Here is a 70,460-nt window from a genome sequence, read left to right on the forward strand (position 1 = left end):
ATGTACGTACCATACTTATTACTGCTGGTTCTCTGGGTTTCCACTGGGAGGTTGGGTAGGTAGAGCACCTTAGTAGTATGTGGTCAGCGTGCTACCTACTACAGAAAGGAATGCTGCCACTCTCTCAGAGCCACCCTCCCTGGGTCCTACCTTTGATGGGGTACTTTACTGGAGGCTTGATTTCAGGTTATTTTCTCATCCCTGACCCTGCATGCCAGGGGCTAACCCTGACGATCAAAGACACCCCCTCTAAGGTACAGCCAGCGGTGTGTACTGAATGTGTGTGAGCACCACTAGAACTTGGGATTCCCGCTGAGCATACTGCTATAGGCATTCGATGGGATTTCTAGGTCTCCTACCCACCTAATGCAACAGAACCTCACAGTAGCCAGCACAGAAAACATTGCTTTATTAACTGAATTTGCCAACACACGAGGAGTGCTGTGGGCTCCTTAGACACAGACCCTGGTGGGGGCTGCGATCCAGATGCCCTTGTGAGTGAGCAGGACAGGACGGGGCCAGAAACTATGCAGCAGCAGCAGCAGCAACAACACAGTCATGCAGGGCACAGTGGGCACTGGCCACGCGGGGTGACCGAACATTCTATTGCTCGTTAAGGGTCGCGAACGAGGACAATGTACAAAAAGGAGAAATAGGTCTTTGCGGTAATGAAAAATACATTTTTTTCTCTACAAAGAAATCTTCTCTAATACAAGAAAATAAATATTGCAACATAAGCCAAAAATAATTTAAAATTGCTCTTTTCAATATATTTTCAATATTTCTCTTGTATATTAACAAATGGCACATCACTTTCTTTGAAACAAAGACAGAAGGTATCTCCTCCTGTGACATTCATAGGACCCTCCCCACCGCCACCCCCAAACGATTTGGATGGAGCACAAGCGTGCATCCTTGAGAGAAGGCGGCAGGAAGTGGCTTAAAGAACGACCAAAGGTCCCCCGACTCCAACACCTCTGGCTCCTCGGCCAATGTGGCCAGCTGGGCCAAGGGCACGGGAGAGTAGCCTCCTCAAGGACCTTACTACAGAGATCACATATTGTTACGCAGAGCTTCAGGCATGGGCACAGGTTGACCTTATGTAGCAATGGTGAGGAAACCCAAAGTCTAACCTGCTGCCAATGTTCCTGTAGAATCAGGCAGTTGAGTCTCTAGAAAACCCAGCAAGTCCCATAGGGTATCCATGCACTGCACATACATCTGCACAGCACTCTGACACATACACCCGCGCGCACGCACACACACACACACACATGCATGCACACACATATGCACGCGCACACACGCACACGCATATGCACGCACACACACACATATGCACGCGCACACACGCACACGCACGCATATGCATGCACGCACGCACACACATACATGCATGCACGCACACACACATACATGCATGCACACACACATGCACACACACATACACATTACGTACACACACACATATGCACACACACATATGCGCGCGCGCGCACACACACACACACACTCACTCACTCACTCACTCACTCTCCCTCTCTCCAATACCTCTGCCCAGGAACCTGGGTGGCTGGCTTCTCCAACAAACCTGAGGCCCTTACATTGCAAAGACTCACTCTCATGCCATTCGCAAAGTCAGAGCCCATTTAATAAAGTAAAGGAGCATTCTATCTTTCTTTTCTTTACTTGTTTCAAAATACACTTATGATACAGAAAAATACTTTCCTTGCACATTAGCCTGTGATGAGGAAATGAGGTGGAAGGGGTACATTAGCCAGAACGAGTCACAGAGTCCTTTCTCCCTCCCTAAGGAGGGGTAGTGGATGAGGGCAAGAGTGGGCATTGCCTCTGGCCTGGAAAAAGGTGCCTTGGTCGTATTTGTGGCAAAGCCATCTACACCGTAGACAGTGAGGCCTGGGAGGAACTAAAGAGGGGCTGTGGGACATCCTCATCCTCCCCGTGGCCTGATGGACATTTCAGAGGTGGAGAGCTGCCGGATGAAGACTGCCTTAGGGCTTGGCCTAGTGAAGGGGTCTGCTAACCAGCCATTATCACAGACAACTGGGCTTCTGTGGCACAGAGCCTGGTGGGACAGAGCGGTCAGGGACATCCCCTTCCTTGCCCTGCAGCATTTGGTGGTTCTTTAAGCCCCCATGCCCTTCGTGTCCCGCAGGTCAGACCACCAGGCAGTCCAGCAGATGAGATTGAGACCCGAAGTGACCCAAAGCACAGGGGTAAGGAAGGTCTGTTCGAAGGCAGTAAACAAGAGACGGGTGGGGACGCCGACGCCGACACTGAGCAGTCAATACTACCAAGACGGGAAGGCAGACTAAGTCTATGTGGTAGCTGATGCCATCCGGATGCCCAGGATCCTTGGAGCCCACCCCACGCCCTCAGAGTCCATTTGGATAAGACATGTTTGTCCAATCCCCAAACTGAAGTCACTGTCTTGGTTTCTGATTTTGCTCAAAACTCACTGTCGTACCTTGATAATTTTGGAGTCGAGGTGGGTGAAGGTCCCGTGTATTTGCTCTTTGCGTATCTATGTGGTGGCGATGGGGGAACCACGCTGGATTCACAGTCAGGATTCTCCCACCCCCTCAGAAGGGGGAGGGAGTCCTCAAAGTTTAGGACCACAGTCACAGCGGCTCAGCCCAGGGACCGTAAACCAACAACAGCAGCAGCAGCAGCAGCAGTGGCGGCGGCGGCGGCAGCAACAGCAGTGCAGCTCCTCCGAGGCCTTGGGCTCCTCTCTGTAGGTGTGTACGCCGTAACCGAGTATCTGAACTTCGTTGCTAACCAATTCCTTTGAGAAGGGAGTTCAAGTCGACAGTTTCAGGTCCGGGCTGTGCTGTGTATTAATGGTCAAAAGATTCTTTGGCATTCTCAGAATGATTCGACTGGTTCACTGGACTTTTGCAAGGTTCTGTTTGGAGAAGTTCTGGCTTTACCAGTGGCGGAAGTGACCCAAGAGTAATTCATTAAAAGAAAAAAAAATGTTTTCACGGAATTCCTTTGTTCCCTGAGCTATCTATCACCCTGGGGCCACTCCATCAAAACTCTTCAGAACTACCTGGGGGCTTGGAGGAGGGGGGATTTGAAGAGGAGAAGGAAGAGGGGGGGTACAGTAGGGAGGGAAAGGGGGGTTAAGGCGTTAAGGGACAAGGGAATACAGGAAGATCCAGCAACAATTCAACCAGCCCCAGCAGGCCAACAGTGGCCTGCCCTGGGCCCCGGGATCCCACTATACTTGTTGGAAGGATGTTTCCAGAAGGAAACCATTGAGGAAGCTCATCTCTTAGCAGGATCAGGAAACTTCAAAAGGCAAACGGTCTGGTCTGGCCGGCTCGATATGGAGACAGCAAGACGGTGGCCGAGACTGGCCCCAAAGGAAGAAAGGAAGTTAAAGCCCCAGAGTGATTCTCTGCAGTGGGCTGATCTGAGCCCCAAGTCCCGGGCTGGGCACTGGCCCTCCCTTGGAGCCCTCCACCTGTACAGGGGGAGGACCGTTTGGGGAGTCCCCTGAGTAAAGAACACAGCTCAGAAAGGTTTCTGGGAACCTTTCCCAGAGCTGCTTGCGCTGGACACTGGCAGGGACAGAGCAGCAAGGGAGGGGGGTTGCGGGCAGGTGGGCGGGCCTCAGATGTTGTGAGCTATTCAGGAGCCAGCGGGCCCCCTGCACCCCCTCAGTGCTTTCTCATAGAAACTCGTTGTGCTTGTGACAGTGAATAGACTGGCTGGGTATCATTTGTTATACTTCCTTAGGGATCAGTGGAGTGCAGCAGGACACCCCCACCCACCCACCCAAAATGGACCCCAATGCAATCTTGGGGAGACGAGGCGGGGCGGGCCCCGAGACGGCCCATCTGCCACAAAATAATGCCCAAACGACAGTCTGTGTCACCCAATGGCAGTGGGCGGGAGCCCTGAGCTCTCTCCCTCACCTCGTCTACATCAAGCCAGAAGCCCGGCGATGTTGCATGGGCTGGGACAGGGGTGGCACGTAGAACCTGGTCTAGTCCCCGTGGCCAGGGCCACGGGAGGAACCCTAATGTCCTAGGCCAGCACATTGGAAAGACAGTGGAGTGGAATTCAGAACTCTCTCTATATTAAAAATAAAACCACGACGGAGTGGTGGGTCTGAGACACTCAGCAGTTGGAAATGGCAGTTGTGGTTGGGCTGAGGCCTTGTAGGGGACCAGAGTAGGGCCTGGGTGAGTTAGGAGGCCAGCACCCCCATGCGAACCACCTCCTCTGCTCCTGCCTCCCTGGAAGCCCGTTGTACCCCCCTGTTCTCTGCCTCTACATCAGAATCGCTCATCTCCTCATCAGAGAAGTAGCCGTCAGCCTCGGTGTCGAAATGCAGGCTGACCTTTGGCCTCTCGGCCACCGTAGACGGCAGTCCTGTCCCAGCATCAGACCTAGCACCCGGAGATTTCCGACTGACCTTCATCTCTCGGGGTGGCCGGAGCCTGCCCAAGGGTTTGGGGCTCACTGTAGGGCCAGGCACTTGGACATTCAAGTCGGAAGCCGCGGGGACTGTCTCGTCCAGGATCTCGGAGGCCAGTGTTGGAGGACTTTCCAGTGTTGCTGGGACAGGACAGTCCCCAGCTGCAGGGCTGGACGGCAAATGAGAAGACGTCCTCCGTGGTGGCTTCCTCGCGGGTGGTCCTTGCGTGCCCTTGCCGTCCTGGGCCCAGGCCTTCTTGGCTGGCTTTTCTGGAGTGGTCCGTGCACTGGGCCCATCCTGCAGCGGGGGTGGTTTCTTCTTGGCAGGCAGGCGAGTGCGGCCTCGGGCCTTCCTGGCAGGGTCGCCGGGTCGTAGCGAGGGGTCCCTCATGAAGCTGAGCAGTGTTTCCTCATCTTGTAGCAATTCCTCTGACAGCAGCCCCGGAGCAGGATCCTCCCGGTGCCCACTGTTCAAAGACCACTCGCTCATGGCCATGTCCTCGGCTGTGATCTGAACAGACTGTGCCAACCAGCTGTTGAAGAAAGTGCCATCGATGGGGAACGAGGTGGACAGGCCTGATGAGGGGGAGAAAGGCAGGTGAGATGCCACAGGTGTGTGAGCTCAAGGCGACCAACCCACCCAGGCAAGCCATCCTGCTCTGTCCACGCATCCTACCAATGCCACCAAAGAGCAGGGGCCAGCCCCTGCTCACCAGGTTGACTGTCCCCAGGGCCAGCTATTTAAACTGTGGAGTGAGTGGAAAGGAAGAATTTCAAAGTGTCAGGAGCAAACAGGCCACCAGGGGGCACTGCATCTACAGTCTGTGCCTCCAGCAGCGCCCAGGAAACACCAGACAGAGAGATCTCCCTGAAACAGTTCTACTGAGATCTACTGTGGCACTGACTAGGGAACCTGATGTCACTTTTCTTGGACTCTGGGTGGCTCAAGAAAGGTCAGCTGGGGTTGAGTAAACAGCAGGTTGGTGTGGCTGGGTTGAGGGGGTAAGGCACAAGGGGCAGTGAAGACTCTGGATGGGTGGAACAGGGATAAAGACCTCTTACAGTCCTGCCCTCCCTCCCGGTCTGGTGCTGACTTCTAGGGACCTCTGGGAGGATCCAGCACCCTGGGCAGGGCAAGTCCTGAGCTAGCAGAACTCTATCCAGTGAAGTGAGGCTGAGGTGCTGTGGGCACCTGGAGGAGGAAAGGCCTAAGAGGCCCATCTTGGCCTCACACTGCTTGGCCCCCTTACTTACCCAGCTGCCCCAGCACAGACTCCGGCCCAGCCTTCATTTTTTCTTTCTTCTCAGGGCTGCTGCCCTTGGGACCCTCTCGGCCTTTCCTTTTTGAGTCATTCTTCTTGCCCTTTGATCTCCTCCCAGAAGGCTCTGTGTTAGAGAAGGGGAGTTAAACCTGGGCGGCTGCCTGGGGACTGTCCATCAACTGTGTCTGCCAACCATGGTACCAAGGTCAGGGTCAGTGTGCCAGACACAGGGTCCACGGTTCTGTGACGGATAGACGTAGGCGCAAGAAGTCCTCGTGGGACCTGGACTTCAGTGGGACCTACAAACGCCACAGACCTTGGAGAGTTCTGGTGGGTGGGGAAGGATGCTCTGTGGACAGGATGCCAGGATAAGGAGCTGGATATAGGCCAGAAAGACATCATCTGAAGACAAAAGGCTTAGGTTCTGGGCCTGCCACCATGGCCAAGGTCCTCAAGACCCCAGCTACTCAGCAGAGGCAGGGAAGCTTCTGGGAACAGTGTCAAAAGAAGGTAGAGACGTGGTCTGAGCTCTTCACAGTCCCCAGAGCCTCTAATTAGACCTCAGTCTCCTTGCCTGTAACTCAGACCCCACGCCTGACATTCTAAGGCCCCCGGACCTTACACGTCTCACCTTGGTTACCCTACAGCCTCCTTAAGCACCCTCCCTCCCCCGCACGCGTCCACTTCAGGCACTGAAGATGCAGTGATGATTTCTACCCCAGACAAGGAACCTGCAGGGTCCCCAGACTCTAGGTTAGGGTACAGACCCTCTGGTGTGTAGGATCCTGTGCCAGAGGTGCTTCCTTGAACACGGGCACTTTGTGTGGCCCAAGTGCAGAAAGGTTCCCCTCATTACCTCTACCCTTTCTACCACCCCTGACTGCAGATGCTGGGGCTCCACAACTGCCAGTTCCATGGCGCCATGACCTACTCTGACCTCTGCAATCAACACAGTAATTTTCTCTTCTCCTTTTTCCCCCTCTTTGATTATGCTGGGTCAACTCCCAGCACCTGCACGGTGGTACTTGGCCACCTGTAACCCCCAGTTCCAGGGGGATCTGATACGCTCTGCTGACCTTCACAGGCAGGCACCAGGGACACATGTAGCACACATACAGATAGGCAGACAACACACACATAGAACAAACATGGGTAAGAAAACGGTTCTTCGAAGTCCAGGAGGGTCTCGAACTTTCTAAGCAGCGGTGCACAGCCTGGGACTCCTGATCCTCCTGCCTCTACCTCCCAAACGATAGGATCAGATGTGTACCTGTACGTCTGGTTTCAATGCTGGGGATCAAACCCAAGGAGGGCTTCATGCAGACTAGGCAATCACCCTACCAAGTAAGCTACATTGCTCCCAGTTCCTCAGAGGCCAGAAGAGGGCGCTGGATGCCCTGGAACTGGAGGTATAGACAGTTGTGAGCTACCATGTGGGTGCCAGCAATTGAAGCCATAGCCACTGGAAGAGCAGCCAGCACTCTTAATCCCTGAGCCTCTAAGACCCCTTCTTCTACAGGAGTGTACCACCACACTTGGCTTTAATGAATACTGGTAACCCCAAAGGTTAAATGGGGCAACTCGGCTACTGGCAGAAAAGGGGGCAACCATTCATTCTAACAGCAGCAGCCCAGCACCTCCTCAACTCAAGCCCCAGAACGACCCACCAGCTGAGTCAGTAGTGGCAGGCACATCTCCAAAGCTTTCTCTACCTAGCCATGTCTGCTGTGTATGTTCAACATCTGAGCGTAAATAACGTTCCCGTGTCGTGCGTGCATGGGTGGGTGTGCGTTAAGCCTATTTTCCTTAACTAACCCCATTAACTAACCAATTCGGTCAGTGTCAAGACCTTTGCTCCTGGTTTCTCCATCTGCTAAACGCATGCTATGCACAGCTGATCAGAGCCTGAATTTCATCCCATGACACCACAGAGAGGGAGACGCAGCCTCATCCCCACACAGCTGCCTTCTGAGGACTGAACCCTTACTTATGTATATCGGGGTTTGTTGTGCGGAGGGGGGGATCTAGGGGGTAAGGAGGCGTGGGCTGACCAGCTCCGGCCTGTCTTGAACCCAGCAGAGCCACGAAGATTGTGGGTCTGCACCTGTCCTTGTGCAAGCTAAGCCACCGTTGACAGAACTGGGCTATCCCAGGGCACCAGTGATGCCCCCAAGGGAAGAGGCTTGAGAAAGTCATAGTCCAAACTCTTGCTATCAGCATAGCCAGGGCCTTGACAGGTTCCCATATGGACCTGATAATGATTATAATGTCGGCGAGAAGGGACAGCGAAGGGCTCCGTGCTCTTCAGGCCCCGAAGACACACCTTCCCAGCAGGGGGCGCCGTGCCTACCTCTGCAAAGATCTTGCTCCATGAGTTTCATCTGCAGATGGAATATCTGCTCCTGAAGCTTACAGATGGTGTGCTTCGTTCTCTCTCGCCTTGTCACCATGTAGCACAGGTTCCTCACCTGAGGAGACGCAAGAGAGGTTTCTCATCTCACTTACTGCCAGCCATCTCAAGGGGGCCTCGTTGCTGGAAAGAGCAGTGTTTTGAACTCCCCTCTGCTTAAGACATTTGAGAATTCACTCCCAAACCCTGAGCGTGCAGGGTGTACCTGGTCTGGAACTGGCACCCCCCTCTTCCTGTGTAACATCCGCCCCTTCCCAGTAAAGCAACTCCTGCCCCCAAGGTATGCTGCAGCTTCAGATGAGCACGAAGTCGCAGGCAGAAGAACTTTCCCATGTCTTCCTGCTATCCCGGGACCTGAGCCAGGGTCCTCCACTCCAATGGCCAATGCTCCCATACCCACAGCAACGTGACGACGCCTTACTTTATAAAGGACGGCAGCCCCTGACTCCCTCGGGCCAGCTGGGAAGTGTCCCCACAGCAGGCTTTGAAGTCACCTGGTTTGGCCTAGAGGACGGGCATACCTTCTTCAGGTTGGCTGGCAGGATATGAAGTGGACCTGTCACTGCCTGTACAGGGCGCCACCATCCCCCAACAACTGCTCTCTCACACACTTCTGGAGCCTCACGACAGGCTCCAGCCCTGGAGTCGCTCCCTCAGTCTGGTCTGATACCACCTTCGGGCTCATGTGGAGTTTTCCAGAAATAGGGCCAGTTACCAACCACTGCTGCTCAGTTTGAATCCCATTCCGACTCGAGCCCTTCCTTTACCCAGTCCCCAGGTGGGCTTCAGGTCTTTCTTAGGTTCTTCTGTCTATAAGCCGCCTGGGTTACCTTTAATTAAGAACCCCTCCTTCACGGGGTTGGGGATTTAGCTCAGTGGTAGAGCACTTGCCTAGCAAGTGCAAGGCCCTGGGTTCAGTCCTCAGCTCCGGAAAAAACAAAACAAAACAAAACAAAAAAGAACCCCTCCTTCTTGGCATGACCCCATTCCTCCTAGCTCAAGGTAGTATGAGCAGATCTTTATCAGGTGTGGCCTTCCTTTCCTTTCTGAGACTACCTTTGAAGGAGATTCTAGACCCAGTGCAGTGGGCAGAATCAACAGGAGGGATTCACTATGGACTCTGCTGTGACAGTCCCTGTAATATGACCTGCACTGTCAACACCAGGTCACCGTGGTCCACCCACTACTGACCCCAGCTTTACCAATTCCCATGTCCAGCCCCTTCCTCAAGGGGTAGCCCTGGATTTTGACCATTGCTAGCAGCCTGTGAACCTCTTACTATAGCAATCAGCCTCCAATCAACCTCCTCTCCACACTCCTCTCTTCCTGTACTTCAGCCTGGTTCTGTGCTTTCCTACATTCTGGAATAAATGTGTAGAAAGCAACAGGGCCAGTGTTTCTCTCTTCCCAAGGCTTACCATCCTGGGAAGTACTCCCAGGACCAGGTGGTCCTAACCGAGACACCTAAGCCCAGCAGGAGGCCTACCAGGACCCGTGATGACAGTTTACTGGAAACAGGCACAGCCAGCAGGGGTGGGTTGGGTTGGGTGTGTGTGTGTGAGCAGGCACCGTGCCCTCTGGGCAAAGAGGAGTAATGGAGGAATCAAGGCTGAAAACTGGACTCTCCCCACGACCTGCTCTCTGGGCCCACACCCACAACCAACCCATCAGTACAGTTACACCAGTCTCTCCCTGTGACAGACACCAGCTCTCTTCACAGCCTGCTTCCGCCCCGCCCCAACCCCCATCCCATCCCAGGGACAGTAAAACCATCCCTCAGCAATGCTCTTGAAATGCAAATCAGACCACTTCCTGGTGGCCTTACACCTTCCAGGGCCTCTATAGGGGTGGAATTCCTCAAGATTTCCTGCTGGGAACCTCAGAATGGGACACAAGGTCTCAGAAGATAAAATTAGCCAAGATGAAGTCATCCCCTGTTGGGGTGGGCCCTTTCTCCATTACGACTGAACGAAGACAAAGGCCTGGAGAATGGAGTGCTGACTGATGTAGTGGACAGAGTAACTGTGTCCACCAGCCAAGTGCTGTTAAGGATTTGGCGAGGGACCCCAATATAGGGACCAACAGGGAGGCAGATGGCAAGGTCAAAAAAGGGCAGGATCTGCTTCCCCACTGTTCCTCTCCATCCTTCGGAGGGCAGCGGGACAAGGCTACCACATGCTCATCTCTCCGGCCACCCTCTTGGCTCTCACACATGGTCCATTCAGTCTTTGAAATAACTCTTATAGCAAGAACCACAACCATGTCCTGCAGGGCCTAACAGTCAGCACGGTTGCTAGGGGACATGAGCTGGCATTTGCAGGCTGATGTCCACTACTGCAATTTTTCTGTCAGCCGTGAATAACTCTGGACGCTGTGGTAGCCGTGCCCATCCACACCGCCTGCCAAGGTCCAGGCCTGCGGCTGAAATTTGTAGGAAAGCATATCTTTTGGGTTGGCCGTAAAATTGATTTCATGCTGGTGGCAATCCTGCTCCTGAACCATTAGGGAAGATACCCATGCTGGAGCACCAGGCCTTACGGCTCTGTAAGGCCCACTCTTGGAATATAAGGCTTCCCCTCTCTTCTAAGAGCTGAACTGCTTATGGGGGTAACGGAAATAAAAAAAAAAAATCAACCTTCAGTGTGCTAGGGAAGGGGTTAGTGTCCTTATCATTCCAACACTTGAGAGGGTGAGGCTAGCCTGGGCTACAGGGTGAGAAGGAGCCTCAAACAACACAACTAAAAGTGGAGGCCACTGTCCTTGTGTGACCCCAAGGAGTGGAGGCCACTGTCCCTGTATGACCCCTAGCCCTGACCCTGACCCTGACCCTGACCCCAAGGTCAGCTGGATCCTTACTTCTAGTTCATGGAAAAGGAAATAGAAAGTCAGCAGTTGTGGGGGAGGCCAGATCAGTACAGGGCCAGACCACCCAAGGCCTCTAACTCCAGCCTTGTCCTGCCCCTTCACTACAGGAGCAGAACCAAGCTGGCCTGGTGCCTAGTCAAAAGAGGAGTACTCTCGGCTATTGGCCCCAGGCCATGGTTAGAGACTGGGCCTGCAGGCCAGGCCACTGTCACTATGGGGCCTTGAGGAGAAGCCTGTCCCACCCCACAGAGTACTTGGTGCTTTCCACTGGTCTAAGTCACCGACATGTAGCCCTCAGAGGGACTGAGGCTGGGCTTCTGGTGCTGGGTCTCATTGCTATCTCTGATAGCTTTCTTCTTCAGTGTCCCAAAATCCCTCCCCCACCCAACACAACACACACACACACACACACACACACACACACACACACACACACATCTCCCTCAGCCCCACATAGACCACCAGAGAGCAAGCCACAGTTCTGTCCCTGATCCCTAAAACAAAGATGGGCCTGGAAATGCCTCTGTAGCAATGTCTGTCTGGTGTGTGTCATCTGACCCTGTCCTCTGCCTGCCTGGCAGCCCATGGGAATCACATCCTCCACCACCCACCCCTGCCCACCCAGTTCTGGCCAGCACAAGCATGCCTATTAACTAGACAACCTCTGCAGCCACCACCCCAACCCCCAGGTTTCCTCTGTCTAAAGCTCCCAAGAGACTTCATAGAGTCCCAAGTAGGCTCTCACACCTTGTAATGGTTTGTCTATGCTCAGCCCAGGGAGTGGCATTATGAAGGTATGGCCCTGTTGGAGTAGGTGTGTCACTGTGGGTGTGGGCTTTAAGACCCTCATCCTAGCGGTCTGGAAGCCAGTCTTCTCCTAGCAGCCTTCAGATGATGATGGGAAAATCTCTGCCTGCACCATGCCTGCCTGGAACACTGCCTTGATGACAATGGGCTGAACCTCTGAACCTGTAAAGCCAGCCCCAATTAAATGTTGTCCTTGTAAGAATTGCCGTGGTCATGGTGTCTGTTCCCAGCAGTAAAACCCTAACTAGATGCTCAGATGGGTGTCAGCTGTCCTTGGAGGGGTGTGTGGCTGCCCTATATACCCAAGCCTTTGGTGCCTACCCAGGCAGCTTGCTGGCATAGCAACATTTGCCAGCCTCAGATAGTGGCCCCCGTCCTAGCTGACGTTGGGGTTGGGAGGATGGAGGAATGATAAGAGAATGCACTTTCTGGGGAAAACCTACAGAACTACAAACAGCCAGTGCTGCTTTTCTTGAGGCCCACCCCCACCCAAGTTCAGCCAGAGGAGACAAGTTTCTCTAAAGCTTCTTCCTGTCAATCATTCGACCATCCGGAGCCCAGTGGGGATGGACCTGATTCTTGGGGCAGCAACGGTCTTTCTCACTTAGCCTTTAGGAAGTTAAGTTATGTGGAGGCCACACACCGGGGCTGACTTACACAGAGCATGAGGTAACATCTGATGAGTCCTCTGGGAAGGAAGCGAACAGGAGGACTGAAGACCTGGGGGGGTGGGGACTTGGGGAGGCTGAGCTGCCCTCCCGCCCCCCAAGTGGTGGCTACAACATAGCCAGCTTTTCCCTCTGCCCCGATGAACCTGGGGCATGTGATTCTGATAACTTTTCCTTCACTTTCAGGCCACCAGGGTCATTTCTTCCTTGCCCAGGCCCAAGGGCAGATGTTAGTGTGTGTGTGTGCATGTGTGTGTGCGTGTGGTGTGTGTGTGTGGGGGGTGTCAGGCTGCTGAGTGTAGCTCCCTTCATGGACATCACCTGCTGGGATGACCCAACCATTTTACAGACCGGCTCACTGAGGCCCAGATGCAAAAAAGAGCAGCCAATTCCAAAGACCCTCTGAGGCCTCCAATCAGGACTGTTTAACACAGCCCCAGAAGGGATGACACATCCGCTGGGTCCGTGAAGGATACCGACATGATCCTACAATTCTCTGAACTCTAGAATTCAACGCTCAGAAAGGAGATGACGGAGCGGCTCCTGGGTTCAGAGGACTGGTCTATGATCTAGACACGTTCACCTTCCTCAGCCCCACACAGACCACCAGAGAACAAGCCACAGTTCTGTCCCCGATTCCTAAAACAAAGATGAAGTGTGTGTGGCTTGGTCACCCAGGCCAGGCCTGGGATGCCTCTGTGGGGCAATGTCTGTCTGGTGTGTGTCATCTGACCCGATCCCTGTTCTCTGCCTGCCTGGCAGCCTATGGGAATCACATCCTGCACACTCACCCCTGCCCACCCAGTTCTGGCCAGCACAAGCATGCCTGGTAACTAGATAACCCCACAGTCCCAATCCCTACTCTTTTTTTTTTTTGGAGCTGGGGACCAAACCAGGGCCTTGTGCTTGCTAGGGCAAGTGCTCTACCACTGAGCTAAATCCCCAACCCCCAATCCCTATTCTTAAAGATTTATTTATTTATTATATTTAAGTACACTGTAGCTGTCTTCAGATACACCAGAAGAGGGCATCGGATCTCTTTACAGATGGTTGTGAGCCACCATGTGGTTGCTGGGAATTGAACTCATGACCTCTGGAAGAGCAGTCGGGTGCTCTTAACCGCTGAGCCATCTCTCCAGCCCCCCCAATCCCTATTCTTAATATGTCAGGACAGAGGTATTTTGGGTAACATTGGCTCCTTTAGTCTCAGTCACCATCTATAAAGGTCAGAAGGAAAACTGCAGGCAAGTGGGCTCCAGTAGCCTTGACTCCTGTCTCCACAGGTCACCTTCACCAAGACCTCCAAAATGGCTGGAACAAGAGAGACTCAAAGACCGAGTATGAGTATCTCTCCTCCCATTGTGCCTTCTAATCCTGTTAGCCTTTACCCTCCCCCTCCTCTTGGCTGTCCCTTCCACCCACCCCACCAGGGCTGCTTACCCTCTCCAGGTCCTGCCGCAGGTGGGTGAAAAGCTTCAGGCGTCGATAAAGGACATCCTGCTCCTGCTGGGCCAGGTTGTCCACCTCGTCGGTCTTGGGCGTCAGCAGTGGCTGGTTGGCATTAGCTCTCCTCTTCAGCTTCCAGTACTGGTAGATGAAGTCCACCAGTGCCTCAGCCAGGTCTAGCCGTTCAGCCACCTCAGCCGGCTCCACCAGCTCATAGAAGTTTTCCTCCAGCTGCTGCAGCCGCTGCTTGCGTAGGGTCACCTTTTCCAGATCCTCAACGGCCTGGCTGGGCTCCACAGGCTCAGAATTAGGCTCACTTCGAGGGCCCCCGTCACTGTGCTCCTGGCAAAGTGACTTGAACTTGACCTCGTCATTGTCGGCTAATATAGTCCGCATTTCCAGGCCTCGGTCAAAGGCGCACGTAACGTGGAATGCTGTGACGCAGGAAGGCATGGAACACTGGAGAGAAGGGAAGGGCAGTGTCAGGCATTAAAGGAGCACCATGGGTGTGGGGGGATCTAAGGCACCGAGGAACACACACAGTGCTGGGGAGACACTATGTAAAATGGCACTGGCTCCAACATTAAAGGAGAAACAGGAGCCCTGGGGCACCTGGAAAGGTGACAGAGCAAATTCCAGACATACTGAAGGAGCCAAGAATCAGAAGGTAATGTCCCCTTTGTGGGGACAAGAAGCATTGTCCTGTGGGTAAGTGACTTTGGGATTAGAGGACAGGGGTAAACGCCTGAAGAGGGTCACAGTCCTCTATTGTAACTGTCATCAAAGCCAGGAGTCTGTCCTGGTGCTACTCTCTGAGAGCACCTGGATCTCCACCTTCTCTTATCGAAGCAGCTAAAGGCTCTAACCATTCCTCCCAGCCCTGGATGCGGACTGGACCACTGGAACCAGTTCATCAACAGTGTACCCAACATCAGGTACCATCGCCACCTCGTCCAGAACCCTTCTGGAGGTCTAATAAATGGGGTGGAAGCACATTTGCAAGGATGACTGTGTTCTTGGGGAGATGAGAGGGACCAAGGAGAGCTTCTACCCACAGCACAGACCAGAAGCCGTACTGGCAAACCCTGCTTTGTGAAGGAAAGAAATCCACCCTCCCTTCATGTCTGAATCAGAGCCACTGGGGCTTACAGCTTCTTGTGGTTTCAATGCCTCAGGTGATCCTGATGATCACCAAGATGGGAGCCGCCATCACAGGTAGACCAGTAAGCCCCTGATTAGGTCAGGAAGGCGCATCTGCTGAGCTGGAGAGGAATTCAGATTTCTATTCCTCTCACATGTCAGGGTTCCAGTCTAAAAAGCCAGTGAATCATCGAGTGTCACCACCAGGGACACTTGCTCTGGTGGGGAAAGCCAAGTTCTTAGTATTCCACGGGTGGGGTCTGTCCCCATTCCTTGGAAGCCTGGGGACAAATGAATGTGGGTTAAGTACACAGGTGGACCTTGTCCTAAGTCTCTAGGGCCCATCAGTGGTGTAGCCACAGGGGCTGGGTGGTGGTAAGAACTGGTATTTCAGGTACCTCGGTGCTTCTGTCTGGTAACAAGGCAGTTCCGGGTAACAGAAGGAAGCAGGCCACATACCTGGATGCAGGTTCCCGTGCACTCCTTGCAGAGGCTGCAGGACAGGGCCCAGCGGCTGGCCGGAATATGTGAGATCTTGGTAATGGGCTCCATCTTCTCTGGACAGCCAATGCTGACCTGGGCAGAATACAGAGAGCTGCATCAGTCCCCAGTCACTCATAGCCAGATAGTGAGCAGACGGAGTTGTGAATTCAACTCACAAGTCCTAAGTCCTCTCTGTCTTCACACATACAGAGCTGAAGGTCGGAGTTCCCGATCCTGGCCCAGAGTGTGCATGTATGCGAATGTGGCTGGCTAGGAGAAGCATGTACCTGGGACTGTAGACTTTGAGACATGCAGGTGCATGTGTGCATGTGTGCATGTGTGTGTTCATGTATGCCACAGCACAGGTGTGGAAGTTAGAGGACAACTTGCAGGAGTAAGTTCCCCTTCCACTGCGTAGGTCCTGGGGACGGAGCTCAGTTTGTCAGGCTTGGCAGCAAAGATCTTTCCTGCTGAGCCACCTTGCTGGCCCTCAAGCATGGGGTCCTCAAGAGGTCAGTCTCTCTGCCATAACCAGGAGAAAGGGCACCGAGAAGCAGTCCTGGCCTTCAAGATGAAAATCTGACACAAATAACCCCTACCCCAGAAATGGCAAGGTGGACCCCAGTAGGAACCTCTGGATAAGGAACCAGGAAGGGAAGAGTCACGTGCTTACAGGGTCTCCTAGCCTGCTTCTAGGCATGGACAGCCCTGGACAGGCATCTCGATATAGAAGAACTGACCACAAAGCCTTAGTGAAGATGGCTACCATGGACCCAGCCTGCTGTCCACGGCCCCTCCATGTGACCCCAAGTCACAGGCTACCTCTGCAGCCACAGGACCAGGCCCATTATCCAACTTCCTACTGCACTAGGGGATCAGCTGCCCTTTTGCTTGGTTTTGTGACAGGGTTATCATGTAGCCCAGGCTAGCATCAAATTCAAGTGGATGATGGCCTTGAACTCCTGATCTTCTACTCCCATCTCCCAAGTGCTGGATCTGCAGGCGTATGTTACCAAGGTTGGCTTCATTCGGATTTTAACCAGAACTTTGTTTTGATAGATTCCATAATCTGAGACTTAGCCCCCACCCTAACCCCTTTGCTTGACTAAGGTCTGGACCTCAAATTGTCCCTCCTGAATGTCCCAGTGCCTCAGAGTTGAAGACCAGACCTATGACCAGGTTCGCAGACCATGTTCCAAGTTATCCCTAGAGCTGTCTGTGAGGGTTTGAATATGCTTGGCCCAGGGAGTGGCACTATTAGGTGTGCCCCTGTTGGAGTAGGTGTGTCACTGTGGGTAGGGGCTATGACCCTCACCCTAGCTGCCTGGAAGCCAGGATTCTCTTGTCAGCCTTCAGATGAAGATGCAGAACTCTCAGCTCCTCCTGCACCATGCCTGCCTGGATGCTGCCATGCTCCTGACTTGATGATAATGGACTGAACCTCTGAACCTGTAAGCCAGCCCCAATTAAACGTTGTCCTTATAAGAGTTGCCTTGGTCATGGTGTCTGTTCCCAGCATTAAAACCCTAACTGAGACATTGTCTGAGTCTTCATGGGAACCTAACAGACCCTTTTTTCCTATGTTCTGTCACCTAAATTCTGCCAGGTCCAACCCGAGCTTTCCACACAGCCCCTCCCCCATGTTTTACTCCCTGAAATCTACACACCTCAGGAATCCACAGGGCACAGCTGACGTGTACCCACTTGGTCCCACTTCTGGTGGGCTTCAAGGCTCCTCCTCGCTTGGGGCAGAGCAGGCACTTAGGCTGGACTCCCAGGGCACAGGTCCGGCACAGCCAGCTGCCCGTAGGCACCTTGAGGATCCCGTAGCATGCCTGGGAACAGAGTGGGTGGTTATAGGTCAGGGGCATGTGTCTGCTCAGTGACTTGCCAATGGTGGCAATCTCTGTTCCTAGGCTACACTGGGTGGCACAGAGATTCCCTGAGGGTATACAATCCTATCCTCTGGGAAAAGTCAGGACTGCTCTTGTCTGGAAGACCCAAGTTAGCCAGCGATTTCCAACTAGCACAGGCTCTAGGAAGAGCTCAACTGCTTCCCAAATTGCAAACTTGGTTCTAAACCTCCCAAGTCAAAAGTGCAAACCTTCAACTTTTTATATAGGATTCTCTGTGCTAACAGTGATGCCCCCATCCCACCATCCCGGGTGTGTAGGAGACACACATGGACCCCAAGTCCCTGCTTCTCAGCTCCCCAGGGTCTTTGTAGTTCAGCTGTAGCGGGCACATGTGCCTCAAAGTTGGGGGCCAAAGTGGGCCCCCGAATCCAAGTCAGGTCTTCTGGAAAGAAGGCCTAGAGATACAGAGTACCTACAGCCTCAGGCCTCAAGATCTAGAAGGGAGATCTACGGGCTGGAGAGATGGCTCAGCAGTTCAGAGCATTTGCTGCTCTTGCAGAGAACCCAAGCTCAGGTCCTTGCACCCACGTGGTGGCTCACCGCCATATTTAGTTCTAATAGCAGGTGACCCAATGTCCTCTCCTCTCTTCTCTGGGAATCATACACACACATTTATATACATGAGGCAAAAACTACCCATATACGTAAGTTACTAAGATGATTTTTAAAAATAAAGAAAAGGGGGCTGGGGATTTAGCTCAGCGGTAGAGCGCTTGCCTAGCAAGCGCAATGCCCTGGGTTCGGTCCCCAGCTCCAAAAAAAAAAAAAAAAAAAAAAAAAAAAGTTAACGGTGGGCTAGAGAGACGGCTCGGGAGCTAAAAGCACTTGCTGATCAGAGGACCTGAGTTCAGTTCCCAGCACCCACATCAGCTCACAACCACCTTCAACTTCAGCTCCAGAGGGATTGGCTGCCTCTGGCCTCCACACCCATCCAGTCATACATGCACGCACCCCTCCCACGCCCTTAAAAAACTAAAAATGACCTTAAAAAAGAAAAGCGACTAGCTCTGTTACAATAACAACAGTAAGAAACACTCCAAGCACAGATATACTGTATCTATTTCTTAAGTTTATGGGGGATAGAATATGGCCAGGCATAAATGTAGCCTTGGGGCCCACCACTTTGTGAGTTGGTTCTCTCCTTCTATCTTTATATGGGTACTGAATGCACGTCACTACGCTTTTCTAAAAATACAAGTGCCTTTCCCCGCTGAGCCATCTCACAGGCCCAGCCTTACTAATTTTCACTAAGCAAAAAAACATCGTAAACAAGTGGCTTTTGTCTGGGGGCTGGGGGTGGTGCTGGGGGTTGAACCCAAGGTCTCTTGAATACTGGGCAAGCACCCCACCACTTAGTCATCTCTGCCCTGACTGCTCGCACTTATTCGCAGTCTACAAAATGGGGCCCCGCAGAGAAGAACTTTGCCCTAAGCCTCGTACATTGTAAAAAGCAGAACCACGTTTTTTTGAAACTAGGCAGCTTCGCTCTCTATCACTACCTGCTGCTTCCTTTGTAAGGTCAGGATGTGAGGAGCTGGGGGGTTAGTTCTCTGAGGAGGACCAGAGAGGGACAGACTACCTGAAGGACACTTGCTTAGATATGGCTGGCAGGACTGAGCCAAGCAGGCCACGGATGTCCCAAGTACTGCAAGGTCTGCCTCCAGCCCTCCTTAGGGATGTTGGTCCACTGTGCCCGTGCTCCTGAAGCCAGGGCAACCAGCCTCAGCAGGGCTCAGGCAGCATGCGTGAGAGTGACAGGGTCCACCCACCTGGTGCACACAGACATTGCATTTGTCACAGAAGACCATCTCGTTTCCATCCTCGCCTTCAGGGGAGCGGCACACGTCGCAGACCACGTCCTCATCGTACTCGATGCCCAGCCCCTCCTGTGTCTCGATGGCCTGGGCCATATTCTGGTGGCACAACGTCTCTAGTTCCTCCAGAACACGCTCCAACGTCAGCTCGTCCAGCTCGGGTTTCTCTGTGGGCAGAATGACAGGGAACACCGTTAGCGGTTCAAGAGGCTTCTCGGCAATCAGGGCAAATGTTAGCAGTGGTGTCGTGGGGGAAGGCTTCATCCATCCGTTTACAGTGGTGACCTGGGCCTCAGTTCCATCAGGGACAGCTATCCCACCCAACCTTACAAGTTCCTGCCCATCATGGCCACCTCACTGCCTACAGACTGCCCATGACCACTCACATACATGTGCATGCACGTACAATGTAGGGTGTCTCTGGGAGGCAGGTGGCTCCGTGAGGAATCTACTGCTTGCACTGTGTGGGTATCGTCTGTGGGTACACTCAGATAACGGCCAAGCTAGTCTTTCCTGGGACATGTCAACAGGCTTCATCTAGGAGACCCAGGCCTCCATCGAGCCTGGTGAATTACATGCTATTTTTTACCTCTACCTGACAGCTGTAGATACTGGGGAGGCAGAGACAAGGAGTCCCACACCTGTCAGTCACAGCCACTGGAGGTGCAGATACCCCTAGGGGCCAAGAAAAAGACCCTCCCTGACGGTTGCCATCATGTACCCGGTGCAGAAGGGTCACCTACCCATCTCCTTGAGCTCTGAGTTGAGAAGTTCCAACCAGTACGCATCAATTTCATCTAGGTCATAGCGGCTGCCTCCTGGCCAGTCAGGATGGGCACCCTCACCAAGTGTGGGGCTCTCTGGGGACATCAGTGTAGGGGGGCCTTTTAGTGGTGGGAGGATCCTGTGAAACCGAGAATGGCAGTGGTAAAGAGAGGGCTCTTAGCTTGTTCTCCTCAGTCTGCCCGGCTGAGGAACTGGTGGCCCTGGGTAAGATGGATGTGAGAAGATACTGATATCCCACAGCGCCCATCGCCTCATATCCATTCCCATTCCCATGTCTTTTCTTGTTGCCAGTCTGTCTTACAGACTCTGACTGTGGATCTACAGGGACAGTAGGGCTATAAGGCAGAGTGAGGTCCCTGTGGGGATGACATGTGGCCCTGGCCCGCCACAGTAGCATCTGGCTTGCCCAGTCGGGGCTATTCCCAATCTGAATCAGCCCTGCCTGGTCTGCAGGTGTCCCAAGTGCCATCCCAGGCAATGCCCTGTACCAGTTACTTGGGGACAAGTGAGATAGAGCCAGCTGGATTCTAGACCCTTTGGCATACCCCTCCAGGCTAGGACCAAAGACCGATTTCACGGCTTCTTATTCCCTGGCCCCTCCTTATCAACACCCTATAGACATGTATCATGGTCCTGAGTTGAAGTCTGGCTGCTTTTCCCCGGAGTTTAAACTCCACAGGGTTCTACTATAGAACCCAGGAGAGCACTTTCTGGATCAGTCTATGGTCACTGTGACATGCTGGCCACACATGTTGTCCCTCCCCATGGACCACTCGGGCATCATGGTTCAGCTTGCCGCAGGTCGCAGCACGGTCGCAGGTCCCACACCAGATCAGCCTTCCCCTGGGGACAGGGACCTGCTGCAGATACCAAAGCTCCACCCTCGAATGTCTGTGCCCTCGGGTCCCCACTCCTCAAACAGAACACTACTAACACAAGCTGCCACAGGCATTTGGTGAGAGGATGGCACGGATTAAGAAAGAAAGCTCTTAGCAAAGTGCTAGATACGCGGGAGGGCTAGGCTGACTGTGTTAGAGTGTTAGAGCGTGTGTGTGTGTGTGTGTGTGTGTGTGTGTGTGTGTGTGTGTGTGTGTGTGTGTGTGTGTGTGTGTGTGTGCAGATTGCTAGATGTCAATCACCCTTCTCCCAGAATGGAAAAATAAGAGGCATTTTGCCTCAGGTGGGTGGGGTCCTCTACGCATCTGTGTGTTGCTGCCCGTCAGATTCTGAGGCCAGTTCAAAATGCCAGGCCTTCCCATACCCACTGGTTGCCATGGTTATTGTCTGGAGCCTGGCCTCCATCTGGCCAGCCCTGCCAGGCCTGAGAGGCCCCACACTTGCCCAGGAGGCCTCCTGGGGTCGGAGCCAGGGCTTGCCAAGGGCTGTGACTCAGCTCAGGCTGGGCAGGGGAGGGAGGGTTCAAGATGGCACAAGGACAGGGCTGAGCTGCAGGGAGGGCCCCTGGCTTCAGGAAATGCCTTGGTGTCAGAAAGGGGACAGGAAGGATGCTGGCTGGGTACAGGGAGCCAAGGGTGTAAGCAGGGAGAAAAGACTGTAGGCTGGGAAGTCATGAGGACAGTGAGAAGGGGTCAAAGGTTAAAGGTTAGCACCACCATCCCACAGGAGAAGCCCTCTTGAGAGTCTTAGATGAAATGACGGCAGGACCCTCCTCCCACACCAAGTAAATGATCTTAAACAGAAGCCAACATCAGAGCCCTCAGTCCAACCAAACACTGCCTTTCCCAAGAAACCGTCACTTCAAATGAGCGTCTCTTAAAAGCATAGCCTGTAATTTTGTCACAATCCAGCTTTGTGTGCCCTAAACATACACTTAGTCCAGCATTTGAGCATCCCTGTCTGAACAGCCACCTACTGCCAATACCAGTCACACCTGCTTGCTTCACTGGTCAGCCTGGCTAGGCCTTTAAGGAGCCAGGGCTGAGGGACACACACCAGAAAGAGCTCTTTCTACCAGGCCTGAACTGACCTGACTCTAAGCCAATGCCTCTTCCTCAGACACAGCAGATGGAATGAGCTGGATGGTGTGGAAGGAAAGCTTCATTGAGACTAATAGCAGAAAGTAGAGGCTATCCCAGCAATGAAGACAGATGTCAGGGGGTTGATTTTGCCATGGACCAAGTCTAAAGGGACAGTGCAAATCCTCAGGGGCAGATTTTAGACCCTGAGGTGAGCACAACTGTCCCAAGGCCACGGAGGGACAGAGATGTCAGGCTGGGATGGTGTCTGGGGGGAGAGTAGTCAGGGTGTGCCTAATGCTTACCCTAGGCCTCACAGGGACAGCCCAGGGTTTGTTCCTGTGGTCTGTCATTTCCTGGCCCAGCGGCCTACTAGGCCCCATAGGAAATTCCCCTGACTTTCCTGACTTCCTCATCTATAAAGTGGGGACAGTACTATGTACCCTACAACTACAGTCCCCAAATGACAGTGAGAGACTTGACTTGGGAGGCACCCAGTACCTCCCATGGTAGCTGCCACAATGGCTTCCAGGAGGCTGTGCAGTGGGGAGGCACCCAGATCAGTGGGAGCAGGGTCTGACGATCTGGAGTCTAACAGGACGTATTTGCCTCCTCTGCTCTCAGTACAGGGAGGCTCTGCATGTCTAACTCATGTCGGCCAAGCCCAGCCAGCACAGCAAAAAGCTCTGCGGTCCATCCCAGCATCACATAAACTGGATGTGACGATCATCCTTGGATACACACCAAGTTCAAAACCAGCCTTAAACACATTAAAAAAAAGAAGAAAGGAAAAAAAAAAAGAAGAAGAAAGCTACAAGAAAACAACTGAATCAGATGAAGGATGTCCTGACCTCAGGAGGCCAGGACAGCATGGTCCCTCTCCACGTCATCAGATAAAGAACCCTATATAAAGACTTAATGAAGTCAAGCCACCAGGGTAGAGGCAATTGCAATAAACTGTCATGCCACACAGAGTGACAACTTGGCCTGAGGATTCTCACTTCGCCCTGATTCCCACACCATCAGTTGGCCGGCCACTGATAAGAATATAATCCTGTTTCACAGAGGAGCAGGCTGTCTTGGAGAGGTCAGAGGTCAGGTCATGGTTCTCCTGACTGACAAGATTGGGGCACAAAACCCATTAGGATCTTGACCCATGTTACAGGCTCCAGAAGGGATCCATCCATTCATCTGTCTGTCCATCTATGCACCCATCCAACCATCCATCCATCCATCCATCCATCCATTTATCCATCCATCCATTTATCCATCCATCCATTTATCCATCCATCCATTTATCCATCCATCCATCCATCCATCCATCCATCTTGTGAAGGGCCCCAGACATGAAAAGGCCTTCCCACCTGTAGTCTGCCCCAGAGTACCTGGGCTGGGCTGAGAACTCCCTAACCTGCAATCCTAGCACAGGGCTGACACAAAGCAGGCTCTTCACCCATGTGGCCGCCAGCCAGCAGTGGTGCCAATTTCAAAGGAGGGGAGAGTAGTGACCTTTACCCGAGGGTCACCTCCTTGATCTCAAGCCAAAGCCATGAGGCTGCTGACACCAGGAAGGGGTATTAACACTAGCTGATCAATTCAGTTGAGCTGGTGGGACAGGGCCACCAGTCCCTTCAGGTTGCAGAATCAAACAGGTTGACTATATTCTGTAGTTTTAAGACCAGATGTGGTTACGTTCTGACAAGAGTCCCTGCCCACAAGACCAGCAGGCTATGAAGCCCTTGGGGATTCTATTCTGACCTGGCTCTAGTAGGACAGACACCTCAGAGGCTGACACTGGGGAATCCTTCTTAAGTCTCTATTGGGTGATGGGCACCAGGCTCTGCCCTCTAAAAATATCTTTGAAGAACAACATGGCTTATTTTCATGATAATTGATGGCAAAAAAGCCTGGAGAGTTCCCTACTCTGCTCTGCTGATGTGTGCAAGGGTAACATTCTAAACCTAGCCCTTTCTGTCACATCTGCTCCATGCATGTCCCATCCTGAATCTTCTAGGGATCATTTACTAGACCTTTCTCCAACCACAAGGAAAACAGTTGTCACCCTTGGTTCAGAAACAAGAAAGATTACACTTCCGGTTCAGGGTCCTTCTGAAGGTGAGAGGCGATTCGGATCCAGGCTTCAGATCTGGCTTCAGAACCGAGTACAAGCCCAAACCCTCAAAGGCAACCCAACCAGTGTTTCTGGACCAATGCTTGCTGTTGTTTGGCAAGAGAGTTAACCATAAAATTGAGAGAGGAGGTTGGGAAGGAACCTCAGGACTGGGAGGTCCCTCACCAAAAAGCTACCTCAGATTCATCCCCTACCCCGACGGTCCTAGCCTGGCCACCTGGCTCACCTCACCACGGGCTCTGGAATGGCCTCCGCTCCAGCAGGTACCTGCACACCTTTCTCCCATTCTTGTCGCCATGGGTCCGCCAGGATGTAGTAGTCATCCGGGCTGAGCTGGTAGGAATCTGGGATCTTCATGGCTGTGATCAAGTCTGTCCGGAAAACCTGGCAGATATGAGGGAAAAGAGGCATCAGGATGTCTGAGAGAGAGAGAGAGAGAGAGAGAGAGAGAGAGAGAGAGAGAGAGAGAGAGAGAGAGAGAGAGGCTGGCTTCATAGGCCAGGGGAGCAGGCAAATAAGGCAGCACACAGTAGGGCCACAGTGAGATGGCTAGGCAGGCAATGGCTCCTGCCACCCAGTCTGATGACCTGAGTTCAGTATCTGGGACCCACGTGGTGAAAATTGTCGTCTGCATCACAGAATAAAGACAGATTAAGTAAGAAAGCCAGGATTAGTAGGTCTCACCCAACAAACAAACAAACAAACAAACAAGCAAACAACCCAGTCTCCTTATCTTTCCCAGCCCCACAGTCCCAATCTCTTGGATTCCATAGTCGTACAGACAGACACGCAAACAGAACCTCTAAGGGTAGAAAGGTCACCTTCGAACGCAGTTTGGCTGCTTTCTGAGTGTTCCAGGACTCTCCCCGGGAGGTTTAAGATTGTGCTACAGATCTGCACCTAGAGGCACAACTCTTAAGTATAAAACACAAGGCACTCTAGTCCCAGGAAGGAAGACCGGGATCTTATACAAAGAGTAAGGCGAGAGGCAGTGGCTTGGGGCAGCCCAGGGAGAAGTTTCCATGAACTGGACTTCCAAGTTCCCTCAAAGACACTGTGCATCCCACCCTAGCGCCACCCTTGGTTGGTATGTGATGGGAAAGACCTTTGTCTTCCTTTGTCCTTATGTCTGTCCCAAATTCCCTCGGGGCCATGTTTGAGGTTTCTTCTATCCCCTCACTAGAAAAACTGTTCTTCCCATTGTTCCTCCCGACCATTACCTGAGAATAACCTCTGAACCCCCCCTTCCTAGATGGTAGTGGCAAAGCCTCCTGCCTCTGACCCCCGCCGCCCCCCAAGTGTTGCTGTGGAACACACAATGGTACCACTAGCTACCATGTGACTTACTCAAGTCCCAGCGTTCCCAGTGGTCATCACTTGAAAATCACAAGTTAAAAGTGGACTCACATCAATGAGAAGGAAGAAACCACTTCAAGCAAGTACCCTCCAGGCCTATGCCCCACCTCCCACCCCCGGCCCTTTTGCAAAGTCAACACCCATTGCAGAAGTGAAGATCCGGGGGGCTTGGTCAATTCACTTGAGCCTTTGGACGCTTCTGACGAACCCTTGAAGAATCTGTTCAGCTGTAACCCACTGCCTGCTGGGACCAGCTCACTGGCTGTGTGCCTTGTGGAATGGAGGGTCATAACCTCAGGAAAACAGTGGGATGGGTCCATCAATGGACCTAGTAGCAGTGTCTCACAGAGTCCAATTAATATCTGCATCTAGCGGCAGAGGGCTCTGACGTGAAAAAAAAAGGTCAAGTTTCTTGAAGACTCTATTTGCCAATATAATTTAATTGTTAAGACGAACACCCTAACATTTAATTAGGGTGCCAGTGCGAAAAAAAATTAAAACCAGATTAGATTAAATGCTAATTAAGCAGAAGATGGAATGGGGCTAGGATTTCACAGCCCTGATAATTTGCATATCTTATTAGCAAGCAGCAAGACAGCTAAGACAAGAGTGCAAACTCAGGCACCCTGTACTTCCGAGAGGCTGGTAAGAGGCTTTCCCCACTGGGGCTTCTGGAGAGGGCGTGGCTCGGCGCTGCAGAGACTGGGTTATTTCCTTGCAGGCTTCAACACAGGCTCTAGTACAACCAGGGTCTGAGCTGATGTGGAACTCCCTCTAAGTTCTCAGTGGGACATCCCGGAACCCTGCAGCTCTGATGCCACAGGGACCCACCAGACTGGGACACCCCATCTTGAAATGAACGTCTGAGGAGGCAATGTGGTTAGAAATAAATACCTTGGTGGGACCAGGCCAAGGTTCCAGTATTCTTAGTACCTGTTTTTTTTTTTTGTTTGTTTGTTTTGTTTTTTCTTTTTTTTCGGAGCTGGGGACCGAACCCAGGGCCTTATGCGCCCTAGGCAAGCGCTCTACCACTGAGCTAAATCCCCCAACCCGGTTCCAGTATTCTTGAAGCAGGAAGCCTGCCTCAAGACTGCCTGGTCTACAGAGTGAGTTCCAGGCCAGCCAGAACTAGGCAGGGAGCAACAACCAGAGTGCTAGGGATGTAGCCAAGTTGCTTGCCCGCCATGAACAGAACTCTCTCTGTCTGGGCTTTGTCTATAGAGACATAAATCGGGATGTGGTGGGACGGACGTGCCTGTAATCTCAGCGTTCAGGGATGGAGGCAGGAGAAATCGGTTCTAGGCCATCCTCCGCTACAAGGTTCAAGGCCAGCATGAACAGCAGGAGACCTTGTCTCAAAAAATAAAACCACCCCTCGGTTTCCTCACCCTCGAATGTACCTTAACTGTCACCTCCTCAGTGACCTCAAATGTCAGCTCTGGGACTGCAGGGTACCTGACTGGGTCAGTTTCCAACCGACCCCAAGTCACCCTCTTCTAATGACTCATACACAGACACCATCTGCTTTACTTGCATGATGTTTCTGATCCTCTCTCCTGTCGTACATTGCTTTGCTGTTAGGTGTGGTCTCAGTGCCTGGCACTAAAGACAAGGGACCTTGCATATCCTGTGAACACTTACAGAGTGAGGTGCAAACTAGAGAGACTCCAGAGGTGGAGATCCTCAACCACATGGACCTACATGAGGTTTCCGAGCACTGAGTAGCCCCTGTTCCTCGGGGCCTGATCTCTCCGGGCCAGTGAAAAGCTTGTGTTGCAGTTGGGAGTGACCAGGTCTCCCTGGCAGAAACGCATTCCTGACTCAGACTCCAGAGTCCTCAGAACAGGATAGGATCTGGGGCTCATCTTGGGGTCCTTTAGCAGTGTGGGCCAGGTTAAAAGACAGTTCTAAGTTTTGTCCCCATCACTGAGGAACAGGTGATGGGGACACCAGTACCTCTTTTAGGCAGGACTCAGGAAAACACAGGGTAGCACTTGCTGGTTTAAGCCACTGCTCGGTAAGCAGAGACGGTCTAAGAGCTGCGCTTAAGTATTTTCCAGCTGGGGATGTAGCCCAGTAGGCATCGTATGTACCTAGTATGCCCACAGGCTTGGGTTCAAGTCCCAGTACCACTGAAATCGAGCATGGTGAGGGTGCACACCTGTGACCTGGGTACTTAAGAGGTGGAGGTAGGGAGACTAGAAGTTCAAGGTTGGGCAAGAATGGCAGCTCGGAAGGTACAAAACACTTTCCACGCAGGCTTGATGACCTGCCTTCAACCCCTAGAACCACAGTGGAAAGAGAGAAATGACTTACAGAACTTATCCTCTGACCTCCACCTGAATTGGGTGACTTGCATGGGCCTGGTATATACAGACACAAAGACAGACAGACAGACAGACACACACACACACACCCCAGTTCAAGGTCATCCTAAGTTACCTAGTAAGAGGCTGTGTGAGACCCCACAGAAGGCTCCCTATGGCCATGGCTTCCCCACCACAACAATTTTTTCTTCTTCAAGTTGCAACAAGTGGGGATGGAATGGAATTTCCCAGGCCCCGTGGCTGTGACTGTCACTGCAGTCACCCAAACCCTTCTTACCCTGTGCACACCTCCCTCCTCACCCCCGTCATCCTCATCCTCCCCTGCTCACTGGTCCTCAGTGGTTCTAGGAGGCTCTGCTTGCAACCAGCCTGGTCTTGAGTTTTGTCTGTGTTGCCAGAGCCCCTGTTGCTGGAGTCTCCTGGTTTTCTGGTACATCTTCCCAGCCAGAGGAGCTCAGTGTAGTCAACATCTGGGGTGCACATGCAAGGTGCTGACTCCAGATGTTGCCACAGACTAACACCTCAGTTTCAGTTGCAGGCTACAGCTGGGAACCTGGTAGTCTTCGCATGTGGGGCGACACCTGACCACCAACAGAGTTGCCTGTTTCCTAAGCTACATATTTTCTGTGGAGCTACCAGAAGTTGGGCTTGGAGAAAGCCTAATGATTTTCCTACAACTCCTTTGAATAATTTATGAAAACTAAATATAGAATAAAATGGACACTAACAAACAGAATTCTTGCTGTGGCAAGAACTTCGAGGGGCTGGAAAACAAGCAATTTCCTCAGGAGATGAATGTTTGCCACTTCTCTTTCTTTTGGTTGTCTTCAAATGTAGGCTGCCTAGCAACCAAGTTCTACTGAGCTGCTGGACGATGTTAACTGTAGCTTTCTCTAACTGTATAAAGGATGCTAAAAGGCTACCAACCAGCCCAAGGGCCAGGGGTGCCAAGATCACCCTAGAGGGGACTGAAGACCCTGCTCTTCCCAAGTTAGGACGTTACCCGCAAGCTCGTGACATGGTCCTGACGCACAGTTCCTCTTCTCGAGACCATAGGCTACTTGCTTTCTCTACCTACTGCCCAGAAAAACCTGAAAGCAGGCTCTGAGGGAGTGTCTATGGCGTTGGAGTGACCTCCGAAAACGAATAATGACATTGGGCAACTTTCAAAGTATGCTGACACTAGGCCAGGCGGCACAGAGAATTCTGAGGAAATCTGGCTACCCATGAAAGACTCAGCACAGACAGAGTTAACACAGGGGTAAGGGGTGGAGCTCAGTTGATAAAAGCACTCGCTTAGCCTGCAGGACACCCTGGGTGTGATCCCCAGCACTACTAAACTGGATGCAGCAGCAGCAGTGTATATCCACGGCATGAGAGGGAGAGGCACAAACACCTAAGTTCAAGAACACCCTCGTCTACACAGTGAGTCTGATGCCTTCCTGGGCTACATGAGACCCTGTATCAATAAACTAAACCACGTGCACGCATGCATTGATGTCGATCTCCTGAAGTAAGCCATATAAGACAGGTGCTGCATGTGTCCTACAGGTCCCATCTCTCCCCTATCTATTCTGTAACATCATCCTAGTAACGCCTGAAGAAAAGTTGTGGAATGAGTGGGTAAATAAATACAAATCAACAAACCACCCTGAGATTTCCCTGAAGTATGGCTGTTCATACCAGGCAGAGAGTGAGTGAGTGAATGAGTGTGTGTGTGTGTGTGTGTGTGTGTGTGTGTGTGTGTGTGTGTGTGTAGGTATGTATGTATGTATGTATATATGTATGTGTGGAGTGAGAACTCAGAAATGGGTTCCAACCACTGTAGCCAATGTAGATGGCTTTGGTCAGGACCTGCATCTCCTTATTTTTATCCTTCCTGCCCAAGAAAGCTTTGAGGACCCGTCCTGAACACCACTTTCTTTTTCTTACATAGCCCCGGTTGGCCTCACACTTGCTACACGGCTGAGCATGATCATGAACTGTCTCTAACCTCTGGCCTCTACCAGACTGGGGACTGGGATTACAGCTATGCACCTCATTTTTATGGGGTGTTAGGAATCAAACCCGGGGTTCCATGCCTGTGAGGCATTCTACCAACTAAGTTATTTTCAAAGTCGTTTTTTGTTTAAAGGTCCGATGTGTGTGTCTGTGTCTGTGTGTGCTCGCCCTTTGTGAATAAGCACCTGCTAGAAGAGTGTTCAGTGTTTTGGAACTAGAGTTACAGATGGTTATGAGCTACCCAACCTGAATGCTGGAAACCAAACTCAGGTTCTCAGCAAGAGCAGCCAGGGCTGTGTCATCTTCTCCAGCCCTGGAAACCTTATTTTAATGTTTCTTTCCCTGAGTGTCGTGTCTTGTCGGAAATAGTATCTGGTAATGCTAAGGCACAGCTCTCATGTCAAACCACTTTCCCTATACCGTCTACCCTCGGATCACCTCGGATCCCCTCCCCTCATGGCTATGAAGACGACTCAGGAGTTGATAAACTACTTGTTTCAGATCTTCAGTCACACCGGTACTCACCACCCCTGAGACAGCCAGGAGACATTTCAACCTCCGAGTAATCTTTCCTGGGCTGGGAACCTGATACAGTTTTTTCAGCCGAGAGCAAATTTACATTATATATTAGATGTGCAATCCCAGACAGGGGTTCAGGGAACAGTCACCACCCGTCCAGCTCCAGCTTCAAACCACCACAGTCAGGTGCTCAAAAAAACTGAAAAACCACTCCGACATCTCCTTCTCTTATTTTCACGAGGATAACAGCACTTCCTGCTCTTAAAGAGAATTTATGACGTGCGTTTCCTTTGCAAGACAAGTCCCAGAGGCCTGGAGGCTTTTCCAGCTAGCGAGAAGAACTCTATCTCTCTATCTCTAACTCTACTAGAAGTGGCTCTGGCCCCTACTCACCCCACCCCTCCGCCTGCCCAAGTGCAGTCTCAGAGAGCAAGTGCCTGGCCCCGGAGGAAGAGGGTGTGCCCCACCCCCACCCAACAGGCTGGAAATCTGGTTCTAATAGGGACGAGCAGGAAATTTCTTTGGGCACTCTCCTGTTTGAGCGTCAGCTCTCTGCCTGTGATAAACACCAAATTGATTGTTTGGAGTGAGGGTCTCTAACCGGATTCGTAGTGGAAGATGACCTTGAATGTCTGTCTGATCCTCCTGCCTCCTCTTCCTGAATTCGGGAATTAAAGGCAAGCACCACCAGGCCCAGTGGGTTCAGTGCTGGGGATTGAACCTTCTCCTAACTACTCCTGGCCATTGTTGGCTTATTACAGGGTCTCGGGTAGCCCAGACTAGCTCAGAACTTGCGTGTGGCCAAGGAGGACTCTGACTTTCTTGTGTATTCGTGTGTATGCTGTGTGTTTGGGAGGGGTGTTTGCCCCAGCACTCACGTGAAAGCCAGAGGACAATGTTTCGGGCTTGATTGTCTCCTCCCGCTGTGAGTTACAGGGGCTCAACTCAGGTGGCCAAGGTTGCTTGGCGGCCACTTTTACCTGAGCTGCTCTGATGGCCCCACAAGCTTGAACTTCTAACCCTCCTGCCATGACATTTAAGCAGGGCTAGGGATTGGAACTCTGGACCTCCTGCATGCTAGGCCGGCAGCCCTTCCTGCTGCTTTCGTAGAGACTATCTACTCCCAAACATGTAGGCGTCATCTCTCTGCCTCCAGGATTATTTCCTGGTTTTGACCTAATAAACCGTCCATACCACTGTTCTCTCAGGTTAGATCTAATCATTTTTTATGTTGTTATCGTTTTTGTTCTAAAAAGCAGAACTGCACTGCTGGGACAGGGGTACCCTCACACAGCTTTCTGGGACACATTCGGGAACATCCTGTTGCTGACTGCAAAGGGCGTTTCACTTTCTTGGCCAGCCCCTGTACCCAGGGCAGGGCGCTGGGCTTCAGGAAAGGGCCTCTGTAGAATGTGCAATGTCTTCTCTCCTCTAGAGACACTCATTCATTAACAGAACCTACAGAAGATGGGAGCATAGGATCCCAACTCCTACCCTTCCTGTTCTGGGACCACCAGAAGTGGCCAACTTGCCCTGATATCCATCCCACTCTCTTCTGGAACTTTCCTCTCTGTGACAGTTTGAATGAAAATGGCCTGCATAGGTTCATATATTTGAATGCTTGATCCCTAGTTGGTAGAACTGTTTAGGAAGGATTAGGAGGTGTGGCCCTGTTGGAGGAGGTGTGTCATTGGGGGTGGGCTTGGAGGTTTCAAAAGCCCCACACCAGGCCCAGTCTCTCTGCCACACGCTTGCACATCAGATATAAGCTCTCAGCTTCTGCTTCGAACCTGCCTGCCAGCCAGCCAGTCACCAGGCCTCCCGCCATGATGATCACAGATTATCTACCCCTCTGAATCTGTATGCAAGCCCCCAAATTAAATGCTTCCTCTTATAAGTTGCCTTGGTCACAGTGTCTCTTCACAGCAGTAGAATAACTAAGATACCCTTCTACAGGTTCCATGGGTATCAGGAAAAAATAAGCCATATTCCCAAAACAGGCTCTAGGCATTGATCTTAGGGTGGGGCAGGAGGGGAGGAGTCGGGTCAAGTGGCTAGCCAAGTAGGCTGGACTTCCCTAGTAGACACATTTCCTAAAGCACCCACCCACATCCAGCCATGCCTCCCAGGCACCCTCAGTACCTGCTGACCTTACTCAGCAGCAGAGCCTCACTGACTGACTTCCTGATGCATGGCGTCTCACCTCTAGACAGGTGGCCTAGGGGAATTCCCCACTGCTTAGCCGCCCTGCAGTCTCAAGGCGTGAGGAAGATATATATAGCCCATGGCACCAACCACAGGGCAGGCCTCCAGGTCTCTCCCAGAACCATCCTTAGCACCCCAAGTAGCACTCTGGCTTAGAAAAAACCCGTCCATTGCAAGGGTGTGTGTGTGTGTGTGTGTGTGTGTGTGTGTGTGTGTGTCATGGAGATAACTCAACACTAGCCAGGGGAATGGGTAAGCGGGCCCCTTTACTGTCCCTCAACTAGATAGCATCTGCTACTTAAGAAGCTTTCTGGCAGCCAAGAAACCTGGAACCCCACTTGGAGAAATTAAAACTGAACTCTCAGCTTGTTCCCCAAGCTGGAAGGTCCTTACCCACCTAAGCATTGCCCTGAGGTAGAGGGCTCATGCTGGACTATCGAAGATGGTCTCAGGCTGCACCTTACTTCAGATTTTCTGAAGCAGTGATCCATGAAGGATAAAGTGGTAGGATGCCAACATTATTGGGCAAGACAGCACACCAACTCCAAGACTGTAGCAGAATTTACACAGTACCAGTTTCTCAGACTGGGGTCCCCCCTGACTTCTGAATTTAAGGTCTAAGGGACAGACTTCAGCTTTGTGGGTGTCCCAAAAAATGCCTAAGGAAAGAAGGCTGATCCCTTGGTTCTGCCCCCACCTTCCCTTCCACTGCTTAAAGGCAGACTCCTGACCCAGCCTAGATCTCCCCTTTCCCATCGGCTTAGGGAGGGGCATGGGTAAAAAGCCATATGGGAAAGCTCGCTTCAGCCCTGTCCAGGGTCCTGACTCTTGGTCAGTGTTCTTTGGCCCTGGCCCACGTTAGAACTAGGGTATCGGTTTTCCCTAAACCTATTCCTCAGCCATTTGACACTTCACTATATCCCCACTGCTAATGCAGTGCTAAGGAGCTTGGGGCCTCAAGTTCCCTACTCCATGACTGGGCACACTTAGGAGCAAAAACAGGGAGTGACCCACAGCTTCCTCAGCTCTGCAGCCAGCAGAGGGAGGGGGTGTTTCTATACTGCTCTGCCTCAGTGAGGGCACACAGTGTGACCAGCCTAGCAGTTATCCCACAGGGCACTGGGCAGACAGGGCTCCCAAGAATCCCTTGTTAGGGTGCCTGGAGCCTTTGTCCTCTAGGCCAGGCTCACTAGCGAGGCCCTCTGCTTTCCAGTTCATTCATCAGAGCGTGCACATACTCTTGCAGCCCAGTCTCAGCATTTCTCTCTGCCCTCTCACGAGCCAAGTCATTTGGAAGCTTTCATTGATGCTTCCTTCCTTCTCTGAACCACCATAACTCAAGAATTTATACCGGCCACGGCTCAACCCTCTCACTCACTCAAGAGGATGAGGAAAACCTCTCAGGCTGTCCTCCAGCCTGTTGTGGGAGGGAAGGCTTGGCTGCCATTCAAGGCAGGGAAGACTCTTCAATCCTCCTGGGTGGACCTCACAGCCACACCTGCAGGGCTCCTGGTCTGGGCATGGGCTCTACACTGCTAGTCCCCAGAAGGTGCCTTACAGAGGTTCAAGTCTATTTTTAGGTACATAGCCTCTGGGCTGGAAAACCCAAGAGGCAGGGGAATTTTCTGCCCCATGCAAATTGTTCTTTCTTCTCAGCCTTGCTGACACCTGTTTCCACCCAGGGTTGGTCCCAGCCAGTGGAGAAGGAGCCCCATCCCCCACGAGCATGGGGAGGTGGAGCAGGGGAAGAGAGAGCTCCTTCTGGAGTTTCCCATCTCATGCCAGTATGCAGGATCATAGGGAAGCCGGAGAAAGGCTGGATTCTCAGAGCCAACCTCCTCAAGTCTTAAATGGGCACGGTAGTTCCTGCCTCTAAGGGCCAGAAGGGCCAAATAAAGGTGACCAAAATATTGTCCATCCACGAAGAGGCAGAGCCTTCCAAGTTCCTAGCCATATTTTGCTTCCCAAAGCTAAGGAGGAGGGTATCTAAGAGTCACAATGTACTCTTACTCTTCAGCCCCAGCATCCAACTCCTTCCTTCACAACACTCCCAGAGATATCTTCATTCACGTCCACACAAACCAGGTTCAGAAAATACCAGCACTGGCGTCGGAATGGCCCAGTAGGTAAAGGTGCTTGTTGCCAAGCCTAAGGGCCTGAGTTTGACCCTTGAAACCCCAATGGCAGAAAAGATCCAACTCCTTCCAGTTGCTCTCTGTCTTCGGCGTTTATGTCACAACACACACATGCATTCATGTGTACACACACAAACTAAACAAGTTATTGTAACTTGGCAGGAAAGCGGAGACCACTCTCATGGGGCCCCAATCCTGCCCACCCAAGGGGACGGGCATAGAGCAAGGCATCTTAGGCAAGAATCATTTTTTTTTTTTAAAATACAAAGCTCTGGGGAAGACCACTTAAGAGCATACAGGAAGTTCACCCCAAATCCACATCTAGGGGCTGGAAAAAACTGACAACAGATGAACCCAGTGGAAAGCAATGGGAGAAAATGGGGTGCAGCCTGAGAAAAGACATGGTTCCTTGACCCCACACCCATAAAAATATGGTCCTTATACCAGATTCATGTGTAAAAATCAGGTTAGAAATGCGCAGCCTTGGACTCCTCCCTTTTTTTTTCCTCTGGAGCTGAGGACCAAACCCAGGGCCTTGAACTTGCTAGGCAAGTGCTCTACCACTGAGCTAAATCATTAACCCCAAGCCTCGGATATTCTCACAGCTACATTTATACCTTGTCTCTGCCCAGTGGCGTTGCCAGTGAAATGCTAAGCAGAAACAGATAAAGTCCCTGCATGCAAGTTTTCAATGGCCACAAGACGCAAGGTCTTGCTGTGAGGTAATGAACCAAGGACCGCCCCCACGGAAGCCATAAGCATCTCTACTCTCAGATCAGGAGGTGAAGGCATTATCCTGTTTAACATGTAGGTACACATGAAGTATTGTTAGAGGCATGCAGTTCATCAGAGGGTTCTGGACACACTCGTCCTTCTGCCCAGGACCAGCAAACCCCGTCACCCTTGGTTTTTATTGAAGCTTCCCAAATCACTTTGCTTTTTGACTTTACTGCCACCAGCTCTGAACTACTAAATGCAAGGGGGTTATTTTCTCCCACAGAAGCCAGTTATTAAAACATCAGAATATGTTGATGTGGTGGCACATACCTTTAGTCCCAGCACTCAGAGGCAGAGGCAGGGGGGAGGGGTGTCTCTGAGTTTGAGGCCAGCCTGGTCTACACTGCATGTCAGGGCTACGTAGAGAGACCCTGTCTCACAACAATAAACACATCATACTATATCACTGCCCTGTTTATGAGCATTCAAAGGCCTCTCTAGGTCAAGAGGAACGGCTTACACCAACGGTTCTCAACCTTCCTAATGCTGCAACCCTTTAATACAGTTCCTCATGTTGTGGTGACCCCTTAACCATAAAGTTATTTCATTGTTACTTCATAACTGTAATTTTGCTAGTTATGAATTAAGTAATGTAATTATCTGATATACAGGATATGTGACATGTGACCCCTGTGAAGGGTCATTCCACCCCCAACGAGGTCTTGACCCACAGGTAGAGCCGTAAACACCTCAACTTGCAGATCAGAAGGCGAAGGCATTATCCTGCTTAACATGCAGGTACACATGAAGTACCATCAGAAGCATATACTGGTGTCCCCGTTCACTCCGTCCTGCCACAACGGCCACCTCTGGCACTGGGTATGGGCCCTTTGCCAAGAACACGTGGCCTCCATGCATCTGCTCAGCTCTTCCTCTCACTCCCCACAGGTGCCTCGCCACGCCGGCCTTCCCTGAACCTTTCCACCACTGTTGCCTACCTCTGAGGGCTTCTTTTCGTTCTGCCGGGGCCAGCCCGACTTGGTACTGCTGGGCAGTTTGGAACATCTTGATGCTGATGTGGATGTCACGTGACCTGCAGAGAGAAGACAGAGGCCATAAGGGCTCCTGAAGAGTCAGAAACAGCATCCGACCACAGAGAGGATAGGAATTTTCAAGGTGAACACCCGCTTGTAGGATCAGAAGGTGGGAGGCACTGTCCCTGCCCTGGACCTCAATCCTTCCACAGACCAATGAAGAATATGAAGGCTCCTTCACTCACCACTGAAAGGGGCATAAGAAATTAAAAGCGGCGACCACTATTTCTGTGGCACCAAGGAAGTCCCTATCCTCTTTGAGGTTCTGCTTCCTACTTGGTCACGAATCTCTGAAAGCCCATGCCCTTTCTCTCCAGCCTGCCCCAGGTTGGGTGCATCATGGCACTCCTGGATGTCCCAGTGGGTGACTGAAAAAGAGTAGGGCAGGGCAGGGAAGTATGAAACTGAGCAGACCTGGAGACCACCAGGTTAGGCCCAAGTGAGCCTCCTGATCACTGGCCACCACAAGCGATTTGACATCTGCCTGGAAGAGGTGGTGCGAGATGGTTTGACGCCAACTTAATGAGAATCATCTAGAAGAGAAGCCTCCAGACACTCCTGTGAGGGATCAGTTAACCCGTGCCTGAGCCTCTGAGGGACCATCCTGAGTTAACTGAGGTAGGAAGACCCAGGGAGTAAAAGTGGGAAGCACTGGTACCCCCAACCCCTCACCCTGCATAAGAGGAAAGCAAGTTGACCACTATCATCCGCCTCTCTCCTCTCTTCCCACTGCAGAAACACGTGACCCTAGTGCTTCAAGCTCTCATCACCATGCCTCCTGCCATGGCGGACTGGACCTTTGAACCGTGAGCCCAAACAAACTCCTCCCTAAGTTCCTTTTGTCGGTAACAGGAAAAGAAAATCAGACAGGCTGGCCTCGAACTCATGCTCCTCAGTGCTGGATTATTTGCTCTTCTCTAAGAGACGTATGATGATTTAGACATGAGTACCTCAAGGGCCCATGTGTCCATGACCTAGTCCTCAGGTCAGTGCTACTGGGAGGTAGCGTAGCTTATTTAGAACCTGAAACCTCGGAGAGTGTCTGAAGCCAACTGCTCATGCACTGAAAGTCCCAAAACTGTGGGCTAAGTAGACCTGTCCTTTTATAAGTTAATAACCTTACATGACAGTAACGTGAAGCTGATTAACAGGATAAGAGATGACCGTCCTCTAAAGGCTAACCAAAGGATACCATATCTATAGCTTTAGGATGGTCCAAAGGGATTCTTCAACTAGCCATGACTGTAGGGTCCAAGGCCATGGCTAGACTATAGAGCAATGGCCTCAGCAAGAAAGACCAGGAAGACCCAGGGTTTTTCTGTTTTGGTTGTAAGCAGAGTCTCATTACATAGCCCTGGCTGGTCTGGAACTTGCTGTGGATACCAGGCTGGCCTTGACCTGCCCTCACAGAGATCCACCTGGGGTCAGCCTCCCAAGGGCTGGGATTAAGGAAGGGCTCAACTGCAACCAGCTCCAGAGCCAAGGTTTTTGGTGAGCACAGTAGTCAACAGTCATGGGTGGGGATAGTGGTGGGAGCTGATGAAGGGGTAACAGCTCTAAGTTCGGGTCCAACCTGCTGCTTCTCCACGGCTCAGATGCACAGATGCCCCCATGACTTTGCAGGTTAGCAGTGGAAGATGAGTGGCCACGAAACTCTAGATACTGTGATCCCTTCCTGTAGTAAGGGGGTTGGAAGGGAGGAGGGGGTGGGGCAGCAAACGAGGCCCAAAGGCCCATTATCAAGCCCCTGGTTGATAGGGAGCAGACATCGCTAGTCCACTAGGTCTAGAGATGCAGGGGCTCCAGGCTTGGCCTCCCCTGTAGTGTGGCTGGGCCTTCTTCGAGGGCCCCACCAAAGTAGTCACTTCAAGATGGGATCCTCCTGGCTGCATGCCCCTTCTCACTCATGGAGACTCCTTAATCCAACAGGTTGAGGAATGGCTTCTGGGGCCACCAGACAATGGCTACCTTTTGTCACCAACCAGGGAGAAAGCTCTTATTACACATACACAAACCTTTTTCTCTGCTCCCAAAATGTCATTTGCATTTTGACAATGGGACCTTTTCCCCCACTCCCGGACACCCAACTGACATGCCCACCCCTTTCTCTAAATCTACTTCTTAGAAGGCACTGTCAAGCTTCCAGGACTCCGGGGCTTCTTCATCACTTTCGTCAGACAGCATATATAGTACACCTACTGTGTGCCAGATTCTAGCTGGGAACAGCAGTGAACATGATAAGAATCCTCTGATCAGGGTTGGGCACTGGTGAGGAAGTTATAATATATTATTATAATATATTGTTAATTATTATAATAACTAATTATACCAATAAGGGGCAACAGGTTTCATGTCTGTTTTGCAGAAACTTCTAAAAGCTAAAGGATTCATTCTCTTCTATCAACCAGCAGCAAAAGCCCTGAGAGGAGTCAGTCTATTCCAAGGGAGAGGAAGGCCTACCTAGCGCTGGGCGGTGGACTAATTGGGATGGTGAAGCTCTGATAAGGGTAGGGACTGACCACCTCAGGGGCAGAGGAACCGACCTGACTTTTCGCCCATGGGGCCCTGGGCTGAGCTAAACGGAGGGGTCAGTCTCCTCCTACCAGGTCTTTGGGCCTGCCAGTATCACTTAAATGCTGCCCCTACAGAGCCAAGTGGGAGAGCCTTACCGTCAGTGGTGTCAGAGTTGTCGCTGCTGATGGAGTATTTTCGTCTCTTCTCTTCCATCTGCAACAAAAGGCAAGAAGGAATATTATCTTCCCAGACATCAGGGGGGAATCCTCAACTCACACTGAGAGAAAGGACAAAGGCCCTCTTCCAGCCTCATCCTCTCTCTCTACCCACCCACAGAGCCAGCGTTTGCGAAAGGAGGCCCCGAGGAGGAACGCGGACAAACAGAAGTCTGCCAATGGGTGTCAAAGGACTGCAGGGAGGCCAGCAGACGCAGACTGAATGGTGATAATGACGGCTCAAGTCCAGTTCCCCTTCAACGAAATGAGCAGATCAGAAAACATGACCCATTACAGATACTTCCCAATCTAGTGTTCCCTATAGGGAGGAGGGAGAAATAAAGATGTGTTTGGGACCTCGATGTCCAAGTAAGTAAGGCACAAACCATCACTGAGGCCCAATCCTGAGCATGATGGCTACTGGAGTGTGGAAATGGGTCCATCCTTGGGTAAAATGCAATCCTACTGTATCTCTCCTGTGCCATCTAACTTTTAAGTCACTAGGAGAAGCTCCCTCACATTCTCGTCCACGGCGCTGAGTTCCTAACAGCTTGATGAGCTGCAAGACACAGGCCCATTTACAGAGGAAGCCGGCCTCTTTCTGCTACTTAACGAGTTAATGGAGTTGAGGGCTGAACCCCAGAGTCGGAGGTCTGATTCCTGAGGTTACCCTGAACTCCTTTTGCATAAAGAATCCACTTCAGCCTGGAAGGCTGTGCCTACCCACTTCTTCCTCAGGTTTTGCAGAAGCCTGAATGGCAGAGCCTGCTTGGAGAACACCTAGAGAGGCTTAAATTAATACCTGGCCCAGGGTGCTTCCCACCATGTTCCGGGTCAGTTCTAGTTCTCAGGGAGAAGTCACTCAGCACAGCCCATCTGCTTCCCAACACCTACTGTCCTCTATCTCTAGCCTGCTCCTGTCCACCTATGAGATGCCTCTATCTTCCCGCAGTGCCACAGAGACCCTGAAATATCTACTCACTGGAAGGACAATTACCCAGACCTGTGAGTGGTTCTGCTTAACCCCTGACCTCAGGGAGGAGCTTTTTGCCCATGCCCTCCCCCCCCACTAGAATGGGAGGAGCTTGCTTGCTGCCCAGTGTTTTCTAAAGGGCAAAGAGCTGAGACACATTGGGCAGTGCAAGCAGTCCAAGAAGCAGAAACAACTATAAAAATCTCACCCCTTACGGCAGGCAGCAGTGGGGGACCTCTGGCACACAAGGACCCCATGGAGCTCTCAGAACAGCCCCTTGGTAGCTATGCCAATTGTGTCCCTCTGACTTAAAGAGTCTATGAGGAAAAGGAGCCTGAGGGGCTGGGTGACTTGCCTAAGGTGACAGAATTTGCAGCAGAGAGGGAGCCCAGAACCAAAACCATCACCCTCTGAAACATCCAGGATCTGAGGAAGGCTGACTCTGAAAAGAACTCTGGCCGCAGCCCACATCTGGCCCAACCTAGCCCCGTCCCTGTGTGGCTGTAAGTTCGCCAATCCAATGGCTCCTATGGTTCTCTGTTTCAGCAAAGAGGGGAACAGTCCTCCAAACCAGGGTCTCCTGCAACACGAACAGCTGGCTGGGGGCTGACGGGATTTCTCAGCTGTAGCCAGCCATAGGCTCCGCATGCACAAGTCCCTGGGTGGTGACCTCCAGTCCAGGAAGAGGAGGAGCAGGAGCCATGGATTTAGGGGGGTGGGAGGGGGGCTGCCAAATCTTAGCCCCAACGCTCACAAGGCCAGAGGTGTTGGCAAAGAAATACTTCCCCCAGGAGGTAAACTGGATCCGACTTCCCCATACATCTCCAGAATTTAAAGTGCTGGCAACTGAGTCAGAATTTGAAGAACACCCTGAAAGGGCCAAACTAAACACATTTGTTGGCGGGAGTCAGCTGACAGGAGTGGATGAGTGAATGAGTCTGAAGACTGAGTGCAGCCTGGGGGCTGAAGCGCGGTACAGACCTAGCTAGTAAATGCAGGGCAGCCTAGGGCCTGGACAGGCAGCAGTACAGAGGAAAACATAGGCAGTGACCATAGCTGCCCATACCCTTCTTATACTGCTGAGTCCTTGCCCAGAAACCAACAGGTAACCTGCCAGCCGGTAGTCCTACATCCAGCCCCATCTAAGAGGCAGCCCTGTGTCTCTCAAATCACCTGGCCCACTAAGGCCCCCAAACAGGTGTGTGTGACAGAGCTGCTCAGTCTGCCTGGCCTTCGGGTTTCCCTCTCCAATACCCTGTCCCGGCTCTCCCAAATCAAGTTTCTGCTCCCGCAGATGTCTTCCGTGACACATGACACTTGCTTCTGAGATCCTGTAATCCATCTCTAAAGGAGAGTCTAAACAAGAAGGGTCTTTTCTTGTCATTCTTCTGGGTCCACTGCACTTGCAAAACCACCCCAGTATGGCACACACACATGGGAAGAGCGCTCCTTTGGATGGTGGGTAACCGGAAGGCCCTCCATGGAGCAGTGGCCCAAGGGCTCCGAACACATCCACGTTTTCCAACTCTACACACATCTCCCTGGTTCAAGCCATCTCACCTCTCACCTGGGCCCATCTAAGTTCATTTCCTCCCTTTCGCCACCTCCTTCACAGAATCCAAACTCCACACAGCACCCAAAGAGATCTTCCGAGCTTACACCCTGCCTTACTCCCCTCCCTGTAAACTCTTCCCTAGGCTTCCAGCTGACCCAAGGCCAGACCTCCATATCCCCACAACACCTACAGCAATCTGGACTCTGCCTACCTGTTCGCAGTAACCACCCCCTTTCTCACTACACAGCAGGACAGTGGCATTGCCCTGCAACAGTGGGGACCAAACCCAGGACCTCATGCATACAAGGCAGGAACTCACCAGTGAGCTACAGCCTCTGGCCTCTCACTTTGTTTCCTCGTCCAAGCTAAAGGTTCTTCCTGCTTCTAGACCTGGGCACAAGCTGTGCAAGCCTGTGTCAGTTTTTGACCATTAACCCTATTTAGAGCAATGAGCTGCCCCCTTTCCCTGTTTTCAGAGCACACATCAGGGTGAGCTACTTGCCAACTGTCCTTCTTGGGAATGAGTAAAGAGCATGTCTGGCTAGGTCCTTGTGTGAATGCCAGGAACTCTCACACTGCACACAGTATAATGGGGAGTACTGAACACACAACGGGTCCCTCCCTCATGGAGTGTCAGGACCACACAGCCCAGCTGGCTGGCCTGTTGCTGGCAGAAACTGACACCCCAGCCCAAGATTCCCCCCCTGTTTGCACAGTCCTCCTTCCCAGTCTTGACCCTACACATTTTCCAGGCAGCTTTATTTGGTTGGGCTCCTGGCTAATGACCAATGTCAACTCAGTAATAGGGCAGCAATTTGGTGGCAGATGTTTTCTTGGCAGCACAGGCCACCGGCCTTAGCCCCCACTAAAGTTCTGGCCCTGGAACACCACTGCCCAATGCCAGTCTCTTTTAAAGATGTCTCTGCAAATAAATTCAAATAAACACCCTGGGCCTCCATTAACGCCCTCCCAGCTGACCCTGGGAACAGTGGGTCTTTCAGGCCAGCTACTGCGGCCACTCCCTAGGGCAGTTAAAACACCCCAACCTGGCCTCCTGTCTCTCCTCTCCAGGGGCCACCAGGCCTGCCCTCACACACAGCAGGATTCCGTCTTCCTTAAAAAAAAGGGGGGGGGGCTTCAAGAAGTCGATTTACCATTCCAGACACAATCTCTCAGAGAGAAACAAAAACTCTCCCTGTCTGAGGCGGACCATGAAGGCGTGTGTGTAATAAGATGCTAATACAATTTAATGATATTTCGGCTGGAAAACCTGTCCTCAGAGCCTCCTTGTGCAGGGAAGGCCAGACGTTCTCGGAAAACAGGAGCTCGCGCACTCTTAAACTGTTTCAAACGGGGGTCAGAGCCCCACTCTTTCCCATCTCTCATTAACTTTAATGCCTTCTCAGGGACAATAACTGCAGATACAAAAAATAAAATGTTTTTGTGCACATAGGGCAAGAGGGCTGCAGGCTGTTGACTCTACTTCTCCAAGCCTGAGAGGAACTGGAACCCTCTCCTGCCACATCACTGCCTACCCTGTGTCCCAACCAGGCCCTATTTCCAGTGCCTACAGTACCTATCATACAGGCTAACTCTACAACCCAACCGCGGAGTTCCCAAGAGTGTACCGGATTCCTTCGAGTTTATCTTTCAATACTTCCTCAACCTTACTCTTCGCCCCACAGGGCAAATCTCAGTGGACCATTCCTAAGTCTAGCTGCCCATGGGCACCTGTTAGATGCTCTCCTCTTCTTGAGAGAAGAGAGCTGGCTTTCTGGTCTAGCTTGGGGCAGACAGATCAAAGACCATAATGCATATAATAAACTGGCTTGCCTCAGTTCATTAACAGAGTGCTAACGCTGTGCGGTGTGCTAGCGCACACTTGAGGCTACCTCTTTTTCCTTCTCTTTTCACTGTGGTGCTAGAACCCAGGGCCTTGGACTCTGCTAGATAAGTGCTTGGCCATCAGCTACATCCCTTAGACCCAGGTTTAGTCTTTAATACAGTCTATTACTCCCTAAGCTCACCTAGAGGTAGAAATTACTATCAATCCCACTGGCTGATAAGTAAACTAAGACCCTACAGTGCCTTTACCACAGCCGGAAGCTACATTCAAACCTAGGCTAGTCGACTCCATGGCCAAAGGGCTCAAGTTTTCAGGAAGGCTTAAGGTACAGAAGAAGTTTTCCAAACGCCAATGAGATTTCTGAGCAGAAACTAAGGCTCAGAACCAACTTCCCGTATTGACGAAGCTTTGGGCAAAGACCTGCCGCCGTCTGCATGTTTAAGTGACTCCTGATGTAGGTCCTATCGCACGGGGGAACATGACAAGCCAACATTATCCCCCAGCCCCAACTCTAGCCTGGTAACCTCTCATCCAACCTAAACATCCATCCGTGAGATCTCCAGACAGCCTGTTGCACACACAGTGAAGCATCTGGTGGTGGCGTTGGGGCAACCAACCGCCTTCTAGTTTAATAGAAACACTGGTTATAAATAACTGGAATATCCTGCCCACAACCTCAAAGGTAGGGGAGTCAGGGTCAAAGGCTTAAATTTAGAGGATACAGTACAACAGAGACCTGGCGACCCCTACACACATGCTATCAATGAGAACTAAATGGCCAAGATCTTTGACAGCCTCTTGGATAGGAGTCACTGGCCATTTTACCCAGGCAATTTAGGGAAAGGAAAAACATGTTGGATGGGAAAACATTCTGGGAACATGTGCTGTGTCCAGAGCCCAAACAACTCTGTCCTTAAACACTTCATCTCCAAGAGTGTTGGGGAGACCCTTGGCCAAACAGTTTCAAAGCCAACATTCACTGTTAAATCCTGCTGCGTAGGGTGAGGACTCCCCTCTAAAAGGCATTTACTGTGGAACCAAATGCTTTCCCACTCAAAACAGCAGCCAACAGCTCTTGGAACAACCCAGGAGAGGGCTCCAGATCAAACAGGCATGCCCCCCCCCCCGTAGCCCCCAACACACCATGCAAACTTTCTCAATAAATTATTCGCCCACTTCGGATCAAAGCCTGTTTTTGCAGCCTGTGACCTAAAAAGCAAATAGCATAGCCTACACACAAAAGCTCCTCCTTGACTGGGTCAGTTTTATTACTCATTCCTTCCCCCCCTTACAGTTCATTCTCTTATTTTCCTTGTCCGCTTAGTAGATTGCTCTGCAAGTTCCAACCCGCCCAAGGAAGATGGGACAGGAGGGCCTGGAGGGCTGGTGTGTTCGCCTGGGGCCCTTAAGGGGGCAAAAGAAATCAGGCGAGGGGAAAAAGAAGTCAGCACCCTGGGAACCCAGAAAACAGGGCCAGGCTCGGTTGGCAGTCCTCTGCCGGGATCTTCTGCCAAATGTCCTACTGGGAATTTTACCAGTGACAGGAGAGACAGTGCCACTCTGGGAGGAGAACCCAGCTCCCAAGCTCCGGTCTGTTTGCAAATATGAATGTGAAGGGAGCATCCTAACTTGTTCCTCCCGGCTCAGAACTCTTTATTTCAAAACCCGGGCCCCCGCCCCTCCCTAACCCCTCTGGCACCTTCTCTGAAAACAACCATAATCCCTCCCATTGACCTCTTGCAAACTGCCTCAGGGTAAAACTTTGTACCTCGGAATCCTGCAGATGAGGTGGGGGTGGGGGTGGGGTGCTTGGGACAAGGGTGAAGTTTGGAAATCTGCAGAGACTCGGGATAGCGAGTGCAATGTACCCTGGGGCATAAAGAAACCCGGCGCCCCTCCCCCGCCCCCCAGCAGGAGGCCTGAGGCCAAGCTGGTTAAAAAAAAAAAAAAAGTGCACAGGCCCGCTGCAGCGGCTGAAGGGATTAGAAGAGGGTTGCGCGCCTCCAGCCTGCCCCTGGCGGCCGGCGACGGGCACGCAGGCTGGAGGCGCGCCGGCGTGATTCCGACCGCGGGAGCCGGGAGGAGGAGCCGGAGGTGGCTGCGGGGGGCTCCGGCCCAGGCGTAGGAAGGGCAAGAGGCGGTTCGGGCCGGGGGCGGTGCCAGGGGGTGGGTGGGCTTGGCGCCCGGGGCGGGGGAGGGGTCTAGGGGACTCGAGGAAGGGCAACTGAACCCAGGGTGGGGGCGGGGGTACTGAGCGGGGCAGAGGTGTGCAGTAGGGGGACCGGGCTGAGCTGGCTGGGCCTCCCTAGAAGGTAGAGGGAAGCCTCCAAGCCGGTTTTGCAGATGTCCTCACCCTCCGGCGGAAAAGCTACGAGTCTCCAAGCTGACCCAAGATCACCCCTTGCCCGAAGAAGGGGATATCTCAAGAGCCCAGGGATGGGCGGGAAGGGACCATGGGGAGCCACAAGTCTGCACCCAGGCGGGGAGTGGGCGAGCGAGAGCCGCTCCGCAGGCGCAGGCAAGTGGGTGGGAAGGAGGGAGGGAGAGGGAGGAAGGAGGTGAGCCGGGAAGATGCCACTGCCGGGGGCGGGGCCGGGGATCCGGCAGAAGGACTGCAGCAGTGTTTGGTGGGGGCGGGGGCTGCAATGTCACTCATTTTGGGGTCAGGTGCGTGTGTCCCAGGCAGGGCCCGCCACTTGTCTGCTGCTCCAAGGCACCACCCAGAGTTTAGTAAGGGCGGAGGGAAGGGGGGAGCTGCAGAGTCGTCCCTGAAGCGGGACGCGAACCAGCAGAGTTGGGAGAAGGTAAACAAGGGCCACGCCCCCTGCCGTCGCCCCGCGAGCGCGCACCCGCCGCTCCGGCCGTCGCCGGTACATTTCCACTCTCGCAGTGCCTCTCCCCCACCGGACTCCCGCGCAGCACCGGGAAGCTGCTGTCCACTACCCCAATATGCACCCTGGCTGCCTGGGTTGCGCACCCAGCACTCACCTGGGAACGTTGTCCCCCGCCCCTTAAAAAGAAAAAAAAAACTAATTTGTGCAATGCCTCTGAACCCAAGAACCGAGCATGCTGCCCCCGCGTGCAGCTCCCGCGTGCACCCAGCCTGGAAAGGGGGCGCAGGGCGGAGGCGGTGGCCCCCGGAAGGTGTCTAGGACTGGACCGGCTGCACGTGAGCCCAGCGCGGGGTCATGTGCATCGGCTCAGCCCGGTTCGGCACCCGGACGTGCTGCGTATCAACAAAATGAAACTCGGGGAGACAGAAGGGCAGATGGCTCCAGGTTTCCCGTGCCCCGGTGCCCTGCCGCTCGGCCTCCCCACCCCGCACCCCGGTCGCGCCGCAGCCCCTCGGGCCGGCCGGAGCCCGCGAGGCAAGTTGCAGCCCCAGCGCCCCCACCCGCCCGCGCCCCCTCGCCGGCCCAGGGGCGCTTTGCCGCAGTCATTAATAAAGGTCGCCAGGCTCACCCTTCCAAAAGTTGTTGCATGCGCCCCTCTCAGCCTCCCCGCACTGTACTCTTTAAAACACGGCTGACCAACATGCGCAATCTCTCTCCCCAGTGCTGTGCGTCCCCCCCCACCCCCCGCGCTGGCTTCCTAGAACAGGCAGCCAGCGAGAGAGGGAGCGAGCGAGCAAGAGAGAGAGGGAGCGAGGAGCACTGGCAGATCTGTTGAAAAAAAAAAAAAAAAGCCCACAAAATAACGCCGTGGAGATGCGCAGGGCCCATCCGCCGGGGGCTGGCTCTTACCTTGCTCCGCGGTGCCCTCCCGAGGGGCGCTGCCCTCGGCTACGCGCCGCGGCGGGGGCCGGCGCGGGAAGGATGCTCCTGAAGCCAGGAGCTCCTGGGGCCGGCGCGGGAGGGCGGGGGGCGCGCATCCATCCGGGGTCGTGGCGAGGGAGGCGACCGGGCCGCAGCGTCCCCCAAGCCCCGCACCCCTGCTGGGAAGATGGTCAGCCCTCCAGCCCAGAGCTGGTGCCACTAGGAGTGGGCGCAAAGTAACTCCATGGACGCTACTCACCCCCCCAAAAAATAGCCTCCAACTGCGATGGCCGCGGTCGGCACCATTCACCAACCCCCTGTGTATGTTTCTGTTTCTTTTTAAACCAAGACTTCCTTGTGATCTCTTTAGAGGGGGAAAAAATGTGTTGGGGTGGGGGTGGGGTGGGGGCGGGCAAGAAGAGAGGGAGGGGGAGTAGCCACTTTTTTCTAATTCACTCGGATCTCCGCTCCCGGCACCCCCCTGTCGTGTCCCCCCCCTTCCCAGTTGTTTGGCTCCGGCGACAGTCCCAGGTAGCGTTGCGGCCCCCCCGGGGGGGTGCCCTGCACGGTCACCCGTCCGCCTGCACGCGGGCCCGGACTCCTCGTGGACTCCGGGGCGCCCCCAGCCCGCCCTGTCCCCAGGGCCGGGCCCGAGCGCCGGCTGAGCCCGTGCAAGTCCCATCAGGTCGGCTCACACTTCACACACTCACACACATACCCCGCCCCTCCACTCGCTCACTCACACTTTCTGCTCACACCCCGCCCCCTTCGCGCCCCAGACCCAGGCGGAGCCCCCCGCAACCTTAAAAAAAAAAAAAAGCAAGCGTATACTTAAAAAAATCTTTTGGCGCCATATTAATGACGTACTTAAAATTTGCCATTTCTCCCTGCGTCAAAAAGACGTTTCTTTGCAAATAACAGCCTGGAGGCGACACTCGCGGAGGAAACGAGGCTTGCACGGAGTACCCAGCCCGCCCGCCCCACCCCCAGAGACTCCGGTGCTGGAAGACCCTCGCCCTCCGCCCGGTTTCGGAATCACTGGTTTTAAAATCGAAATCGAATAAATCGCGTGGCGTTTTTTACAGCGCCAGAAGTGAGCAGAAAGTGCTGGCAGGAGTGCAGGGGAGGGGCGCGCAAGGGGATGGGGGGAGGGGGCATGGTCCTCCTCCCCCCACCCACACCAAATGCAAACTAGCATCCTAGGTAGGGAAAGTTGAAATTGTGGGCGACCTCCGGAAGAGAGGGGCTGTCCTTAGAGGGGGGTCCCTTCTTGGGCTCGTTGCCCCCTCCCCCTCGCGGGTGCCTCCTGGCGCCCGGTGCTGCCCTGCATTTCCGGGGGGGGGTGAGGCGCACTGTGATGGGTGGGTGGCTAGCAGGGTGGCAACATGTCCTAGCCTCAGGAGGAGTTTGCCCCCGGGTACCCCCTTGTTCCTGCCTCGTGCTTTTTATAACCGCAAAGGGTTAAAAACCGAGGGGCAACTTCCCAGGGTTGGTACTTGGCAGAGAAGCGGGGCGCCCCTCTCCCCACCCTCTCCTTCTCGCCCCTCCTCCTCCGACTCCACTTCCCGACTTGACCTTGTGGTGCACAAACAGTGCTCTCCAATCCTCGCAGTTTCTGGAAGAAGAGCCTGCGCTCGCCAGGCGGGCGGGCTGTCGGGCGGCTAGCCGGCAGTGGCGGAGCCTTGGGTCGGTTCCCTGAGCTGCGGGCCACACCCACCCTACCCGCTGCGCCTGGGGAGCTCACCTTCTCTCTAGGAAGGAAAAGGGCAGGCCTCCTGGATGGGTAGGCACGTGGGGGGCAACCTTTTGCCTCGTGGGAATGCTCCAGCTGGGGAGATTGGCTAGCTTCGGGCTGAGGTTTGGGGAAGCCTGGCCCAGCATCCCTAAGGCATCTCATCTCATCCTTCCCAATATATTCTGCCCCTTCCAAGAAAATCCAATGATTTCACCCCCCAAACTCACCTTTGTTTTTGAAGGAAGGTGGATGAGTTTCAAATCCCTTTCCCTCTCCAGGACTGAAGGTTGTTTATTTTTCCTTTCCCCTCCACCCCCACCCCTCTTGCATGCAAAGATAAATATTCAATTTACATAAGATGACATTTATGTGACAATTAAGGAGATTCCCCGATGGAATGTTGTGAACACATTTGCTTATAGGAGAAATAAATCTAATAATAAACAAACTCAGAACAGCTCAAATCCTCTGACAGGGAGGTTGTCTCTGCAACAAAGAGGGGCATGAGGGACTCTGAAAGCTCTCTCTGCAACAAGAAAGAGATGAACCCAAAGGAAGCCACCAGCAGAATTTCTTTTCTTTGGCCTTCATTCACGAAGTTTGAAGAGGCTTGCCTGCCAAGAGGAGGGGCTGGCTCACCATCACCTCACAGTTAGCCCTGGCTTTGGTTCTCAATGGTCCACTGAGATTTTCCCAGGCCAAGGTCAATGTCTGCTAACAGGTGTTGCAGGCAGGGAGTGCCCAACAGAGTGGTTAATGGCTTCTAATCCTGGCTTTCCTTTTCAGAAGGCTGAAGCGGGCCAGTGACTACATCTCTCTGGGTCTGTGTTCACCTTGGTGAGCCGAAGATTCCAGAGACACCTGTGCACACACCAGTGCATGTGAATATGTAAATTTCCATTCTCGATGAGTAAAGGAGGACCCAGTGAAGAATGCCCAACACACCTGAGTGCTTTGCTCGTGTTTTCTTTCTTATAAACTCTTTTATTTTTTTAAATTATTTTTAATAACGAGTAGGTGTAGGTGCACCTGCTTTTAATTATATGCCTGCATGTGAGGAGGTGGGCATGCATGCGGGTGAGGCTGGCCAGAGGCATGGGGGTGCTCTCTGTAGCTGGAGTTTCAGTTGGTTGTGAGCCACCTAATATATATGGTTGAGACCTGAACTCAGGTCCTTGGGAAAGAGCAGCAAGTGCTCTCAACTACGGAAACTTATCCCCAGCTCCTCCTGCCTTTTCTTTTCGTTCTTGTTGCTTAGGCTTGAACCCAGAGCTTTGCCCGTGCTAGGCAAGAGAGGACAATGCTCTCAGTCTTCACCCTGAAGATACATTGCAAGAACTCCAGCATGCACAGAAAGAGAACTAAGAGAGGAACTGGTAGGAAACACTGCGCTATATATGGTCAAGGTCCGGAACCCTGTCAGCCATGAATTTGGGATGTAGGTAGAGACACAATGGACAGGCAGAGTCTAAAGTGATCCACAGATACGGTCTTTTGCCTGGGGGCTGGGGGGTGCTGTGTCTGTGCAGGAGAGGACAGGACAAGCTGTTTCTCTTGGCCATTGGGAGCCCATAAACTGGAATGGGAAAATATCTTGGCAAGGAACTATAAAATGACCTAGAGGATGATAAAGGGAAGGAATGGATACGTCACGAGCATGTGCTTCCTGCTCTGCCCTGTGTGCAAGCCAATCCATTTCATCCCCACGAAAGCCCATTGCCCTCTTCAGAAAGGCCTTAGGAACTCAGTAGTAACGCACAGCCAGTAGTCGAGTGAACACCTAGGCGCAGGTGACCTTGCCATGCCTTTGCTACACACCAGAAGAAAAGAAGTCGTGCTATTACATAGTCATGTTATGATTGATCTTGGTGAGAACAACAGCTCTATTTTGTCCTTGACATAGTTTCCTAACTGGGGGCCAAATCAGGCCCCCCTAAACAATCCTTAGGAAATATCACTGGCTTAGGATCAAAAATCCCCTCTAGTCCTTGGATTCCCCAGAGCCTTGTGCTACTGTCTAAGGCTAACCTTGGACATGCTAACAGAACAAAAACAGGCTGACTTTAAGTCATCACATACGTAGCTTAATTAAACAAATACGAACTTTGTCTCGCTAGGCATCCTGGTTCACAGCTGTAATCTCAGAACTTGGGAAGCTGAGACAGGAGGCTTGCCAAGAGTTAAAAGCTAGCCTGGGCTACACAGAGAATTCGATTCAACCAAGATAGCAAAATGAGACTGCAGGTTGAGCAGAGTAGTCTGCCCACCCCCCCCAGAAAAAAAATGGGAAAGGAGGAAGAAGAAGAATTTAAATTCTATTCTAGTTTTGTGTGTGTGTGTGTGTGTGTGCCTGTGTGTGTGTGCCTGTGTGTGTGTGCCTGTGTGTGGATATCTGTGTGTGCCCATGTGTGGATATCCGTGTGTGAATGTAAGGCACCTGTGGAGACCAGAAGAGGGCATGAGATACACCAGAGCTGAAGTTACAGGTTCTGTCAGCCACTTGACATGGATTCTGGGAACAAAACTCCTGTCCCCTACAGGAACAATTTCTCTGGCCCTGAGAACAGACAGACAGACAAGTAAACAAATAGTCAAGTGTGAGCCCAGGCTAGCCTCAAACTCACTGTGTAGCCCAGGCTGCCCTCATAGTCTCTGCAATCCTGAATGCTGGGATCACAAATGTGTGTTGGCGTGTTTGAAGACGGTTAAGTGCTACGGTGAAAAGTTCGATTGCAAATCAAAACTGTAGAGGGTACAATTTTAATGTTATTAAGACTAAGACTTAGGGGGCTGGAGAGATGGCTCAGTGGTTAAGAGCACCAACTGTAAGGGGTTGGGGATTTGGCTCAGTGGTAGAGCGCTTGCCTAGGAAGCACAAGGTCCTGGGTTGGTCCCAGCCCGAAAAAAAAAAAAAAAAAAAAGCACCAACTGCTCTTCTCAGAGGTCCTGAGTTCAATTCCCAGCAACCACATGGTGGCTCACAACCATCTGTAATGAGATCTGATGCCCTCTTCTGATGTGTCTGAGAACAACTACAGTATACTCATGTAATAATAAATAAATTAAAAAAAAAAAAAAGACTAAGACTTATTTTTTTATTTTATGTTTATGGATGTCTTGCCTGCATGTGTGTCTGTGTTTTTAGGTATGTGCAGTGCCTGCGGGGGCCAGAAGAAGGCATCAGACCTAAGAGGGACAGTTTTTTTTTTTTTTTTTTTTTTGGTTCTTTTTTTTTTTCGAGCTGGGGGCGGAACCCAGGGCCTTGGCGCTTCCCTAGGGCAAGCGCTACCACTGAGCTAAATCCCCAACCCAGAGGGACAGTTTTAAATTGGAGGGTCTGAGAAGATGGCAGGTGATCTCAGTGTGTGCGTGCGTGCGTGCGTGCGTGCGTGCGTGCGTGCGTGCGTGCGTGCGTGCGTGCGTGCGCATACGGGGACGCATTTGGAACCAAAGCTTCTTAACCTGGAGTTTAGGGGTCTGCCCCTCCATGGGTCTGTGGGTAGAATTCAGGGGCCTTGACTTTTGATGGGAGAAAAAGTCACATCCTCATTTTTGTCATTAAAATGTAGCGTGCTCTTCAATTATGAATAGGGACAACACATCCTCGCCATTAACTGCACCTGGGACATGGGTGCTGGCAGAAACCACAGGTGTTTTCATACTCCATCACAGTTGTTTCCAATACCCTAGAATGCCATTACAAATCACTACCTCAAACGATGCTGCCCTTGTAATGTAATAAAGCACACATATTAGTGCGCTTCACATTTTGAAAATGTCTTGAAAGTTATATTTCAGCCTAATTAGGTTTCTTCATAATCCCTAGAACTTACTTCAAGGGCTGCAGGATTGTGGCTCACACCTACTATCCTACCACCTAGGGGGGAGCCGATGGAGGAGAATCGGGAGTTCAAGGTCATCCTGGACTACATAGCAAATTTGAGGTCAGCCTGGACGGCCGAAGGTCCTGGATTCAACTCTCAGCATTGCAAAAATAATAAAGATCTTATACCCGAGAGGAATCCATAGGTATCAGAGTCCTTGAGTTCAAGGCCCAGACAAGGTTAAGAGGCTAACAGGTAGGTGCTCTTGGCAGAGTGTGCCGTCTGTAGAGGGTGAGACTTTGGAGGGCTTTGGTGAGGGATTTGGCTTTTGCTGAATAACCTAGGGTGTGTGGGGGTGAATGGAAGGGCGCTGTGATCTGACACTAGATTTTGCAGGCCACTTGGCTGTCACATGGAGAGCAGACTGCCAGCTCAAGGCCGAAGCAGGAGGAACATTTAGGATGGAAGATGGTACCGTGCACCTGAGTGGTAGCCATGAGGATGGGTGAAGTGGGCGTGTGCCGTATGTATTCTAACAGAATTTGCTGATTCTGTTAAAGAAAGAGAAAGAGTTAGGGTTGGGGATTTAGCTCAGTGGTAGAGCGCTTGCCTAGCAAGTGCAAGGCCCTGGGTTCAGTCCTCAGCTCCGAGAAAGAAAGAAAGAAAGAAAGGAAGGAAGGAAGGAAGGAAGGAAGGAAGGAAGGAAGGAAGGAAGGAAGAAAGGAAGGAAGGAAGGAAAAGAAAGAAGAGTTAAGAAAATTAGAAGGCCTGGTGAGATGGGCGAGGTAGGTACAGGTGCTTGAGCCAATCCTTACTGCCCAAGTTTAATTTCCCGAATGTACTTGGTGGAGAGAGAGAGAGAGAGAGAGAGAGAGAGAGAGAGAGAGAGAGAGAGAGAGAGAGAATGAGAGAATACACTCCTGTGTGCTGTCCTCCAACTTCCACACAAAAGCTGAGGCACGTGCAGGCCCATGCGTACCCACACATGCCCACAAATGTACAAATAAATAAATACAACTTAAACTTTCTGTTAAATAAGGCACAGCTACAAGAATTTTGTCTTAAGCCAACAGGAAGATGGAGTTGCTATTACTTAGACTGGGGGAAAGGAGAGAAGAGGCTTGAGGAGGACCAGGGGCTCCTCTTGGACTAAGTCTGGGGTGCCTGTTGACATCCCAGCGTGAAGCAGCCCCAAGCCACTGAAGGATCACAGGGTATTCTATTGTGCTAGGCAAGTGCTCTACCACTGAGCTAAATCCTCAACCCAGGACATTCTATTGTGAAACTGGGCACGGTGGTGTGGGCCTTTAACTCCTGTAACTCTCTGCATGGCTGAGGCCAGCCTGATCTATGTAGGGCGTTTCAGCCCAGCAGTGGAACACAGACAGACATTATCTTAAAGGGGGGGGCAGGCATGGTGTCACACGCCTTTAATTCCAGCACTGGGGACACAGAGGCAGGCAGATCTCTGAGCGTGAGGTCAGTTGTTCTACACAGAGTTCCAGAAGAGTCAGGGCTATCCAGAGAAACCCCATCTTGACAAACAAAACATGAAAAAAAATTCTTAAGGTTCAGAAACATGGAGGTCCCTGGTGACCTTGGTGACAGTAGAGAGAAGCAAGCAAAAACTTGACTGGGATCAAGAGAGAGGAGCAAGGGCTGGGAGGTATGGCTGACCCTCAAGAGGACCAGAAGTTCAGCCTCTAGTAAAGAAAGTCCAAGGGTTAAATAAGATGATCTCAAAAAAAAAAAAAAAAAAAAGGCACGAATTTCAATAACCAAGGCTCGACCTCTAGCATACACGTGGAGAAAAAGACAGACAGGCGTAGCCCTAGCCTGACAACCACAGGTTCCAATAAGCAGGTTTAAAGCGGAACGTCTACAGCCTCATCAGTCACTTAGTTCTTTCAGTGTTTTTGAGCTAGACTCTTAACCCTGTAGCCCAGGTTGGCCTAGAATTCACTATGTAGCCCAAGACATCCTTGAATCTACAGTAATCCTCCTGCCTCAGTCTCATGTACAGGATTATAGGCTCAAGTCACCACATTTGCCTTACTAGATCAGTAGTATTTTCTTTCCTCGCTTTAGTTTATTACTTATATGTTTATTTTGGTGTTCGAGACGGGGTTTCCTCTGTGTAGCTCTGGATGTCCTGAACTTGTTCTGTAGGCCAGGCTAGCCTCAAACTCACAGAGATCCGCCTGCCTCTGCCTCCCAAGTGCTGAGATTAAAGGCATGCACCACCACCATGATGGCTATTTCTTCTTCTTCTTCTTCTTCTTCTTCTTCTTCTTCTTCTTCTTCTTCTTCTTCTTCTTCTTCTTCTTCTTCTTCTTCTTCTTCTTCCTTCTTCTTCTTCTTCTTCTTCTTCTTATTATTATTATTATTATTGATAGAGAATCTTGAGTAGCCCATGATGGCCTTGAATTCGATATGTAGCTGAGGATGGCCCTGAACTTTATTTGTTTTTATATGACTTAATCTTCAACATCTGATCCTCTGGTCTCTGCTTTTGCAGTGCCTGGGATTATAAGTATGTACATCCACAGAGGGCTGTGTATCAAGCCCAGGGTAGTATACATGCTCAGTACGCAGGCTAGCCTGAGCTACACCCCTCCTCTCCCCCTGCCCTTGCCTGGTGGTTTTCTTTTTCTTCAGTATTCACTTATTTTACGGGTAATTTACATTCATATATTTATGTACACCATGTCGGGAGAAGGTTTCATAGTCCCTGGAACTAGAGTTTCAGAAGGTTGCGAGCTACCATGTGGGTACTGAGACCTGAGCCCAGGAACTCTGCATGAGCAGTGAGTGTCCCTGACCACTGAGCCAACCCTCCCACCTCCTTAGCTGGTCATTCTTGATGCTTCTCCCCATGAACCAACCTTTGGGAAGCATGGAGTTTGTGCACAGGGTGTCAAACCCTGGCAGTCGGTAACTGCTCATTAAACAATAGATCCTCTTCCAGGACTCTTTACTGAGAACACAAAAAATCCTTTAAAATATCCTTGCAATGTGTGTCCAGAAGCAGAGGTCCCTGGTACCCTAAGTGCTTTAGTTGGGAAAAAAACATCGCTTAAGATTAGTTCAGCATTTCTGCACTGCATATTTATTGAGTGCCTGCTATGTTCCAGGCAACATTCAAGGGCTGGAGAGACAAACTCTCTGACTCAGTCATTTGTCTGAGTCATCAAGGTAGCCTGAGAGAGCAGCTGCACCAGCACAGCTGCCAGCAGCCTGCCTGGGAAGGTGGGTGGGGCGAGGAGCCCTCCTGCAGGTTCCAGGCTGCCCTGCTCACTTGGTGCTCAAAGAGAGCAAGTCCATGGATGACCAGGAACTTCTCCAAGGGAAGGGCTCTGCTCCGTGAAGCCCGGGGAGGGGCTTGGGTCTACGTCCCAGAAGCTCCCTGTGGGAGCAGCACAGGCCACCCTTGAAATCGAGTGGGCGCAGACGTTCGTAAGCCAGGCCAGAGCCCTGCTCCCACCTTAGGGCTCCTGAGGCATTTGTAGAGGGTCCTGTGAGTGGGATGTGGAAAGATGCTTGTTGCACAGGCACAAATCAGCTTTACTATAGTCCTTTCCTTCTTTTTTATTTTTAGATGGTCTCACTGGGTAGCCCTGTCTGCCCTCAGCGTCTCAGAGACGACCTCCCTCTGCTTCCCAACTACTGAAATTAATCCAATGCCCATCACCTCTGGCTTTTTTTTTTTTTTTTTGAGAGAAAGGCGATTTTATTAAAAAGAAAAACAACAAAAGGGAGACAGGACCAGAGCACAGGTTAGTCCATCCAGAGCACAGGTTAGTCCATCCTGGCCTTCAGCGTCCTGGTAGTGATCTTGTCTTTTTCAATGATATGGACAATGACTCCCATGCCTGATATGGCATCTGGGTCCACAGCATTCAGCATGGCCTGAGAAATGGTTTCAAACAGGTGTTCTAGATCCACGTTGGGCTCCCAGAGAGACTTGCACATCCCATACATTTGCTCAGAGCAGGTGCCACTGACTACAAAGTCATCAGTCACCATGGGACAGCCAATGAGGGCCAGAGAGTAAATGAAGGACTTAAAGGTCTTGGGGTCCAAGCCAGCAATGACAGGCTCTGTGTAGTAGGGACTAAACCGTGTCTCATACAAGAGGTTGGCCACCGTGCTCATGAGGGTGTAAGGCTTGATCTGCCGTCCTTCCTTCAGCTCATACAGGTTCAGTCGGAACTTGAGACGCTGGGCAACTGTCTGGACATCAGTGGCCAGGCCGGCCAGGCCTATGTAGAGCCTGTCACCCATGGGAAGAATCTTCTGGAAGTCCGTGGTAGTCACTGTCTGGGCCTGGATCCCGAAACACCTGTCTGCAGCGATGGCCACACACTTCTTTCCCTTCATGGCCATGATGGCCCCTCCATTCTAGGACATAATGGACATGATTGCTCTGGAGTAGGACCCCAGTCTCCGCTGTGTTGCCTACAAATGGGCTCTGGCTTTCTCCTCCTCCTCCTCCTCCTCCTCCTCCTCCTCCTCCTCCTCTTCTCCTCCTCCTCCTCCTCCTCCCCCCTCCTCCTCCTTCTCCTCTTCCTTCTTCTTCCTCTTCTTTTCTTTTTTGAGACAGGGCATCATGTATTCTAGGCCGGCTCTGAACTTCTGTGTCGTCGAGGATGACAAGTATGACTTTGAACTTCTGATCCTCTTGCTTCTACTTTCCAAGTTCCCAATGCTGGGATTATAGTGACGTGACACTGTGCCTGAGTTTACATGGTGTGGAGAAGCGGACCCGAAGCCCTGTGCTCGCTCGGCCAACTGAGCTACATTGCCAGCCGCCATATTTCCTATTACCAACATTTCTAGAATTCTGTCTTCCTCTTCCATCTAGGGTCAGAAGTATGAGGTGGCTTTCTCTGAAGGGGAATTATCATTCCATCCATTGCTGCTGATGTACCTGCTGTGTGCCAAGCAGACCTTGAGAAAGAAGACAAGGCTGGAAGTTTAAGCCTCCTTCATGATACAAAGAAACTGCAGCTGGGCCCTGGAACAGAGTGAGAAGCCCCTCAAGGCTGTTTGTAGCTAAAGATTCTACCTTGGCGAGATCTGAACTTGGCTCTGCCTGGGTGTCCATCGGTGTATGGCTGGGAAAGGTGCCCCTCTGCAGCTGCAGTCAGCCAGTTCAGAGATGGTTCCAACCAGTCCCTGGAGATGTCTGGATAATGTGCCAGCCATGCCACCTGTCCCCTCTCATCCTCTCAGACCTAGATAGTCACAGATGGCAGAGGGCAGTGGAGATCCCATGGGCCTCCAGACGCCTCTCCAGAATCTGGCAGCAGCCAGTAACTCCTGTCAGATCAGTGCCTACCCAACCCGAGTCCCATGTGTGAGATGCCCCCACTCTGAGCTGAGGGGAATCGGCCCCATTCAGGAACCCAAGGTACAGGTTCTAAATCAAGCTGAGTTGAATAAATAAACGTCCTTCACTTCTTGTAGAGCTTCTGATAAATCAATGCAAATTTCTCCACATTGCCAGACACTCAGGCTTTCTCTCTGCCTAGTTACAAGGGAAATAGCTCACCTTTGGGAACACTTACAGGCTTGGTGGGTATGCAGCCAGCCGGTACAGTACTTGCCTCACATACACGAGGCCCTCATTTTGACCCCTCACACCACATAAACCAAGCCTGCAAGGTGAACATCTATAATTTCAGCACTTGGGATGTGGAGGCAGGAGCACCCAAATTATTAGCTAAATAACTAGTGACCTCGAGGTTGAAAGCCCATCTCAAACAGAGAAAAACGATAAAATGTCTTAGGAAACTGGGGTTAAAATGGCCAAAAGAATTTCTTTATTTTCTTCTTTTGAGACAGGTCTCACTATGTGGCCCTTGCTGTCCTGGAATTCACTATGAAGACCAGTCTGGCCTTGCACTCACAGGGATCCTTTTTTTCTGCCTTTGGGGTGCTGGAATCAAAGGTGGGTGCCCAGGAGAATTTCTTTTTTTTCTTTTCTTTTCTTTTTTTTTTTTTTTTTGGTTTTTTTTTGGAGCTGGGGACCGAACCCAGGGCCTTGGCTTCCTAGGCAAGCGCTCTACACTGAGCTAAATCCCCAACCCCTAGAATTTCTTAAGAAGAGTAGACAGCTGTGGTATTCCTCCATTCTTCATTTCTATAACAAAGTGTCTGGCTGGCTTAGTGCACACAAGGCCCTAGTTGCTAGCCCCAGCACTGCAAGAAAAAAAATGTACATAGGCATCGTTTTGGAGGCTCAAGACCACCGTGAAGGTCTCAGCGTAGTTCTGGTGGAAACCTCATGTCTGATGGCATCGCAGAGACAAGAATTCTGTGAGAGGAGAGATCATAGGGTTGGAAACAAGGAAAGAATTCAGGCCAAGCTCAGAGGTGCATGGCAGCACACTCTTCGGAGGATTTGCTATGAGAGACATTCCCTTGGGAGGACAGGTTCCCCAGTGGCTCCCACACCTTCCGCCAGGCCCAGTCTCTTTCAGGTTCCATCACCTCCCACATCAGCACACCAGGGGCTAAGGGGCATCCTTGGGGGATACGCCACTTGTAAACCATAGCAGAGTCAGATGGGACAGGGAGGGAGAAGGTGCTCCAGAGTGGCCAGTGGTGTCTGCCTGGGACACTGCATTGCAGCAAGGGTACCAGGGAGTCTTAGAGGACTCTCCGGAGGATAGAAGTGCCCTTCATTCAGAGAATGAGGTAAGGTGGGAACGGTGGGTCTTCAACTTGGAAGGAGGAGGAGGTGAGACTATGCAGTTTGACTCCCAGAAGTCTCCTCTAGGGAGACCCTCTGACAGGAGCCCAGAAGACCTGCCTGGGAGGGCAGACTAAGAGAGAGAGAGAGAGAGAGAGAGAGAGAGAGAGAGAGAGAGAGAGAGAGAGAGAGAGAGAGAACGAGAACAAGGGCCAAGAAAGGCCCAACCTTGTGTACTTCCAGTGTGGAGAAAGACCAAAAATTGTGATAAGCAGAGCTAGAGAGAGGGCTCAGTGGTAAAGAACACTGGCTGCTCTTGAGGGGGCCCAGGTTCAAATCCCAGCACCTACATGGTGGCTAACGACCATCTGTTACTCCAGTTCCAGGGAGTTGGGATGCCCCCTTCTGATCTGCCTGGGCACCGGACACACGAGTGGTATTTGGACACACAGGCAGGCAAATCACCCAGACACCCATGTACATAAAATGAGAGCCTCAGGGGCCAAGCACACCTCAGGATACATGATCACTGCACACACCTCAGGATACATGATCACCCCACACACCTCAGGATACATGGTGCTATGTCACCCCGTTCACAATAAGACGAGTGCCTGCATGCTGAGTCCCCCTTTCTGTTTAGTTTGATAACAAGGGCATAGAGCATACTGAGTCTGAAAAAACTCTGCTACTAAGCTGTAGCCCATTCTGAAAGCTAATAATTTATCTGAACACCTCAGAAACTCACGTATGGCCAGTCGTGGCTTGTGTACCTGTTTTTTTGTTTGTTTGTTTGTTTGTTTTGTTTTGTTTTTTTTTTTTTTGTTTTTTTGGAGTTGGGGACCGAACCCAGGGCCTTGGGCTTCCTAGGCAAGCGCTTTACCACTGAGCTAAATCCCCAACCCGGCTAGTATAGCTGTTATCCCACATCACAAGAGATAGAAGTCTGAGGATTAGGAGTTGTACGCCATCCTTCGCAGGCTGTTCTGGAACTATCCCTGTAGACCCGGCAGACCTCATACCGCACATGCCTCGGCCTTTTGAGTGCTGGGATTAAAGCCGTGTGCCACCACACCTGACTTTGTTTTGTGTTTTTTAAAGGTTTAATTATTAGATATATATTTGTGTGTGTGTGTGTGTGTGTGTGTGTGTGTGTGTGTGTGTGCTTGCATGCATGAGTCTGTGTGTACCAGATGTGTGCAGGAGTCCAGACAGGTCAGAAGAGGGCATCAGATCCCTTGGAACTGGAGTTACAGGCAGTTGTGAGTCACTATATGGCAGCTGGAAACCAAAACCAGGTCCTCTGTAAGAACAGTGTTCTTTTTTTTTTGGAGCTGGGGACCGAACCCAGGGCCTTGCGCTTGCTAGGCAAGTGCTCTACCGCTGAGCTAAATCCCCAACCCCAAGAACAGTGTTCTTAACCCCTGAGCCATCCCTCCAGTTTCAGTGGAAGCAAGCTTGAAATCCCAGAACTTGAGAGATAAGAAGCAGGGGGTTCAGAAGTTCCAGGTCATCTTCAGTTCTAGAGTGAATCTGGGTCTCTCCTGGGTTCCATGAGACCCTATCTAAAAACTATATATATATATATATATATATATATATATATATATATATATATATATATATATATATATAGAGAGAGAGAGAGAGAGAGAGAGAGAGAGAGAAGAAATAATTGCTGTTGGTAAGTGTTGGGAGATAGGAAAGCAAGCTGGTCATGGAATAGGGCCACCTCTGTGGAAGAAAGCTTCAGCTAAGGGACAAGTGGCACTTCCTTCAAGACACTTGAGATACGTTGTGCTGTCCCACCAGTCTGCCTCAAGTGTTGTGAGCTGTGTGGCCTGGGCTTGTTTCGCGTTCCTTGGTACCTAGAATCATATGTGTCTCTCTCTCTCTCTCTGGGATGCTTTCAGAGTCCATGTCTTCTAAAGCCTTCTCATGGAGGTTGACCTATGGCAGAGACTCAGCAAGCCCAGTTTCTCTGTGATCTGGGGCCTTGGCCAGTTACCTGAGTCTGGGAATCAAGTGGAGTAAAGACAGTGCCGAGAAGTTTGGTCGTCAGAAGATGCTCACGCCTGTGGTGGGCCAGGTTCTATTTCCTCCCAGTTTATCTACAGGAAATATCTCCTGCCCATGGGGTGACAAAGGCAGGCATAATTCATTAGCAGAACGGTTACTAAGAACCCACTCAGGACTGGTTTGTTTTTTTTTTTTTTTCTTTTTTTCGGAGCTGGGGACTGAACCCAGGGCCTTGTGTTTGCTAGGCAAGCGCTCTACCACTGAGCTAAATCCCCAACCCCGGCTGGGGTGTTTTTAAGGCCTGTGTTCAGTCCAAAACCCCAAATCAACTGAACATAATGCCACATCCTATAACTCTAGTACTCAGGAGGGAGAAGCAGGAGAAGCAGGAGAAGCAGGAGAAGCAGAAGTCCAAGGCCGGGATGGATTAGCTGGTAAAGGCACCTGATACCGAGCCTGGCAACCTGAGCTCCATCCCTGGGACACTCGTGGTTGAAGGAGAGAACTGACCTTTGTAGTTGTCCTCTCGTCCTCTCATCTCTGTGATGTGCGAAGGAATGAGCACACTCACCTGCGCCCAGACAAATAAATGTAATAGAAGTCATTCTTTAAAAAGAAGTTCATGGTTGTCCTGGACCACAGAGCAAACTTAAGCCCGGCCTGAGTGGTGGCAAGGGATGTAAAGACGAGGCCAGGGCTTGGGCTCTGAGCTGGTGAATCCTGGTGTGGGCTGTGCTCAGATTGGAATCTGTGCCCTTCTAGGCCTAATCCCTCCCTGACAGCAGGTTATGGAGGTGTGGCTGATGAGATCCCTATACTACAGGATGGAAGAAGGGCAAACCACAGCAGGTAGGAGGACTGAGTCAAGGCTTAGTGTGAACCCAGAAGCAGTAAGTCCTGCCAGGTCCTGAGGCACCCTACTCCACTCAAGTCTTCATAAATGGTCACCGCGACTTCAGTCCTTTTGACCAACCTCCTGCTATGGGAAGTGCCCCAGCATGCAAGGTGACTCCTTTGAAACTCTCTTAGAGGGCTAAGGAGCAAATGTTCTTCCTTTGGGTGTTGTCCACTGGCTTTCTAGGACCTGTGGCTATAGAGGGAGTAGTAGAGGTCTAGCTAGAGCCTCAGGGAGAGGCTTGGGATGGAGTCACACTGGATGCCCACATCAGGAAGATGATGGGAACGAGAGAATTTTTCTTGAGCTCATTCCCATCCTGCAGACTGGGCAGGAGAGGCATAGTGCAAGTTAAACAGAGTGGGTTGCATGGCCAGTGCGTGCCACCCTGGACAATGTCTGTCCCTAGACACTCCATTTATTATGTCCCTGATCCCCACCTGCTCTTGGAGCTTAAACAAAAGCTGGTAGATACTTGTGTCCAGTCCCTGATGGACAAGCATTCCTTAAGGGGAGCAGGTACCAGAAGCCCGAGGGATGGCTCAACAGGTAGAGGAACAAAATGCCAAATCCAATGTCCTGAGTTCAAATCCTAGGACCTATGTGGTAGGAGAGAACTGGTTCACTCAAGTTGTTTTATGACCTACCCATAAACACAATACCACATACTATAACTCTTGGCATGTATGCATGGTGTGCCCCTCCCCATTTATTTAAAAGAGAGGAAGAAAGGGAAACAGGATACAAGATGAAGTAGGATATAAGTTGCTGCTCATACGTGTCTGCCCTGTTTGTATTAGGGGCAGGGAGGGGAGGGGAAGAGAAGGGAAGCCAGAAAGGAGATGCTTGTGTGGGGGCTGAGGGACGGGAGAGTACTCGTACATATGCATTTGTGTTTGCCCTTTATCAGTGCATGCCTACACGAGCCTAAGGCCATGTCTCTGGAGTCCCCCTCTTTGGAGCGATTTTCCCAGACAACCTAAAAATAATTTCCATCCAACTCGAGGATTTGTGATTTGATGCACACGGTGCTTGAATAGCAGATACGCTTTTTTTTTTTTTTTAACCCACGTTTTTAATCTAAGATCAACATCCAGTTCCAGTGAGTCTGCATTATTTATGCATAGTAAGTAAGATGCAGCTAGAGTGGCCTGGAGTAAGTCTAGAGAAGAACTGTCCTGCCAGGGTTGGTGGGGCGTCTCTGTGATCCCAAGAGCTTGGGAGGTTGAGGCAGGATGACTGCTGTGAGTTCGAGGTCAGCACGGCTTATGTAGCAAGACTCACATGTCACCAAAGGTGTGAGAAGGAAAGCGTCTTTACAAAAGACGACGAGGTCAGATGCATGCACGGGCTGACAGTGACCGTGTGTAAGGGGACCCTGAGGTCCAGGAGGTAAAGGCACGTTTGCAAAGATTTAATGTTTATTTGACATGCACGAGGATTGTGACTCTAGGTGTACCACAGAGTCCCTGGCGCTTGAGGAGGTCTGAAGCTGGCATTGGATCCCTTGAACTGGAGTTAGGAATGGGTATGAGCCTCCACGTGGGTGCTGGGAGCTGGAGACAGGGCTTCTGCAAGAGCAGCGAGGGCTCTTAACCACGGAGCCGCCTCTCCAGCCCCTCAGCTGGTGTTTTAAAGTCTACCTCTTAGGTGGCTGAAGGGTGAGAAGATTAGGTGTCAGATGAAGAGAAGGATGGACGGATATGACTGACTGTGGAGATAGGGTAAAGGGGAGTACGGTACAAACTGTGGCCTGTGATGAGTTACATCTAACTAGGTAGGGAGTAGAGAAAGGGGACCGGAGAGACACGACACCCACCCTATTGTCTTCAGTGTACTTCCCGGAACCTGGGAAGATGTTCCATCAGGAAACAAAGAGATTCCGCAGAGATGATTCAAATACAGACATTGGTTCTGGGGAAGGTGGCTCAGCAGTTAAGTCCATTGCTCCTCTTACAGAGGACCAAGTTCAGTTCCTAGCACCCACATTGGGTGTTTCATAATTGTCTGGAACCCCAGCTCCCAAGGATCTGGCTCCGTCTCCTGACTTCTGCAGGTACACCCTGCCCCATGTACTTGTGCACTCTCACACATACACATAAATAAAACGGGGAAAGAACTATTTAAAAGGTAAGAAGCTGGGCTGGAGAGATGGCTCAGGACTGACTGCTCTTCCAGAGGTCCTGACAGCTCAAGTCTCAGTAACCACATGGTGACTCACAACCATCTGTAATGGGATCTGATGCCCTCTTCTGGTGTGTCTGAAGACAGCTGCGGTGTACTCACATACATAAAAATAAATAAGGAGCTTAGTTAGGCTGGGCAGTGGTAGCTCAGCCCTTTACCCTAGTACTCGGAGGCAGAGGCAGGTGGATCTCTGTGAGTTCATAGGTCAGCCTGGTCTACACAGTGAGTTTCAGGACAGCCAGAGCTACACAGAGAAAACCAGTCTTGGCGAAAAAATATTAAGGAGCTTGGCATGGGCAATGACTCTGGCTTATCCAGGTGAGTCTGTCTAGGCCTATCCTGACCAGATCCTTGCGAGCTAGAGTTACAAATGGCTGTAACATGGCCTCTGCTGCGTACTTCTCAGGTCTCAATTGTGCCAAGCGCATTCCTACCTCAGGAACTTTGAACTTGCTGTTTCCTCTGCCTGCTCTTTTCATCACTCAGATCTCCGTCCAAATGAGAGCCAGCTCTCTGCTTCCAGATTTTTGTCCTGGAGCTCTGAGTACACTCTGTTCTGGAAGGACTGGGTTGGGGCAACAGGATGCAAGCTCCTCGCCTGAGCCGGCTGGCATCCTCCCCAGCCCAAGTCCCGCCCAAGGTTGCGGGATGGAGCAGTGTGCATGAGTCATCGGCCACAGACACAGTCCCCTTGTTGGAGGGACCTGACTAGTTAGGTTGTGGCTAACTCCAAGAGCCAAGGGCCCAGTTGAAAGGGGAGGTTAGGAATTTCCCCAAGTTCCTTAGAATCACACAGGTCCAGGAGGGAACTGGGGGGGGGGGGTTGGAAGGGCTGAGGAAGCCCTCTGAAGAGACTGTTGTGTCCCTAACCCACGTTTGAGCAGGCTCTGCAGATGGAGACAGTGCTTACGGTGGACTCACAGAGCTCGCTATCCATTTAGCCACCTACAGTGTGCTGAGGGTCACTCACATGTCGCACTGTAGGTCAGACCCTGTCCACCAAGGGTGTGCAGTCTACAGTGAGACCCACATGCCCACCAAGTCTACAGGCTTGCTGAGGGGGGAGGGGCTCAGAGTCGGGGTGCACAGGAGAGGACGTGTGGGGCAGGCGATGACGGTCAGTAAGAGAACCTGCCGAAGAGGCAGGGTAGGGGTGCACTGCACTACAGGAAGCAGAGACAGCTTGAGTTCGTTACCTTCGTAAGGAGGATGTCATGAGGTACCAACAAAAGGAAGCGTTAGTCACAGAAGTGTATTCTCTCTGGAATCTGGAAGCCAGAAATCAGTGTTGACAAGACCTCTTCCTTCTAACGCCTGACTCAGGGGATGATGCTTCTGTCTCTCCCAGCTTCTGGTTGCTTCAAGCATTCTTTGGCCCGTGGCCACATCTCTGTGGTTTCTGCCTTCCTCACCACGTGGCTGTCTCCTCCATGCCTGCTTAAGTGTCTCTGTGTCTTCACGTGTTGTCTCCTCCTCCTCCTTCTCCTCTTCCTCCTTCCTCCTCCTCCTTTTCTTCTGTATATATACCCAAACCATGCTCCTCATACCCAATCTTTTCCATGTCTTCCTTCCTCCCCTCATCTCTCACCTCATTACCTCCTTTCCTCCTCTTCCCTCCTCCCCCCCCCCCAAACTTTTTTTCCCCAGTAGACTGGATTTCACTTTTAACCCAGGCTCGCCTTCAACTTACTATGTATACTGTATAGCCAAGGTTCCCTTAAAACGCACAATCCTCCTGCCTCAGACTTCTGACCGCTGGGATAGCAGGTGCACTGTACCACTGCATTCAGCTTCAAATCTTCCTGTTTTTTATAAAGATACCAGTCATACTACATAGGCGCCCACTCTACTCTAATGGTCTAATTTAACTGTATTAAGTTGGCTTCCACACAGGGTCACCTTGCAGGTACCAGTGACTAGGACTTCAGCGCATCGTCCTCGTGTAGGACGGGATATTGGGACGCAATTGAGCAAAAGCAGTGAGCAAAGGCTCGGAAGGGACAGAGCTCAGGGCCAGATGTCTCCCAGGCTGGCCTCATACTCACCATCCTCTGACCTCAGCCTTCGGGTACTCATCATCATATCTGGCTTGGCAACTTTCTTTTCGCAGTTGGTGTAGTGGTTTGGATAAGAATGGTCCCCTAGGCCCATAGGAAGTGGTGCTGTTAGGAGGTGTGGCCTTGCTGGAGTAGATGTGGCTTTGTTGAAGGAAGTGTATCACTAGGGGGTGGGCTATGAGGTCTCAGAAGCCAGACTCAGTTGTCTCCCTTGCTGCCTGCCAATCCAGACGTAGAGCTCTTAGTTCCTTGTCCAGCATCATTTATGTCTGCCTTCAGGCTGCCATGCTTCCTGCCATGATGATAATGGACGAAACCTCAGGAACTGTAAGCCAGAACCAATTAAATGCTTTCCTTTGTAAGAGTTGCTATGATCATGGTGTCTCTTCACAGCAGTAGAACTCGACTAAGACAGTCGGCAACCTGTCTCTTCAGGGAACCCTCTGACCCTGACATCGCTCTGTGTGGGTGCCTGCCTCTGGTGTAGGGCCCACTTTGTCTACTGCCCAGTGCTTAGGTGGGGCGTCTTTCTCACTGTTCCTTGCAGACTCATAGAGCTCCATGTCAAGTCTGCCTTAGAGCCTTGAGTCTGGCCCCTCACTCAGATCCTGAACACGTTTCACCGTCTCCGCCAGACGTCCCACCTGGGCTTGGATGTCTTCATCACAGGGTGCACACAGAGCAAAGTCGCCTAGGACTCAACGGCTCCTGACTGCTGGACCCCACCAAATCCCTCCCAGCATCTTCCTCAACCCACCCCAGACCCACAGATCCCCCTTGGCCCCACCTACCAGGACTATGGCGGATTACAAGTCAGCTGAAAGCCCCCTTGACCCAACCATCTCCCTTACCTGCCTGTCAGTGTCACCCCGACAAGGGTTATGCCCAGAGAGTAGCTGGGCATTTTCTCTTCGGGAGCCTGACAGGCGGTTGACAGCAGGTCCTAGTCCTACAGGAGAACTGCCACCCAAGCTGGGGATGGGCTAGTCTGTGGGGCTTCGTCCACAGTCAGCAGCCTCTGAGGTGGGGGAAGCCAGGCAGTCCTGGCTGGCAGCTGAAGAGGCCTCAGGCCTCCTTGTGTAAGCCTGAAGCTCTAGGGCTTCCCCTCCCTCTAGTGTCTTTCCTCATCCTGGCTAGTGCACAGCCCTTGGTGTACTCCCAGTCTCTGGCTGTTAGTGGCCTTTGGACTGGGGAAGTTAGAGCTCCTGGGGCCCCATGCCAGGCTGGCACTCATAGAATCAGGGAGAGGCTCAAATTGTAACTCTGTAGCAGCCATAGGGAAGTCCCACTGAGCCTTCAACCAGCCAGTCCTGTTCTGCCCTCTCTGGCTGAGAGGTGGAGTTCCAAGGTGGACCTGGAGATAGCTGAGCAGAGAAGCATACAGGACAGACCTGGGTGTAGGCACCATGTGACCACTTACCCTCAGCCCATGTGTGTGGTGCTATCAGGTTGGGCCTCTGGGTGGAGACCCTCGCTACTCCTGCATCCTTGGGGGTGGAAGACAGTGAGGTGTGCTCATCACCAGATCCCCCAGGGGCCCGAAGACTCATTTAGGTGGGTGAGCCAGTCATGTCTACTACGGAACTATTTCAGGTCTCTGAAATAGTCTAGTCTGGGGCTTCCCAAAATAGCTAGTTAATGGACGCCAGTGTCTGCGGGAGTGGTTAGGGTCCCAAGGCTCCTGCTGTCCAGTTGAGTTCCAAGTGGGATGTCAGAGGTTCGCCTCAGCCCCTGCTCCCCACTTCTTCCCCTTCTCTCATCGAAGGCATGGCTTGCTCTGCCGCCCGGGATGCCTCTGGGCCTCCTCCCCTAACAAGCTTCTAGGCAGCCATCATATAGCTGCTCCTTAGGTAAATGGCTTCCCTGGAAACTGCATGATGCCTAGGAGAGAATGGGTTTCCAGGGCTTTGAACCTGCTGCTCAGGAGGGAGACGCCATCTCTGCGCCTGACGTGAGCCCGTGCAGGAGGTCAGGTTGAGACAGCTGGGCTGACGTCTTTCACCAGGATCATCCATCTTGCCCTTCTCACTGTGATTTAGGGTCATTTGCTTTCCCACACAATGCCCAGAGGGACGTCTTTTGACCTGCTCCTTGTAGCCTCCTCCTTGTGCCAGGCCTGGCTTTTGAGGCCTTGAATTCAACCTCTCAGTGATAATCTGAGCTGGGTTTGGATGTCCCCCAATAAGCACTGAGTAGATTTAGTCCCCTTCATGGGCTTGGACCTCTACTAAAGGTGGTAAAACCCTGCTGTGTCTTCATTGTCTCCTCCCTTTATGTCTCAAGTTTGTGATCCCTTGAGAATGGCACCCCTGCTAAGAGGGGTGAGACACCCAAAGCACCCCCTTGGGAGAGCACAGTCAGCTTGCTTGGCATTTTCAGATGGCCTTGCATGCAGCAAGATCTTACAGTGTGCAAAATCCTCATTATGGTCTCAGAGACCATAGGATCAGCCTGCTTAACTTGAGACTGCTTATCCAGGGGTGTAATACCCCAGCCCAGCAAACCTGACCTCTTTGTAACTCCCTGTGTAGCTAAGGATGACCTTGAATTCCAAAGTGCTGGGTTACAGGGGTCTATCACCATGCCTGGTCAATGGATTGAGGATTAAACCCAAGCAAGCAGTCTACCAACTGATCTACACACCCCAGTCTCCTCAACATTAAAACATTTTTAAAAGATCTATTACACACACGCACACACACACACTGTCATTGTCTACAGACACACCAGAAGAGGGTATTGGGTCCCATTAAAGATGGTTGTGAGCCACCATGTGGTTTCTAGGAATTGAATTCAAGATCTCTGGAAGAGCAGTCAGTGCTCTTAATCACTGAGCCATCTCTCCAGCCCCCCAGGGAAAACATTTTTATTTCCTTATCTTATTCCTTGTGTATGTGATGTATGTGTATGTTCATTATGAAGAGTGTGGGTGTGTGTGGCATGTGCTGTGGCATGTGCTCAAGTGCATGTATGTATGTATATTTATCAGAGGACAATCATGGGTGGCAGTCCTCTTGGACTATCTGGTCTACCAACTTCCAGGGATTCTCTTGTTTCTGTGTCTCTCCCTCTGTTACAATTCCTTCTCTTGGGAAGATGTAAACAAGGTCTCCCCTACTACTTAATGTTCCAAAGATAGGCAGCCAAAGTTCACTCTGTGGAACCAATGAGGTTTGGGGGCTTTCTTCCTGAGAGCATAGGGGAGGGGTTACCTACAGGGGTATGGTGCTCTTTGAACAAGAGACATCAACCTAGAAGCTTCTGCCCAGCAAGGACGAGCCCCCTCCCCTGTTCTTTCCAGAACTATATTCTCTAGCTCCTCTTCCTGGCATGTGTGATTAGGGAAGATTTGCATACAACAGGTGGCAGGAAGCAGCTGGAACCTCAAGCAAAGATCTCCTGATGCTCCCCACTCCTTTGTGAGGGGGTGTAAAGAGCCAACAAGCCCAATGGGGATGGTCTGTTGCAGGGTGCACAGGTGGACCCCCAAGATGGCAGTTGTTATGCTCAGAGGATTGTTGCCACTCAGGGTGGGAGTGCATTGCTCTGACCTCACATTTGGAGTAGTAAGTGCTTTATTCACAAAGCCAAGGCCTCAGTCCCCTAAACTGCCTTTTAAATTATGTGTCCGTGCCTGTGCCTGTGGACACCACCTTCAGGTAGGATCACCTGAGGTCA

General features: G+C 51.8%; 1 protein-coding gene, 1 long non-coding RNA gene and 1 pseudogene across 3 annotated transcripts; 1 reads left to right on the top strand and 2 right to left on the bottom strand.

Annotated features, from left to right (window-relative positions):
• Positions 1 to 4,089: 4,089 nt before the first annotated feature.
• On the bottom strand, positions 4,090 to 48,112 carry Jade2 (jade family PHD finger 2). 2 transcript variants are annotated; one of them, XM_032913181.1, is made up of 13 exons: positions 47,357 to 48,112; positions 44,934 to 45,017; positions 39,180 to 39,241; positions 36,415 to 36,509; positions 24,383 to 24,540; positions 20,007 to 20,167; positions 19,219 to 19,430; positions 17,201 to 17,368; positions 15,510 to 15,626; positions 13,905 to 14,369; positions 8,065 to 8,182; positions 5,707 to 5,838; positions 4,090 to 5,028 (listed from the first exon to the last, which is right to left on the bottom strand). In XM_032913181.1, the coding sequence occupies exons 1-13, from the start codon at positions 47,482 to 47,484 to the stop codon at positions 4,223 to 4,225; spliced, it is 2,706 nt and encodes a 901-aa protein (XP_032769072.1). In that variant the 5' UTR covers positions 47,485 to 48,112; the 3' UTR covers positions 4,090 to 4,222. The 2 variants fall into 2 exon arrangements, with proteins under 2 accessions (XP_032769072.1, XP_032769073.1); XM_032913182.1 differs by lacking the exon at positions 44,934 to 45,017 and having other exon boundaries at positions 39,180 to 39,237; positions 47,357 to 47,389.
• A 4,302-nt stretch (positions 48,113 to 52,414) lies between these two features.
• LOC116910577 lies at positions 52,415 to 53,119 on the top strand. The gene is made up of 2 exons (XR_004389158.1): positions 52,415 to 52,455; positions 52,930 to 53,119. It is a non-coding gene; the product is annotated as an uncharacterized LOC116910577 (long non-coding RNA).
• A 3,606-nt stretch (positions 53,120 to 56,725) lies between these two features.
• LOC116910009 lies at positions 56,726 to 57,346 on the bottom strand (annotated as a pseudogene).
• Positions 57,347 to 70,460: the final 13,114 nt, after the last annotated feature.

Source organism: Rattus rattus, chromosome 9 (assembly GCF_011064425.1).
Source record: "Rattus rattus isolate New Zealand chromosome 9, Rrattus_CSIRO_v1, whole genome shotgun sequence".
In the NCBI taxonomy this organism is placed as follows: domain Eukaryota; kingdom Metazoa; phylum Chordata; class Mammalia; order Rodentia; family Muridae; genus Rattus; species Rattus rattus.

Bases quoted from the DNA above. Each gene is read 5' to 3' on its own strand.
- Jade2 (XM_032913181.1), bottom strand. From the start codon at position 47,484: ATGCGCGCCCCCCGCCCTCCCGCGCCGGCCCCAGGAGCTCCTGGCTTC. The intron at 14,370-15,509 runs GTATGTGGCCTG...CCTTCTCTCCAG, and splicing joins GCACGGGAACCTGCATCCAG to TGTTCCATGCCTTCCTGCGT. The intron at 8,183-13,904 runs GTAAGCAGCCCT...GCGTCTCCTCAG, and splicing joins TGCGGCAGGACCTGGAGAGG to GTGAGGAACCTGTGCTACAT.